Genomic DNA, 60,957 nt, shown 5'->3' on the forward strand with positions numbered 1-60,957 from the left:
TGCCACTGCCAGCACGGCCCCAGCACGGTGTGAGAGAAGGCACTGCCAGCACGGCCTCAGGGGGGTTGTGAGAGGTGGCACGACTGGCACGGCCTCAGGGGGTGTGAGAGGTGCCACTGCCAGCACGGCCTGTGCCGGCAGAGCAGCACCGGGCATCACCCGGCGTGACGGACTCGCGGCCGTGCCTAGCGGTATCCGCCCCGAAGGCCCTTCACCCAGCTGTATATTTATATATTTTTATATTTATGTTTATATTTGTTACTTCTCTATTTCCTCGTCGCCACTCCCGGGTCCCGTCAGTTCCCCACACCCAGCCCGGCACCCCTTGCCAGAGCGGCTGCGCCGGGGCCAGCCGCAGCCCCGCGCCGGTTCCTGCGCCGCGGAGTTTCCGCCGCCGTGTCCTCCGCTCCCCCCGCGCCGCGCCCCGGCCGCCAGGCGCGTTTCCACGAGCCGCCCATGAGCAGCATGGCGGCGGCGGCCCCTCCTGCTGCCCGCGGTCTGTAGGTGGCGCGGCGGCCGAGAGCGCTCCCGGGCAGCGGCTCCGGCGGCGCCTCCGCTGCGCCGCGTCCCGCGCTCCCCCTGCTCGCCGGGGCCGCGGCGGGGGCGGCCGGGCTGCGCTGCGCTGCGCTCCGCCCCGCCGTGCGGGGGTGTCTGGGCGCCCGGGAGCAGCACGGCTGCTGCAGTGCCGCGGCGGCCGAGCGGAGCGGCGGAGCTGAGGGTGCCCGCGGGGGCTCCTCGGAGGGAGGAGAAGAGGAGGGCGCGGGGTCGCGGGTGCCAACGGCACCGAGAGGTTACCGGGAGCGGGACCGGGACCATGTCGCTGCAGAGCCCGCCGGCTGCCGCCGAGCTGCCCCCCGGCCCCGGCGAGGGGCATCCGCCGGGAGCGGAGCTGAGCCAGGGCAGCGCCGCGGCCCCGTCAGCCGAGGAGGGTGGCGAGGAGGAGGAAGAAGAAGAGGGAGAAGGGGAGAAGGAAAAGGAAAAAGAAAAGGAAAAGGAGGGAGAGAAATTGCCGCCCATCCCGTCGGCGTCAACCGCGGCTGCCGGGGTAAGTCCCGTCGGCGCCCGGGCAGCCGCCCGCGGGCCCGCCTGTGCCACTCGTGTTCGTTTGCTGTGTTTGCCGCTTCATTTGGGAGGAGAAAGGGAAGGGGGGAATCGTCGTCTTCGTGTTCTTTCATGTTCCTTTCCGTTGAGAGGCTTTCATTCAAGTTTCTTAAAAATAACAAGTGCATCTGTAAGCAATGACATAATGAAGCTATAAATTCTCCATCCACTTATAGTTAACATTTTACAACGGTCTGCTCTGTCGGGTTAGTCATGACTGAGGGTTTGCAGCATTGTGAATGTTCATTAAGGGTTCTCGGGGGTGGAGGGTTTCAGCTCTAATACACTTGATGGAGAAAGAGGTAGCTGGGGAATACTTCTGTATTTTTAACTTTTTCTTTAAAAATCTTTCAAATTTTTTTTGCGTTGAAGCAAAGATCACAACATTTTGATGAAATGAATGAATTAATGCAGAGAAAAAAATGGAGGAAGGATATTTGCCAGAATAACTTCATTTCAGAAACGTTTTTTCAGGTTTTTAATTATACCAGAGTTGGGCTTTTCTTTCTGCTGTCTATACAATATTACAGAACATAAAATTTTCCCAAAAATTCCCATTCCCAACATGAGCTGGAACTTGTGGTAAGTTACTTCAGTCCAACAACAGAACAAAAATGTTACTAATCCTGTAGTAATACACTTAGGAGATTTTAGTTCAGCAGTTCTGATTGGCATTGGACTTATTATCATTTAAATTATAATTTATTTAAATTCATAATTTGAATTTAAAGATTGCACATATTTATGACTGTCAGGAAATAATCGTGATGTTAAACTGAGTAATTGTATGCAAACTGCAAACTCCTTGGAGCAATTCTGCCAATTTTGTGTTTTGCCTAAATGTTCCAATCTTCTGAAAGACTTTCAGCTTTGTAAATCTGTCAGGATGTGCAAGAATATGTTTATTCTTGTGATTCAAATACCAATTTGGTGGGAGAAGTCTCTGATGGACGAGTGCCTGGGAGTTTTTCTTACCTTTCAGTATCTGCACCTTAGACTTTGAATGGTAAAAGCCAGTTGGTTAGAATAAAGATAAAAGTGCTGGCCTAAAATGTGTCAGGCTTAGCTCAGCTAATGAAAAATATGTGCCCCTGGGTGGCCATGTAGAATTCCAGCTACTTTAAAGAGCCAGGAGAACTTTGTAGCTGGACATCCGTCAGGTGCCTCTGGAGTGCTGGCTGCAGGCAGGAGCTGTCTGAGTGGGACCTGCAGAGGAGCTCTGATCTGGCCAGGTGTGGTTGTGTGTCAGGTGCAGGGCAGGGTTTGAATTTACCAAGAGCCTTACTTGGGGCTCAGTAGCGTGTTACAGAGGGGACAGAGAGAGAGTTTTGTGGAGAGATGTCATAGACTGTCACCAAAGAGGTGATGGTTTGGGTGTCAGCATTCACATTCTAGAAAGAAACTTGTGGAAAGCTAAGTAATTTGCTCCCTAATAAAAGGAACAATTAGAGACTTCTGTAAAGGAAAAACAGTCTGAAATTGCACCTTTCAAGCTGTGAATGGAAGGAACAATCCTGCTTCTAGTGCAGCCTGTTGCAATCTCAGATGCCTTTGGGAAATCTGAGTGTCCTCCACATCTTCTTGCACAGGGAAGAAAATCTTTTTGTCCTCACTAGTCTTTGCTTGCCATATACATAAGGGTCTTGAGTAAGGAATGTTAGGGCTAACACAGGATTTTCCAGAAGCTCCTCTAGATGATTTTTGTCTCTTCTGAGAAATCAGTCTGTATGTGCTCTTTGAAACATTTTGACTTGTTTTCAACATTTCATTTAACTTCAATAATGAAAAATACAGTTTTATAAAGTATGATGTTAGTAACTCTCCAGTCTTATGGAGGGCTTAGTGCTTGGAAAACTTCCACTAAGAAGCCAGCAGATGGTCTTAAAACAGGACTGAAGATTACTTTGGTCCTCTTGCTCCCTCCTAGCCTATTCATTCCTTTTGGTGGGTGGGAGGGGAATGGTGGGTGTTCAGTTTTCTGCTGGCAGTGTCCTTGTAGAGTGTTAGGCTCTAAAAGCTCGGTGACCTCCTACAAAATTTTTAAGTATGACATGGCGCTGTGCACTTGCCCTAGATTACTCCCTCAGGGGTTGTCAGAGTTTCTCATTAGTGAGTGTGAGGTTTCCTTCCAGGGCCTCCCAATAAAGCCTTAGTCCATATGTTTGTCTAATATTGTTGGAACTGTACTTGAAACAGGATGATGGAGTTAAACGGGATGCAGATTTTGTTCTTTATGATCACTGCTGAAGGAGGTGGCAGTAAGGAGAAGGTTTTTAAAGAAACTGTTCACCTGTAGTATTTCAATGATGTGTCTGGAGTAAAACCTAGAAAGCTAAGTCAGTCAAAAAGGCTGTCACAATAAATTATTTAACAAAAATTCCTTTTTTCCATTATCTCTGCTATCTATTCCTTATTAATCATAATTAGATTAGTCTGTGCTTCAGAGCTTTTTTGTCTGGAGCACACATTTTGTGATTGAGAAGATTAACCTCAGATCTGGAGTTGTTTAAAAGTTCTTTTTCAGTCACTAATGTTTGTCCAGCGTCTGTTTTACTCCAGTCATGTGCCAGATGATTTTTAAGAATCATCTTGATGATATTTCAAAAGTTATAGACTAAAAAGAAATGTTAATCTGAAAATTACACTGGTAATTACATTTTATTTTGCAATGTTTGTTGCATATAATGAATTTAAAACTAGAAACTGAAACTTGGTAAAAATAGAAGTTTTATAAATTGAAATTTGATATTTTTAAAGCCAGAAGTCCTGATGATTGCTCAGATTTACAATTTAGTGAGTTATGAGCCATGGAAAAATAGCTGTATGTGGCACAGTTATTTAAAATTTCTGGCAGTGTACCAGCTTGCGTACACTGTGGTGTGGTAGGTTTATGGGCTGTATTATTACCCTTGGTGTTTTTTCAGGATGTTGTGGTGGAAGTGAAATGCTTTTCTTAGAACTCTGACTGCATGTCTTAGTCTAAATGTATTTCTGTTAGGAGAAAAGGGAAATGTACTGGTTCAAAAATTTTCATAGGATATTATATGAGAATGTATATTCTCATTTGCAGAATTAAAGTTTTGGTTTGTGTGGAAACATTTTTCTAACTGAGACCACAGATGCCAGATATCAGGAAAATGAGTCTTTAGGTTTCTGTGAGGTTGAAAATCATGATGTGCAGGAAGGGTATGTATATTTTTTTTGAGTTGATCTACCCTCTCCTGATATCAATTGATGACTTGGAATTGAGAAGAAAATTAAAATATTCATAATGAGATTTATGTCATCTTGGGCAAGCCTCTTAACCCCACCTATGCTTTGCAAATTCTGTAGCGAATAACTATATCTAATAGCACCCCATGCTGATTAGCCAACAGACTAATGGGCACAATCCTTTGGAAGTCTGATGTGTGATTTCACTTCTGTTTGCTGTTAAAACACATCCGTGCTCAACACTTCCCAGCAGACACTTGCGTGGGCTCCTTGGTGACAGCATGTACAGGTGCTCAAGCAGGGAGTCTTTTAGCACTTTGTTAACCAAGTTTTGTTGGTAAGCCTTTCTTCAGTGGCAGCAGATGCTGACCATTTTGAATCATTAGGGAGTTTTAGCCAGGTAGTCAGTATTGAAGTTTTTTTAGAGGTTAAAATTTTTGGCCTCACATTTTAAGTCTAGGGAAATTTGTCTAAACTACTTGAATATATTAGGGCTATTTGGAAGAAGGAATATGTGACACTTTCTTCTGTTTAAACTGAGCTGCATGTAGTGAGAAGTATAAAAGTAGGTTCCTCACAGAAATCCAAGGATATCTTCATATCCTGCAACCTAATACTTGAGTTTTTTAATGTAATTGAAAGGAATTTTATGGTACCTCTCTTGAATCAATTTGAAACAAACTTGCAGAATCATTATTTATGTTTTATTCAGTTATTACCTGATTTAAAAGAATTGTGTAAAAACCTCACTAGGAAGATTTCTACAGCAGTAATGTATTCGCCCTATAGAGCATACTGTCATCTTAATTACAGGGATTGGAGGAAGGAGCCAAAAATCAGTTTTCCACTTTCAGCAATTTCATCACAACTATCAACCAAAAGAAAGAAGGCATCGGAAACAGAAATTCACCTACTCAACTTGTTATACCCAACATCAAAAACGGTAAGAGAAAAAAGACCTGTTACTTAGTTACCAAGTTTAGAAGGTGCTCCGTTTTCTGCCAGTATTTGTATTTTGGTAGTGCCAGAAAATCTGGAAATCTAGATTTCATTAAATTATGCTGTGTTATACATTGTAGAGGCAGTGAGATATATGATAGCCCATCCTCAGTGGAGGTCGTGTCATAGAGACAAGTTGGATAAGAAAAACAAATAGATCTGGAGGATGGAATAACTATCTGAAATTTTAAAGAAAGGTACTGATTCAGCAGTTTATCTGCAGATTTTTGTCTAGCTGCAATCAGGCAGTATCTCTAGAAAATTTCATAAGTTTGGAGATTATTTTATTGCCATCTGAAGGATGGTGGGAATGAGGCAAGCATAAGACTTTTACAAGGGAGGTAGTTGCTGGGAGATGGTGTTTTTCAGTGAAGATGAAGGCCAGTGATGGCAAAAAGTAAAATACACAGGAATCAGTGAGTTCTGAATAGCTTTATAAGTGAGAAGGAATGTTGTGCTGTGATGTGGTAACAATACTAGAATAATGAAGCCTAGATGGGATGATATTGTGGTTAGACCTGAAATTTTTACTTGACTTTTGGGCTAGGAATTCAGTAATTTGGGACTTTTCACAAAAGACTGTACAAGCATTTGTCAGGTTTGTAATGATCTTGTCTCTGAGCAAGTCCCCTTCAGGCTTACTGTGCTGTGGTTCCCTAAGTCTTTAGAGCACTCAGTGAAATTGAGGCAAGAAAGAGACTGCACTGAGAGATCTCAGTAGTGCAACTTTGAAACAAAACTGTTGACAAGTATTGTCAGTTTCAAAGTTGTACAGAAAAAGGCGGTTTATAACTTGCAGCACTAGATTCTTACTAAAATAATATTTTATTAGCTGTACTGCAAAACTTTCTGCTTTGTATCAAGGAGATTTTCTTCACCAAAGTTTTTAATCATTTCTTAAGCAGTCATGCACAGCTGAATCTTTACTTGATGTAACTGGGCAAGAAGCCAGAAATTACTGTTTTTTCTTGTCTTGTAATATTGTGTTATTGCTGTTTATCAACTCAATACATAAAATTTCCCATTTCTCCTCAATGAAACTCCAGTGATGGATCTTAATTAGTATTCTTTACTGGCAGAAGAGTAAATAAATCTATGTACAAATAAACTTGAATGATGACAAAACATACTGAAGTTGACCATATGTGTTAAAGATACTATTAAAAATCAATTTTAGAATATGTAAATTAAACTGCATGTATTTCAAAGAAGATGACATTGCTGACAGGGTGCAAATTACCAGCTTAGCACCTGCAGCTTCAATTTACTGAATTGAGAAGCAGTGTCTGCCAGCAGATGTCTCTTCTACAGATGTAGAAGGAATGTTTTCCTCAATCAGTGTGTTCAGCTCGTTATAACTCAGTGTTTAATCCATTTAAAATTGAGAAGACAGAATGAAAGTTAAATCAAAAAATTTTTTATTCTCAGAGTATAAAAATAAGACAAATTCTTAGATTCTTTAAAATCAGTCCATCCTGCTTTCTGAGAATGGTGTTCAATAGCAGAACATATGCATGGTTGGAATGGTTTGGCACCTTGGCTTGGATTAATTTATTATCTATATGTCTGCTCTGTTTTTTTCAATTACTGCTCTTTTCTTAAAATGGTTAAAATTCCATCTGTGAGAATGGACAAGGTTCCATATCAGTAACTGATGCATCCTCAGGTGATTGAGGGCACCTCTGTCTGTTAATCTCATGAATGGTGGCTAAGTCATGCGGACAATGACTCTGTCATGAGCATGAGAGAAAAAAAATCTGCTTTTGGATTCATGGGACTTTTATAGCATCTGTTTCCCTGCTGTGATAAATGGAGTAGGCAGCAGTGTAGTGATACTACTTTGATGTTTAGTTAATTAAAAAAAACCAAATCTTTAAAAAGGCTTAGAGGGGTCTTATACAATTCATAGAGGATTTTCATTAAATATGTATGACTTTTGAGGACACTTTTATTTTATATAGTGTCTTTTATCCCAAACATATATGTCACAATTCATGTAAATGCTTTTAAAAATGAGCAGCATAAATCAGACTGTAAGAGTGTTTGAGAATGTTTGTGAAGACACTGTCAAAATGAGTGTTGAAAATGCAGTGGAAATATTTTTTCATGTTTTGGGTGGGCTTACCTTGGCTGACTGCCAGACACCCACCAAGCTGCTCTGTGGCTTCCCCTCCTCAACAGGACATGGGGAGAAAATAAGATGAAAAAGCTCATGGATTGAGATAAAGGCTGGGAGTACACTTTCCCATTTTCATCATAGGCGGAACAGACTTGAGGGTATTAATTTATTGCCAGTTAAACTAAACAGAAACAAAACTCAAAACACCTTCCCCTTCCCTGCTTACCACACCTTCCCTTGTTCTCAAGTTCTTTCCAATTCTTCCAGCAGCCTGATCAGGCATTGGCTCTCCATTGGCTGCAGAGGATCCTCTGCTCTAGACCTGACTCACCTCCTCCTTCTCCTTCTTTTCCACTCATGTGGGTGTCTGTAGGGTAGTTTCTTTCTTTTTTTTCTTCCTTTTTTTTTTTTTAATCCTTCCTCTCTGTCAGCTGCTGTGCAGTTTTTTTTTTTTACCCTTTCCTAAATATATTGTCACAGGGGTCCTATGCCATTGTCACTGCTGGGCTCAGCTTTGGCCTGTGTGGGTGTGTTTTGGAGCTGTGTTGGACACAGAGGCAGCCTTGTCTCTCCTCTCACTGTAGCTGTTGCCAAGTCTTGCCATGTTAATCTGATCAACTATTCTCAGATCAAATAGAAAGGAAGGAGTAGAATGGAAAGGCCTTGGCTAAGCACTGCCAATTGTACTAGAATAGGTAGCCAAATGTATTAAAAAGAAGTGTTCAAAGATGCTTCTCTTTCACCACTAATTCTGTGTAAGACAAAAAAATTTGCCTTTTCCATTTAGTTTTCTGGAGAGATTCTCTATGGAAACTGTAGATGTTTCACCGTCGTCTGTAGCTAAAATTCTATATCAAAGTGTAGAAAAAGGGACTGAAGTCTTGTCCTTATATGATGGTTGGACTTTGGTGTGGTCATGCATGAGATTTTTCTTAGCTGTAAGGAGCACCAGTGTTGCAGTTTGTATATTGAAAATTTACAATCTATATTGGAAATAAAATAATTGGCATCACTGCTGTTTTTGTTAGCCAAATTTTCCATCGTATCTGCATGTGCACATGGGAAGAAAAATACTTTTTAGAAGAATTAGAATCAAACACTTGAAGTTTGTTTTTTTTTCCTAGTACCAGTTTATTTGTGTTAGATGCATTGTATTTGCTCTTCTTTACCTTTCTTTTAAGGGAGGGACCTACCAGCTCTTTGCCTGGATGTACGGCAAAAGAAGCGCATGTCGATGGATACGTTACCCCAGGAACTGAAAGCACCAATTCCTCCTGAACCTTCCCTTCCAATTCGAACCAAAACTGTGAAAGATTTTCAGTAAGTTATACTGGTGTTCCTAGAAATGTGATTTCTTCCTTTCTTTGGAATTCTTTTCATTTTGACCTAATTCAAACATTTGATTTTGTTAATCTCAGATGAGGAAACAGGTTCAGTAAGACTGGCAAGGAATTAGTCTGGTTGTGGTGGTGGGATTGATAACTGTGTTGCTGTGAAATCCATCAAAATATTTTTTCTAGGTTGAAGTGTTGTACCACACAGAAAATGGCAAAACATACACTTCAGAATTAGAAATGCAGGGAGCATTTAGTTTAGAAAAGAATATATATGGTTTATTGTAGGCTGGCAAAGCCTGTGCAGTCTTAGGTGTTTTGGTTATACTGGCAATTATTTCTCTCTTCCATGTTTGAAATTTTGTGCTTCCAGGGAGAAAAAGCGACCCTTTTTGATTATTCAGTATGTATTTGGTTGGGGAAAAAAAGAGCTATAAAGGAAAATTTGCAAAGAGATGATCCTTTCCTGGTATTCAGGTGATCCAAAGTGCTGAATTTTTTTCCACATTCAGATTTTTGTATCTATTGACTATTGCCTCTAGACAACCTGTGGCAGTGTTTGTAAAAAACTTCTTCCTTACATCTGATCTAAATCAGTCCTCCTGCAGGTTAAAACCATTAGCCCTTTTCCTGTCCATTTGAATTCCCAGCTGTCGGCCCCCACCACCTCTCCATTTCCCTTCTCCTGTGGTTGCCATCCTCCAGGCAGGCCTAGGTCCTTCTCAGTTGGATCTGGCAGCTGCTCCCAGCACTGGGCTGGGTGTGGATTTCTTTATGCTGAGGATTTCTTGCACAGCCTGCAGCACAGTCAGAGGAAGCAGCTTCCAGAGGAAGGCCTTGCACAGGTCCAGGTAGATGACATCATTCTTCCATCATCCACCAGCACTGTAACCCTACTGTAGAAGGCCACCAGATTTGTCAGGCACAAGTTGTCCTTAGTGAAACCACATTGACTGTCACCATTGACCACCTTGTCTAAGATTAACCACCTTAGATTGTCCACCGATGCCTAAGATTAAGTTCTATTTGAAAAAATTTAGAAGAAAGAAAACTTTAAGAAATTCTAGTGAATTTGAGTAGTTTAAGAGCCATCATACTTACTCTGAGAAACTTTATCATGTCAGTCTAGCTGCAGCTTAATTCTGTTCTGTTAATTATTTGTCCTAACACGCTGAACTGTGACATTGTGAATTAACATTTTGAATAAAAGACATTGCTCAGGTGTATCAAACACAAACTATGCTTTTGTTCTCTTATAATACCATGATCTTTAAATGACAAGGAAGAGGTTAGAAAGATACAGATATTATACTCGTCTGTCTTGTAAGTGTGCTTAGTGAGAAAAGCTTAAAGTTACAGTGCATTTTAAGGTCTAAGTGGCTGGCAAGATCAAACCATTACCAGTATTTGAATGTATTTTCTCTAGGGATGATATGGAAAAGTCGAAGGCATCGGGAGATTGGAAAGCTGTACATAATTTTTATTCTACAACTTTTGATTCTTTCTTGGAGATAAATGCTGCATTTAAGGTAGAAGATAATTCCTAATACTATTTAGTAATTACAGTGCTTTGTATCTTCAAAATGTTTCCAAAAATATCTGTTAAAGGCTTTCAGCCAGGTATTCAAGGCCACTCAGATAATTTTGTCATGATCTCACCTGCTTTTTGTAGACAATCTGTTACTGCATTGATTTATTGATTCCAGTTAAGCAATTTTATTTCAAGTTTGTGGACCTTTAAAATTCCAGTATGTAGTTTGTTTGTGACAGTGTGACTGTGTAGGTACTTTCTACACAAATTACAGTTTTAAAACATCATGCTAATGCAGAGGCCCAGGCAAATCTGGAAACAGAAATTCCCTACCCCTAAAAAAAAGATGTGATATCAGCTCTCTTGTAGCTGTTCATGTGTTATGATGCCATACTCTTTTTCCTGGGAGCTGTTATATTTATCTTTCTGAATTCATGCTAAATTATTATTTCCTCCCTATTATAGAGCAAAATGTGCTTATGATATTTAAAATGGATCTGAGTCTGGATGAAATAACCTGTGACCTTTAGTTATTTAATAAATATTGAATGCTTAAAATTTTCTTGCCTTTGTCTGATAATGGATCAACAACAAAGATGAAAGTTCAATGTAATTCATTATTTGAAACCCTTTTACATTTTGAAAATAGAATGCCAACATGAATATGTGTAGGATTACTATTGTTTTGCTCTGTCTTTAGCATACTAATTAAGGAAACTTATAGTCTTATGTCTTGATTAAGGAAATATATATAAACATGTTTTCCTAAGCTTGCTGTTAAACTTACATATTAAAGATAGCTATAAAATATTCAAAATGGTTCATGTATTATCTAACTTACAGAAAGATACCAATTCTCCATTTAATACCATTGAGGACTCTGGAATCGATGCAAACTTTGTGAATGTTGTCTATGATGCCTTATTAAATACTGTAAGTAGAGAAAAAGAATTCATGCTTTATACCATTTTATACCAAAGTTTTTCCCAGATAGGCATGATTTCTGAAGAATCTCTCAAAACATACTTCAGATGATCCCATGAGAATTGTCATAGAATCCTGACAGCTGCTCTAGTAAAAGAGCAGGAAAATTTTCCTTCTAGTAAAGCATAGTTTATATTGTGGTAGTTCTTAAAGACTGCATATCTTAGAAATATTACATGGCTGTCATGGGACTGCATGGTGAGAAATTTTAAAAATGTAAGGATGTGAATAGTAAAATATAGGCCTAGTATACAAAGGACAGGAGTAGTTTAGAAATTATATTTATAGGATATAAGTGTTGAAAGGCACCATTGGCACAACCCCACACTTGCTCAGTACATCTGTGAAGAAGATATTTAGGAGATCAGCATCATAACACAAAAGATTTCTTAGCTGTCTTGAAATACAAGCATAGCAAAGTTGCTTGTTTGTACACTGCCTTGTATTGAATATGTGTAATTACTTCAGATATTATTTTTCCTCTCCTTTCTTCATAGCCTCAAGATGTTCAGAAGTCAGTCCTAAAAGGAATAATTAATGGTCTACTGCAGGAATGGACAGGGTAATTATAATAAATGTTTGCATCAGTGCTGCACCAGCACTTAAATCTGCTATATGTTTTATATTTATTGTTTTAGGCAAAAAAAGAAAATGTGATGCAACTTATTTGATACATAAGAACTTAATTCTTTTTGCAAATCTGCTGAAATACATCTTGATTTCTGTAAGCTGGCCTTGAGCTTCTGAGAGACAGATCCATATGCAGCCATGCATCCCGTCACCAAATCTCAGCTGCTTGCTGCCAGGGCATTTCTTTGGACTTCTTAATTGTGAGATGAATTTAAGAATTCAACTAGGTTAAAACTTATTCTCATTGTCTATCCCCCAACAGCAACCAGGACAATTTCCTGATCCACAGTTTGCTTCACAATACTGTTTGTGTGAGGCCGCACCACAGAAAGAGCAGTACAGGATGCAGAAGGGGATGGCCAAAAAGCAGAAGGGTTTTTGGAGATGACAGCATCTTAGCATGAAGTAATAGAAGTGAGAATGCATAGTGTAATTTATAAAAGGTATAGCAAGAGACGGTGTGACCCAGGTCTTGGCAACCCCTTTCTCCAACTTACACTGCTTTTTGTGCTGGTGCTGTGTGTATTTATGGTTATGTAAAAGCTTTCATAAACATGAAGGAGTACAGAGGCTGCAGTGGTAGAAGTGTATGGAGAATTCTTGCAGGAAATATCAAAGAGGAGCAAATAAACTCCTTTATGGTGTCACTTGAGATAGACAATAACGCTGAATTCCCTCTTTAGAACGCCTCTGACTCTTCAATTCTGACCCTTTTTGCCTTCTGTCATGTTTTAAAAAGACGGATGATAAATGGCCTGCTACTTTCAGAGAATTGTCAGAATCTGTAAATGACCTTTTCAGTTTTTGAGAGCAGTGAAGATTCTTTAATATGGTATTTTATACATACTAGCAAAGCAAAATAAAATCATTCATGATTTCATGACTCTTAATGTCTGTAAATTATGGATCCATATGGTTCTGTTTGTAATTTCATTCCTTCATAGGCCACGAACAAAGGATGATCTTAGAGCATATTGTATACTTTTACAGGTAAGGAAAATACAGTATTTTTATGTAAGTATGTGTCAACTTACAATCTATAAACCAGTATACTGTGCAAACAAGATAGTTTATATAGCTGAGATAGTTCACATCCAATTTCCTGTTGTAAGAATGTGTTAAAGTATGTAAAAAAGTGTAATGCATGATGGGAATGGGAGCTTAATGGAAGACAGTTGATAGGGAAAGGTTGCATAGACTAAAACAATGCACTGATGGACAAGTAATTGTTTGCTTTTATTTTCTGGGTTGGAAGAATAAATATTTTACCTAGTTATTTGTTCTTATTTTGTCCTTATTCCCAGATTTGCTGTATTAGGATGCTGTAACTCTGAAAGTTTCAGTATATGCACTTTCTGATATCGCTGTGACTTTTTCCAGTGTTGCATTTTATCCATTCTGTCTGTCTGACTTTTTCCAGTCTGTCTGACTGGTTATAGTGTCTGATTTCTGTCTGTGGTCACCTCTTGCCTTTGCTGCTATAGTTGGCTTGCATTTGTAGCAGATTTCCCTTTATATATTGCTAGTGCACCTAACACCTCTGCACACAAAGAGCAGTTTCTGCTGCTATTTGAGAATATCAAATGGCAATTTAATTTATTGAGACAATTGTTTTCTTCTCTGGGGTGGTATATGCAAGCAGTGTATTAAAAATAATGTCTCCTGCTAAAATAAGGGAATATGTGAACAAATGGAATAGAGGGAAAATTAGTTTGGATTGATATGGTATAGACAGGAGCTATAAGAATTTGTATTACTGATACAAAACCCACATCACTTAGAGGAGTGTAGTTTGTGTTACAATGTCAAGAATGATCCAGAATTTTGAGTACTGCTTTTGGGCTACCTGTGGGCTTTCTTTTGGGGGAAAAAAAAATCATATTTTTACAATACAGAAGTTGTGAGTTGTTTTTTCCCATAGTTTTACCTCTGTCACAGCTGTTTGGTGAACTACTTTCTTGTGTAATTGTACTGGCAACAACAAACATAAGAAAAAAATCCTAATGACTTTTTTCCCTTTATGCAGTTTATTAACCTAACACTTTTTTTAATCTTTTTCAGAATCCTCAATTTAGTAACACTTCTACTTATGTCATCTATGCTCACTTGCTAAGACAGATAGCAGCCTTAACAGAAGCTGACCATCATTTCCTAGTGCACTGGTCTAAAAAGTAAAACAAAAAACCAAAACCCCACATTACAAATTCCATTTCTAGGATTACAATTGTTCTGTCTTTCCATTGATGTTGACTGTGTTATAAATTATATGAAAATTAATTTAATTGACTAAAGAGATTGGTTTTGTTACTTTCAAATATGTGTGGACATAGTCCACTAAGTGATACTGTTTTATAGATACAAAATGTACATAATGTATAAAAATTATTATACTTCTGCAGAAGAGCCTTAATCGCAAAATTACTTATCAGAGTTATTTTTGATAACATATGCAAAATAACTTGTGTGTAAATTTTATTTATATATTTACATGGTACTATTAAAACAAACATCTTTATGATCTTTCTTTAAATAAAGTTTAATCTCATGTAAATTGCAAAAGATACTGTAATGTTGCTGTAATATACAGAAACCACAACCAAACTAGTGGCCTGGCTTCCTGGTGCAATAGAGGTGGTGAGAGAGTGTGGTTAGGGCGTTAGATTTGTAATTAATTGAAAGAACTCTAAGAGCACCTCCCAAAAAAATTCGTGCGGGGGTAACGGCCCAAAGAGCAGCTCCTAAGTTTGTGTGCAGATTGCCTTCCATGTACTGACTGAGCAAAAATTCTGTTTGAGGTAAAAACAAAGTTTGGCCACATTTGCAATTTCCAATTCTCCTAGGAAATCTTAATTAAGGATTTTCTCCTCTGCAAGGATGGTAATTCAGTTTCCCTCCTCTCCTTATGTCCAGATTTGCTTAAAATTGTGGTAAAATATTACTTCATTGGAACTGCATTTACAAATGAGATTTCCACTTTTAGTTAAGGGTGCAATAGACATATCAATGTTTTTGGTCTTAAAGCATGTGTTAGAAATGGAAACCATTAAAATAGGAGAGCTCTTGTTTAGAAAAGGTTATTTTAACTTGTCTACACATGTATGTGTATTGTTGTGCTATTATTGAAGTGGTGCAGTGCATAATTTAAAATATGCACATGGCACTAGCATATGAAACATATACCACTTTTTATTTGAAAGGACCGTGTATCTTAAAATTATTCAGAATTCCTCAGAATTCAGAGTGTGGAGTGAAATTGAGAAGAATTTTTGTTTTGTTCACTAAAAGTCAAGAACAGATAATTATTCTATTACTCTTGTTTTTGTTTTTCCATAGACTTAAAGAGCATAGTTAGGGATGCACTGAAGAGAATTACCATGTGTCAATATTTAAAAGCATTCTTTTTCAAACTTTACGTGTAGAATTTTGTTTTTATGTACAGGACAAAAGTATTTTAAAAAATAATTTAAACAATTCAAGTTGAATTTAAAAATTTTAATGAGGGAGTTTTTAAAAGCATTGAAATTTGATAACAAACTCTAGTGTAGACAGTGATCACATGAGAGTAAGTGCAGCATGTTTGTTTTAGGATTTCACAGAAGAGGTTCAAGCAGGTGGTGGACAGATTACTGCAATTTATTTCTTTACGGCTGTTTCCTGCAAAACCTGAAGAGTTTCCACCTATGGTGAAATGTACCTGGTGGATTCCATCAGCAACAAAAGTCCTGTCTTTATTTAGTAGGTATTTTTCTTGAACTGTGTGGGCATGTATATGTTTTTATGTGTATATTTGTGTGTGTATATAGGATTTGTTTTATACACATGCACACACATATTGGGTGAGGATAGTTTATCAGTCTTCTGGGGGAGACTGATAATGATGGTGGCACAGCACAAACTACAATAAAATGCTAAAGTGTAGTAAGCAAGAGTCCTCTGTTGGTAAGTCATCCTACTTGCTTTCCAGTAGAGGATAATTGTTATGCAGAGTTTTCCTGTGACAGCAACTGAAGATTGTTCAAACAGAAATCCACAGAAGTTACCAATGGTTAAGGTTTCCCTTAGATTTATAAAATAAACTGTCTTAAACTTGTAGCTGCCAGAATTTCTTCTGTAACTCAGCTACCCCCACAGAATATTTAGCATCTAAAGGAAGTTAGGCAATGCATGTGCCTCTTACATCCAAAATTACAGCTTAAAAAATGAATTCCCGCTCAGTTCAACACAGAGCACAGCAAATTTGACTACTGCAAATGTAAACCTTCTTAACTGCTGCCAAGTGGTGATTAGAGTATTTACTTTCTCTCTTTTAGGAGAAGACTAAACCACCAAACAAAAATTAAAATTGGAATTAAGATGTTTTCACTGTCAACCTAGAACTTCTACTTAAAAGTCTTATGCACAGTCCTGCCTGTCCAGAGTTAGGCACGTTAGTACACCTGTATCTAAACCCAAGATGTGTTTATAACCATCTATGAAAGAGTTGATTGTTCTTTAATTCTGGGAAAAGAGCTATTTAGTCAATCAAAAGACAGTACTTTGTGTCTGACTGTCCAAAATTATGTTATGCTGAATTGTAAATTGAGAAAACTTATTAACTGTTTGACCCTTTATGAATGCCATTATATAATGAGTTAGAATTCACATTTAAGCTTTCTTCCTTTTGGCAAGTACTTAATTTTTGTGCAGGTCTAGATGGTATACTGGAAAAAAAAAGTAATTTTCTAGCCATAGCTGCTTGAAATGATATGGATTTCTTAAACACTTTCATTTATCAAACTGCTTTTTCATCAATTTCAGCAGAACATAGTACCGTTCATCCATAAAACCTTAATTTAGTGTGTGTCAGTAAGGAAACCAGAGTAAAACTGAGGTTCCCTTATCATAAATGGGCTGGACTAGGGATTTACTGCTTTCTACAGCAATTAATATGATGATGTATAGTGTTATGTTGTAGTTATAGTTCTGTAGCTAAGACTGAGCTAAGTTCTCTAACAAAGTTATAAATTTTTTGTATTATTTTAGACTTGGCTTAAAGTTTTGGAGATCACTGGTGCTCATGATGCCAAGAAATGAGATGTGCTGAACCTAGGCATTATATTAAAATGCTTTTATGTTTTCTTTGCAGATGCTGCAAATAGTCTGATTAGCCCTCCCATTATTTCATATACGGATTTCTATAATTCTACACTTGATCATATTGATCTTATGGAAGAATATCATAACTGGCAATGCTATGGGAATTCTCACAGGTAAGAGGAGTTACTGGTTGTTTCTTGTTGAGTAGTACTTCAAAGCATTGTGTCTATCCTATGTATATTAAATGTAGTGGATGTATAGTGTCTGTGTATGATATGCACACCATTTATGTCTGTATACATCCACGTTAAATACTGTATTATTTTATTGTAAAAACATATCACTTAATTTGCTACTGCATGGATGTGAGATTGTCTGAAATAAATCTCATTCTGCCTTTGCAAACTAGAAAAAATGTGTAAAATATGGATGATAATAAAGTAATTTTATTAATTATCGGCATAGACTTCTGACTGTGTCTTACTACAGACATATTTTAGCCTCCAGTACATTCATAGGCATTCTCCTTGCCTTCAGCAGTAGTTGGGGAAAACTTGGAGACCATAATTTGCTCCACTGAATCAGGTATTTCAGGCTGCTCTTCTGTCTGATACCTGATATTCTACTGGAGAAGGGAAAAAAACAACTAAACAAAACAAACCACAAAAAAAACCCAAATAAGAAAAGATAAGTATTACTAATTTCAGTTTCTAGCAGTATTTTCAAATAACAATTTGTTCTAGTGAGTCAAGTATCACTATATACAAAGTGAAAAAAACAGCAGCTATTTGCAAATTATTGTGGAGGAATTACTTACTGAATGATAATTCACTCCTATATTCTTAAAATGAAAATGGTGTTCTAGAAGTAAAATGTTTAATCTTCTTTTCTCTTGTTAGGTTTTCTTTCTGTCAATACCCATTTATTATTTCTATAGCAGCAAAAAAAGTTATTATTCAAAGGGACTCAGAACAACAAATGATAAGTATTGCACGGGTAAGTACCTCAATGATAAATATTTATGTCTCATCCACTGGTACTTTATGAGTAATTGTTAGATTGATATTACACCTGTTGTTACAACTTCTAGTATTTCTGACTACCCTGAAAAAGAACTTAAATCATTTTACTGTGAATAGTCTACAGATGTCCATGTGGGTTCTCTGAGTATTTTTTTCTTTTTGTGTACTTAGTGTCAGGATCCTTATAGAGGGCGGTGTTTTAGAGAATAGCTTCTAGTATTGACTTACTTTTCTTCCTCTTTTGAGAAACTAGTATAACAATGCTAGCATGTTAAATTAACACGATGATTAAGGAAGAAAAAATCTATGAGAATCTTGAACTGCTTTGTATTTTATTCTATGGAGGTGTGTTGTCATGGAAGACCAAGATTCAATTGTATTCTTTTAGGTTGTGGAAGAGGTACAGCTTCTGAGCAGCCTCTTCTGGGTGGAAAGAGGCATTGTCTGCCTCCCTCAATAGTAGTTTTCTGCAGATGATAAGAGATACTCTTCTCCTGAGTGCCCTGTGTGGCAGCACCACCACCTATCCACTCCTGTCTTGCAGGATATACCTTGTGAATAACTAATTAAAGCATAAGCCAGTTTCCAGAATTTTATGGGTTTATTTCTAACAATTTGGGAAGTGCCACCTTCTTGTTAAAGCTCTCAAGACATTAATTCAAATGTAGTGTAGAAGGTATCTGCAGTAGGAAAGAAATTTCTCTTCATCTCCTGGAAGAGACTGAAGCAGTTACCGTGTCAGGGCAATGTCTTCAATACACCATACTGAGACCTTTTTACAGTTAACAAGTGTGACACCTTTTTTTCAAATGAAGATACTGCATGTGTGATGTTTCTTTTCCATTCAAATAGCAAAGCCTTGTGGATAAAGTCTCTCGCAGACAGAAGCCTGACATGAATATGTTATTCCTAAATGTCAAAGTGAGGAGGACACACCTTGTTAGTGATTCACTTGATGAGGTAACAAAAACATAAAATTAAATTGTGTGTTGCTGTACAGTAGCTATTGTTAGATTTCAATTTGATAAGTCATATTTAAATCTTTTGCACTAAGAGATTGGGAATATAACTACATAATACTAAATAAAGATAATTTAATTACTGTCAAAATTGTAGTGCTGCAGAACAGATTGGGTGAGACATTTTGAAATTCATTTCTTGTGCTCACAGTGCTCTGTAGCTAAACCCATAACAAACATACATGCTTGCACATGGTCTGTATTTGTATTTGTAATTTTTCTGTTAAAAATAGAGTGCAGAATTATCAATTTCTGTAGGACTTGATTCCATGATAGCAGCATGAATAGTATGTGACTAATCACTAATGAGGTTGTTCTGTTCTAATTCTTTGAATATTTTTATTATTTTCCTTCTCTATCCTATAAGAATAATTTTGGGCTTTCTAGTCTTAAATTCTTTTAACTAATTCCTCACATTCTTCAATGTAAGTTTTCCTTTTTTAGAAATGAAACAGATGTGTCCATTAAAGTAGACCATTCTTCAGTATCCACTGAACCTTGCTAATTAACATTATTTAGTGAAATTTAGTTCCCTCTCTTTCTCAACATTGAGATTTCTCAACATTGAGCCTGATGATACTGAAAAATAAGTCCAGGTAGTGAAAACAGCATCAAACAAATTCTGATTACTCATGTCATAAAATGTAAGTTTAAACTTTATTTTTCTATCTTAAAACTTGTCTATTTTTGGCCTTTTCTCCTAAGACAAAAGAAATATAATTGGTAATATTGCTTTCTCTCAGGCACTGTCATTTTATTAACCACACTAAAATAATGAAGAGCAAATTCAAAAGTTTTTAAAGTTGAAATATTCTCCTGTTTGTTTCCAGTGTTTTCTTCTACCCATCTCAGAGATGAGTATAAATGTATTATATTCATATTTTCAAATTTATGGGGAACGGCAGGTGGAGAGTGAAGATGTCTTACTTGTATTTCAAGTTTAAAAAATTTGCAAAGGAAAATCACTTCAGCTAATAAATAACTTGTTTCAAATAACACAAATACTTATAGTTATAAAATCTATGTAATATGAATTTACTTGAGCAACTAACAATATGGAGATTATTTTAGCACATGCATATTCTTGGCTGGTTTAAACACTTTCTCTGGAGCTGGACAGTAATTAATGGTTTAAAGGAAGCTTGTATAGAGACTCAGTCTGAAAGATCACTGTTAATTGTAAAAGGCTGTCATCTAATTCTTTGCAGATTTTTTTGTACCTGCATGAAATGCTATCTCTCAGAGCAAAGCAATGAAAAATGCTTGTTACCATTGTCTAAAAAAGCAGTTCTAAAAAGCAGCTGATACTTGCTGGCAGGCATCTTACACAGAAACAAATGGTGTCCAAATATTGAAAGTGTTAGCTTACTTCCCTGTTTCTAAATATTTCCAAATTATGTCTAAGTACTTTTTATAATTTGTCATTTCCTTCTGGTAGCGCAGTAAAAGGTAAAAAATTATGTAGGTCTGAAATATTCCAGACAAACTCAATTAATTATATCTAATTGCCTTTTAAGCCTTTTTGTACACCATCTAACTTCTTTTCAAGCCCAGAGAGTGACACCATGTGCAAAGTAGTTGATGATGTCAAGTAGTCATAATTGTCTTGCTTCTGCAATTCAGTCATTGTTTAAATATAGTTTTGACCTATTAGTAGAAAATTATGCAAATTAATGGTTTCATCGAAACGAGAGCAGTAGAGCAGAGGCTGAGATGTGTTCTCTATGGCTAGTGGTAGTGATAATATGTTAAATGTCCTTTTTTTCTGCTTTACCTATTTCACAATAGCTAGCAAGGAAGAAGGCAGATCTGAAAAAGAAGTTGAAAGTCACATTTGTAGGAGAAGCTGGTCTTGATATGGGTGGCCTGACAAAGGAATGGTTTCTGCTTTTGATTCGGCAGATTTTTCACCCAGATTATGGTGAGTCGTCATAATTTTTAAGTAGATTGTGAGAATTTGTTCAGATTCTGTATAAGCACTACTCAGCAATAACAAAAAAGTCTTTGTATTATAAACACTTTTTTTTAGCACAAATCCAAAGCATAAACTTTCTAATAGCTTAGCTATTAATTATGAAGGAAATTATCTCAGCCTGAAACAGGTCAGTGGTTTAGCAAATACTCAAGTGGAGATAAGGCCAAATGTATTGGTTTATCATTTACCATCCTTCCCTATTTCTTCACATGCTGCATTTTCTCTTTCTGCCCTCAGTTGTCTTCATATTGCTAGTTTAGGGAGGGAGCTTTTCTGGGTTTTGTCAGCAACTATAGTTGGGTGCTGTTTCTATGCTCAGTTCTGGCAAACTGCTAGCCTTGGTCTCCCATGTATCAATGGAGATTTTTTTGTGCTAGTAGTTGCACTGAGAGTGCTTGCACATTGTAGTACTGTTTCTGTGACTAGGATAGGTAGAGGTTAGTTTTTACTTGGATCTTTGTTGTCATACATTCTGTTTGTGGTATCTGTGTAGTCAGTATTCTTAAAGGTGTCTGGGGTAATCTCAGAAAAGACAGGTCCTTCAGTCAGGAGCAGAGACAGTATAGCAGGTGTGAGCCTGAATGAAAAAGCCTGGCTCTGCTGTTACCAGGACTTGTGAGCCTGTAAGGGCATTTCATGCCCAAGGGGAAAAAAAAATAAGGCTTTTTGATTAAACAGGAGATTGTAAGATGTGAGTGAGCAGTCATAAGCAAGCAGTTCTATCCTCTTATTTTATAGTGATGTAGATCGATCTGGGTGTGTTTTTTTCACCACTCTAATGAACTTTCCCCTGTGCATGGATACATTACTGATGACTTAGTGCATCAGTAGTGCAAAGTGTTGCCAGGATGGCTTTTAAATTGATTTCCAGGGACTTGAGCATAGCACCTGATTGTCATTGAGCTTGCCTGTCTTTGCCTGGAAGTGTTCATGTCCCTTAAAATCATAGTCCTTTATTGTTATTAGGACTACTTCTAAAGGTACAGAATTTTAAGTCATAAATATGTCATCATATCTGCTGAGATAATTTGCCTGTAGCCCTTTTTCCACTAAAATGGGGTCTGTGTGAAGTGATGACATTAGTGATAGCCTTAATAGGAAACAATTTATCCTGCAGAAAGCATTCTGTAAGTTTGACAGTTTCGTTAGTAAAAAAGCTGTCAGCAGAGCTTGGTAACTGATGAGTTTGGAAACAGTCAGAGTAATTTATTTTTTCACTCTTTCTGGCAGACTTCCTTACTTTAAAGTGCAAATTCTTTCATTGTTACGACTATCAACCAAGTGTGGGAGGAGTTCAAAAATATTCTTGTCCCTTGGAAAGGGACTGTATCCTCTACTGTCTGTAATGTTTAAGATGCAAATAACATGTCAGAAGCTTGGAAGGGAAAATATCACTGTTATTACCCTTTCCAGGGTTAACTGATTCTTCAGGTTTAACTCCTGGAATTTAAAAACTCTTAATTAAGTCAGCTGTGTGTTTTGCAATGCTTTCTTTATCTTGGTGTGAAGAATTAAATGGGATTCGAAACCTATTTTGTTCCAACATCCTTATCATCTTTTAGCATGTGAGCTTTGCTCTGCCTTACATGCAGCTGTTCTGTTGCTTCTGGCAATGTCTAATGGCAGGGTCTGTCACGTTTTGTGATAAGTTCAAAAAGGACTTCAAAAGATAAATTGTTCAGGAGAGTGGGGGAAAAAATGTGAAGGTAGCTTTTTGTCTGTAATTTATCATAAGAACTAGATGTCCCTGAGAAAAGTCGGATTTTCATTCCTTTTTTTTTTAATGAAAAGGACTTTGGTTTGGTTTGGTTTTTTTTAATTAAGTATTATTTTTCACCAAATTTGTTTTCAAACAGAGATACAGTGAGCTATTGCATACAAGATGTGCTTAGAACTAGTCATTGCTTTGGTTTGCACAGACCTTGGCAACAATAATAAGCTTGGCCCATTCAATTCCAACAAATTCAAAAAGACCATCACATTTTATCCAGTTTACTTCTGCATTAGAGCACCCTTATGTGGAGTATGTCTTACTTCTCTGAGCAATACTTCCTAGGCATTTTAGAGCTAACAGATAACAATCTGCTTTCATTATGTAGGTTTTTACTTTCTGTCACTCTTTAAAACAGAATGTTCTGTATCTGATGCAAATAGCAGTCAAACTCATCTATACTCATGATTTCAGCAGGATCTAGCTTGTCATTTAGACCCATGAGTGGCTTTTTTAGGGTACGTGTGGTTTGGGGCTTTTTTAACTTTTCTGGTATAATTTTTTGACAGAAAATATGAAACATATCCCTTTGCTGGTAGTGTGTGTAAAACATAAGCCATTTACAGTTTTCTATTCTAAGAAGGTAAACTTATGATATTTGTCTCATGGGATTCATGCCAGCATTTTTTGGGATTGTCATCTGCTCTTGACCTAGAAAGAGAGGAGGAAGTGAGTTTATATTGCAGTGAGAAAATTTTTAGTTAGACAGTTAATGTTTGTGGCAGTACCGATGCTGGAGTGCAATGAAGAAACAGATTGCATAGGGAAAATGTAAAATATCCACAGCTGGAGGACCTGTTGCACCAGCACCAAGCAGGGCTGGTGGGCTTGAGCCTGCTTGAGGCTTGGCACTGCCCTTGGTGCTCCTTCCCAAGCACCAGCCTGCAGGCTCCTGCCGTGGGTGGGAACAGGGTCCTGAGAGCAAGCATGGCACGTGGGCACCCCAGCAGCATTCCAGGGGTGCCTGGGTAAGAAAGAGGAGGCTTTGTACGAGTTCTCACAAAGCTCAGTGCCTTTTTAAGGGTCATGTTGCCATTCTGCAGGCATGTTCACCTACCACAAGGACTCGCAGTGCCATTGGTTCAGCAGCTTTAAGTGTGACAACTACTCAGAATTCCGACTGGTTGGAGCTGTATCCTTTTTATGTCTGCTAGAATGTTCCGAACGACATTCTGGGAATGGTGTGGGGGTGAACTAAGGCACTGGATCAAGCTCCTTCAAAGGTTGTGTATACATCTATGTTCCATTTTAAATGTATTTTTTTCAATATCGTTCAAGCAAGTGAACTAAAAATAGGAAGAAAATGGTGATGTGTGGGTACATGGTACATTTTACAGTCAGAAAATGCTAAGTCAATATTAAACATGCAACTTTTTTGTTTATAAGTTGTAATTTTAAGCCTTGGAGTTTCTTTCAGTAAACATCAATGTGTCTGTGTCCATTAATAGTTCATTCAAGTCCCCATTGAGCAGTATGTGGCTTTTTGCCTTTTTTATTACAAAATGGAAGCCACATGCTATTTTGAGCACTAGTTTGTTTTTTTTTTCTAGGTTTTCTGTTGTTCTTATAAAGGAAGACCTCAGTCAAACAATTTATAGTAGTATATGCTCATAACTCCACTGAAATAATCTAATAGTGTCCGTTAACTGATTGCAGTTGGATCAGATGGTGGTTGTAGTCTTTTCTAACAGATCTATTCTATTCTTGTGAGAAACTGAATTGGGATTGTTTCAAATTGGTTTCATGGGACTAGAATATGCTAATGGATGAGCTGTAGTTCCAGTGCAGGTATGTCTTAATGCTTTTAGATTTATTTAAAAGAAACATTGCTTTATTGATCTCTCACTAGAAAATACATATTTATCTTCCTATTTTTCATAACAATGCTTTGGGAAATTTATTGTAGAAATGCTTGTGTAGAATATTATAGAGAAGATTCTCAAGCATTCTGTCAATGTGCATCATTTGACCATGCTAACCACTGCTTAATTGTAATGAAAAACTGTATTTAAAATTGTCAGCCCAGAAACAATGAAATAATTCACATTCCTTCTGTTTGTTGAGCATGAATCTTAAAATATTTTTTCCAAGCTACAAAAATACTATAATAAGGATGTGTCAGATTTGCCCTTAACTTTTGACGTATATAGCTTATGGGACTTGCTGTATATAACAGTATCACATTGGATATTCGTTTCCCACCTTGCTGTTACAAGAAATTATTGAGTCCTCCCATTGTTCCCTGTGATCATAATGCACTTGTAGGCATCTGTGGTGTCACGTTAGATGACCTGTTTCAGATTATGCCTGTAAGTATTACATTTTCTAAGAGGCAAAATTACTGATATAAAACCTGATTTATTCCTATTTAATGCTAGAGCTATGAACTGTTTGAAAACAGCTTTTTTTCAGCTGTTAACTGATAACGTCGTCTTCTGATGGAAACGGAAAATCTCTTGTTTTCTAGCATAGCATGCATTTTAAAAATACAGCTTTTTCCAAGATGCTTTCTATGTAAAACAATGCCGCTGGCATATCCTGGCAAAGTGCATCACTTAATTTTGTAGATTTACTAAATAGTTTTTTACTCATATTGTAGGAATTGGCGCATGGACTAAGTGAACTTCTATCCTATGAAGGCAATGTTGAAGAGGATTTCTACTCAACCTTTCAGGTCATTAAATGCACAATTCTAAGTGGCAGGTGATCCCAGTGCTCACCACCAGGGTCGCTTGGCCAGCTGCTGGTGCATTTCCAGCTCTTTGCTTTTCTGTCTAACCCAGAAGATACTCAAGGTTTACTTGGGTTTTGTATTCACTTTGTCCAAGCAATCTCACTTTTGCAATAGCCTGTTCAGGTTTTTACAGTTTTGCCTGACCTGTGTGTTGTAACTGCTATTTCAGTCAGGAAAGTCTTTTTCAGTTACTCATTGTTTCAGAACACACATACAAGTTAATGAAATTTCATATTGGTGGTACTTAGTTCCTAGGTGAGCTACAGCAGAGCAAATACCTTCTTAATTGCATTTGCTGCTCCTGTGCTATTCTTTTGTATGAAAAGCTCTATGGCTTCAGAGCCTGCAGGTCAGGTTGACATGCCACTATGTAACAGGGTCAATTTTTGTTCTTGGAATACTAATTTTCTGAGCAATTTGTTGAAAACTGTAATATTTAACTTGTAAAAACCTCACAACCCTCAGAATTACAGCATGTGCCAAAGAAAGGAAGGGAATACATGACATAATCTTTGCATTTGTAAGTATATTGATTTATTTTCCAGTGCTCACCTTGACTCCTCTTTTTCTGTAGGTTTTTCAGGAAGAATTTGGTGTCATAAAATCTTACAACTTAAAGCCAAATGGAGATAAAATTCCAGTCACAAATAGGAATAGGAAAGGTAATTTGACATGTATTAGCCACACATACTTTGCAGTTTTAAGTTTGTCCTTTTTCTCCTTTCTATAAACCTATGCTTTCATAAACAGAGTGTGAAAATGAAATGGCTGTAGTTCTTTCTGGTATGCCTACCAATTTAATGGTATCTAAAACTAAATGCTTTTGTTTTTCATATTCACTACAATTTTAGAGGGCAGAACAAGTTACTGATTAAAATTATTATAATGTAACAAAATAATTTTTTTTTTTTAGAATATGTGCAGCTCTATGTTGATTTTCTTCTCAATAGATCGATCTACAAACAATTTGCAGCTTTCTATTATGGATTTCATAGTGTCTGTGCTTCATATGCATTACTGGTAAGAATAAGTGAAAGATAACTCTTCACTTCTATTTCAAGTATTTGACAATGAGTTATCTAAATTAAATTGCATGGGATGATTTTAAGATTTGGAAAGAATCTTGACTGATCTATAGACTTGATTAATCCAACATAAGTAGAAGAAATTAATCAGAAATTAATAAACTATTCTCTGTAGTGTTTCATTGAAAAGCCATAAATAAAGCTCCAGAAGACAGGTTTATCACTATGTATTCACAGACACATCACAGGCTCTCCAGTGAATGTTTACAAAGTTTCTATGTATTTCCCACATTTAGGAACCGCAGAACAACTGTGTCTGAGTGCTCCTGATGGACTCCTCTGAAAACATATATTGCTTTTTGCAGGAAGAGCACTCAATGAGGTTGAGATTAAACATTCTTCTATTTTCAGTCCTGTTTGGCTGTTGGAATGGCTTTTTTAAATTTACAGTATCCCTTCTGCACTGAGAAAGAAGAGAAAGTTTCAATTTGTCAGGGATTTTCTAAATTCCAGTGAAATTGGTGAGCTGTGACACCTTGCAGCAAAGTGAGGCGTGCCCAACCACAGGGAAGGTTCTGGAAGGACAATGAGAATCCATTGAAATGCCATGGCATACTTGCATGCAACTTGATGGTGCTGTAGTTAAATAATAAGTGGGCTCTGCAGGTATAGGTTTAGTGGATATTAAACATGGCTTATTGTTAGAAGTATTTGCTTTGCACAGCAGCGTGTACAAGTGAGAGTCAAGTTCTGTCAGTCTCTGCTGCTCAGCTACCCATGCTGGGGACTGACAGTGCAAATGAAATGAAAGCTGAAATCAGAATTGGCATCAATACCCTCTTTCAGATTTCCATATGTACAAACTTCCTGACTCATTTGTAGTCTGATCACATCATAGGCAAGTCAGTGTAATAAATGTAAAAATGATGAAGAAATGAAGAACATAATATGCTGAAATATTGTGTTGTCCTGTAATTACCTTTCTACTATGTATGGCAGTAAAAGACTCTTCAAAGTGCTGAGCAATTAATTTTTCTATAATCAGTATGTATCAAAGTTAGAGACTTATGTTGAATGATATTCTGTTAATTTTTCTGTAATGACAAAATAAAAAATTAATCTAGTAGCATAATTTCTCATCTTCTTAAAAAAATTAAGTATTTTGTCCTTGATTTTTGGCAGCTACTTCGTCCAGAGGAGGTTGAAATTCTTGTCTGTGGCAGTCCTGAACTGGACATGTCTGCTTTACAGAGAAGTACCCAATATGAGGGCTACCAAAAAACTGACCTGACTATACGGTAGGCCTGGGGTTTTATTCTAATTACTGAGTTTAAAATGTCATGGAATGTTAGTCTTCCAGCAGTAATCTCTTCAAGGATAACCTGAGAAAGACTGAAGTTTTAGAAACCTATTTCTGAATAAGACAAAGACACTACAAAATTGTCATAAGTAGGAAGAATTAGAACCTTAATAGTATGTGTTTACTGAATGTCCTTAAAAGATTATGACTGCATTGAAGTGGAATAGTTTGAAAAGAAAAGCCCCAAATCCTGCATGTGAAGTGTCAGTATTTTCATTATCCAGTCTTCCAAAAATACTTTTTTTACTCAATTCTCTTTGATACTAAGGACATTTATATTAGTGAGTAGAAGGCATTTTTATTTCTATAGATAAGTGGGTTGGGGCATCATTTGGCAAGAGATCATTCAAAAATTAATAGAATATTGGACTTGTCAATTCCTTGCGAATTTACCCTTGTATATTGGAGTACTGCTGATGTCCTATAGATTATATTAATTAAACTCTCAGTAAGTGATATTCACCATGTAGTACTAGTAGTTTTATTATTGTCTTCATACTACTTTTTTATGATATTGCATCTTGCAACTTTTTTTCCTCCCTCTGCCCCGAGCATAGATACTTCTGGGATGTAGTACTTGGATTTTCTCTGGATCTTCAAAAGAAGCTGCTACATTTTGCTACAGGAAGTGATAGAGTACCTGTGGGAGGAATGGCTGATCTAAATTTCAAGATTTCAAGGAGTGAAACATCCACTAATTGGTAAGTAATGTTTTGGATTTTTAAAACTTTTTTCATTATTTTTTTTCCCAAGAGCCCTTATTGCTCTTGAATGTCTTTTTACAGAAGAGCAAATGATTGTGCAAGAAAGAAACTGCATGAACTCCTTTAATTTGCCTTCAGAATGTTATACCCATTAATTGATTGCATGAATTTTAAAAAGAAGGAAATTGTTTTTCCAGTCAGTGTTTACATTTAAGACTGGTAATTATTTATAGGGATTATTTACATGTTTTCAATTCAAATAAATTATTTATTTTTATCATTCCTAACATGACAGCTGATCTAATGAAAATACACCTTGAACTACCACGAATTTTTCTGATTTTTTTTTGAGTTAGATGGCATTATTTATAGCAAGCCAGTTAGTATTTTTTTAATTTTTAAGACTGGGGAAAGTCAGTTTAAATAATTTGAAAGCCTAACAGAAAAACTTGCTGCTCTGAAGCTCTCTGTGAAGCAATAATTACTGGCTTTACCTAGATTTCTCAAACACTTAGAGTAATCAAAATATTTAAATGGAACTATATTTTTCAAAGTCTGAATTTTGCTGGGTTTTCTGTGAAGAGCTGATCTAAAGGCATAAACATAATAAATGTTGAGGTTGTTTTAAATTGAATTTACCTCATTACTGTGATAATTTCTAATGCTTTTCTCAATGAGGTAATAACTGGTTCCAGTAACATTTAAAGGAACATGAAGATCAGATGAGAAATGAAGATAAATCAGTCAACATTGAATCACTCTTTATGTACCTTCTTTAAATTTTTCTCTTTCTTAAAAATGAGAAAATGAGTTTTGAAATAAGTGTGGAATTTAAACTGCTGTAGGTCCATGTTTTGCAAGATAATTTTTACTGTCAGACTGCCTGCATAGGGAAAAATGTAGACACCATCATCACATTGCTCACACAATAGGATCAAAGAATGTAATAGTAATAAAAATTGGCAATTTTAATAAAAGCTTCTCAACTTTCCAAATTCTGAAGCCATAACTCCAGTCCAATTAACAGATCTTCACTGATCATTTAAAGGGCAGGGAGGGGAAAAGTAACTTGGATTTCCAGATCTGGGAGTTCCATCCCTTTTTGAGCATGATTGCCAATGATCAAAGGCCAAGTTGGTGCCATTCAAAAGACTGAGGGATGAAGTTAAGAGAGACCTAGAGGGCTTTTGAGTCACAAAATATGTGTGTCCAACTGTAATACATTTTTTAGTGTGTTTTCCAAATGGCGAGTTGAGCTGCAGCTCATTGCCTTTCTCTCCTGTCTCCCCTCCAAGTTATCAGCTGTAGGACAAGTATATATCCTCAGGTGTCCTTCATGTCACTTGACAATTTAAATGGCAGGAAGTTCCTGTAGCTTTTTATTACCTGTGGCTCATCAAGTTAATCCATTCTAGTGAGAAACAAAGTTTCCAGTGTTTCAGTCAGGCATTCCTTAGCCATATCTCCAGTACATATATTCAAGCTCTCTCTCAGAAGAAACTTGGAAGTGTTGGTATAGCTGAGACCAGAATCTGTGAACTGTTGTTTTTCCAGCATTTCAGTCAGTTCCTCAGAGCTCCCCACTGAGGTCTGTAAGGACCTGTTTTACCAGGCTGAACCCCGAGTTCTGTATCCTTACAGACACAGAACTGTGCAACTGTACCTACTGCAGGACCCACCTTCCTTTTTCATGGTGTGGAGTCTTACTATACCCAGATTCTGTGTTTAGAGAAGTTGTGTGGTACCTGGAGTTTCCAAAATTTGGAAGGAGATGTTTCCAACTTGAAAAAAAAAAAAAAATAGAGGGAGGAGGGAGTTGCAGGCAAACAAACTCATCCAAAGTACTTTTGACCAGCAGTGGTGTTACTTGCATTCAACAGAACTTGAACCAACATTGGGATAAATTTTCCTTTTATAGGATTTCTTATTTAAGAAATGTTTAACTGAAAATGTATAGGCAATTGGCAGTGTTCTGGTTCTATGGCATTATTCTTAAATGTGTTTTGCTGGGTGTTTTTAAAATTATTTTAGGTTACCTGTGGCACATACCTGCTTCAACCAGCTTTGTCTCCCTCCTTACAAGAACAAGAAGGAACTGAGGCAAAAGTTAATAATTGGAATTTCAAATGCCGAGGGGTTTGGTCTGGAATAAGATAAAATACTCCAAGAGCAGCATTTTTATGTAGCATTCACTCTCTTCTGATTGTGCCTTTAAGCTTTTCATTGTTATGTCTCTTGATACTGTGCCTGTTTTATTGCATTTAGATAATTTTTTTTTAATTAAATATGAAGTGTATGTTTTTTCCCTGAATGGCAATACATTTGCTGCTTGCTTTGTCACAGAAGTAGCTTTCTTTGTACAAAAAGCTCATCTGTTTGATAAACAAAACCCAACTAAGACAATTCTCAAGTATTAGGTTTTTCTTAATAGCACTTTATTATTAATCATAATTCCTTTACATCACGGTATCCCACTGGGAGAAAATATACAGAATATTTCCCTATTGGTTAATCCAGTGGCAGAAAAAACAAAACATCAGCATGTAGCTTTTTTTTTTCTTTTTCACAAAGGCAGATAGGAATTTTAGTCTTTATAAAATGTATGTAGTTTTATTATTCTGGTTTTCCTGCTTTGTGAAACCAGCTGTCTAAGAAGTATGTAAATAATGGCCTGTGAAGAAATAGGGTTTTGATAGTGCCATTTACTGCTAAAAAATTATTTTTATGAATAAGAGGTTTTAGATGTTGTATATTCAGCTTTTACACTTGACTGTACAGGAGTGTTAAAAGGTATTTTTTCAGCTTGAGGGGATTCAAGTTCAAGCTACAAGTATTAAGGAATTTGTATGTCCATTCTTAACAGCAAACTAGCCAGATCTACTGTAGCATTATAGTAAACAAAACTAAATATTTAAAATAAATTCCACATCTGGTGAAATGCTTTAGGAAAACAGTTATATCCACAACTGGTGGAAAACTGATATAGTGTATTATGGTATCATTTTTTTGCAGCAACTTTGCTGAAAGTCTTAAACAAGCTGTGACAAAAGTGAACACAATAACATTTCTGAAGAATGTCGCAACTTTCATTAACTTTGAGACCAGCATTTAAAAATGTTTTGTGTTTTCACTGCACAAACTTTGTGAAAAAAATTATTGGTATGTCTGCTCTGAATTAGTAAATTAGCAGCTAGGGAAGAAATGGTTCTAAAATACTGAAATAATTGTAAGTCTGGGTTTTATTCATTAAATGGAAAGACTTTGTCAGCATGCAGTATAGTTTTAAATTTGAACAGCTACTGTGTGTTCTGTAGATTTTTCTTTCAGCTGAATAAGGCCCAGATCATTTGAGACACTTTGGCATCTAATTTGTCAGCTTTCCCCGTTGACTTCTGCAGGGGCATGGATGCATATCTATCTTGTAGTGTCTGTATTCAAATACTATATTGGTCTTCTTTCCTTCTCTGTATTATTTTCATACAATCAACAGATTTATGAAGGATTAACAAATTAATCTGTCTAATTCATGCTTTCAAAGCTGTTCTGGATATTCTTCAATAGCTAAGTGTAAATTTTATTTTTTTATTTCTCCTAAAAAAGTTACTGGTGATGTTACTGTTTTATTAAGGCAGAGATAAATATTAGGATATTTTAGAATATTTGACACTGTATTCATAGTGCTGTCATTGAAACCAGTAATAAAATTTCCATTGGCTTTAGCCTGGAACTGTGCTAGGTTAGCATGAAGCGTGCTAAAAGCAGCACTGAAAAATTCTGCATTTTTTCATTGTATCTCCCAAATGGAGAATTTAAAATTAATTTTAACTTGAAGGATTTCAGATGTTGAGAAATAAATTAAACTTTCACTGTTGCACTGAATGAACTAGATAGCTGCAAGCAATGTTAAATTTCTAACACCTGAATGTGGATGTAAGTAGGAAACCTGGAAACAAGGACCTACAGCCTTTCCTCTCTTTGGAGAATTGGATTCATCAAAGGTTGGCTTATGAATAAATAGCTATACAGTTTATCTGAAAACATGGCAAATTAGCCAAAATATTTTTTTAAGGCTTAAACCTGCTTTTAATAACTATTTATCTACTATTGTTAAAATAAGAGCTTTATCTTTTCTCCTTTTCACTCAATTGCACTTTGCCTTCTGTTCAGTTTTATTTATTGAAGCTTTTTTTGAAATAATGTGTAATATTACCTCAGAATTCTAAAAATGCTATTGTATTTGCATCAGTTTTTAAATCAGATTGTCATTCAAAGACATTTTATATATTTCCTGATGTTGATAAATTAAATAGTAAATTTTGTATTTGTTAAAGGAAAGCATTACACTGTATTTATGAAAGAAGCCTCTGATAATTTTAAAAAAATTATTCAATGGTGTTTTGTTGTTCTTGTGTCTTGCCCTGTAACCCAGCAAATCTTTTTTATCTCCGTCATTGTTTTGTACTGTACAAAAGAAATCTTGTTTGTATAAACTTGTTCACTACTAAGTATCTATTTTTATGTATCAAAATTGTCCAGTCATTAAATCAAGTATTTCAAATGGTGACCTCACTTGTATAATTTCAGATTTCTAAACTAGGTCATAATGGGTATAAAATTATGATCAACCTCTCTGGTTTTGGTTTATTTTTCTCTTGAGAAGTCTTTTTTACCATAACAGTTCTGCTAAAACATTGCATAGCTCACTGAGAAGAAACTAAGTTCCAACAACCAGACATACATCAAGACTTAAATTTCGTATTTACCGTCAAAATTACAGGTGTTCTGGTGCATCCCATGGTGTAATAATGCTGTAAAATAGGATGGATCTTCAGCATGGATCCAGCTGGGGTTGTTCCAAGTGGAGAAGAGAAGGCTTTGGGGACATGCAGTTGCAGCCTTCCAGTACCTGAAGGGGGCTCACAAAAAGGAGGGAGAGGGACTTTTTATATGGGGAGATAGCAGCAGGACAAGGAGAAATGGTTTTAAACTGAAAGAGGGCAGGTTTAGATGAGATGTTAGAAAGAAGTTCTTTATTCAGAGGATGGTGAGGCGCTAGAACAGGTTGTCCAGAGAAGCTGCAGATGCCCCATCTCTGGAAGTATTCAAGGCCAGGCTGAATGGAGCCCTGAGGAACCTGATCTGGTGAATGGCTGGGAGGGTTGGAACTATGTCATCTCTAAGGCCCCTTACTACCCAAAGCATTCTATCATTCTGTGATTCTAACTTAATTTTCCTTTTTTTTTAACTACCTCAGTTGCAAGATGACTTGGAGGTGCAAAGCCACAAGCTGTTGTATGTTTTTCTGCCTAATTTGAACACAAATCAGGATGGACAGGTAACAAGAACGTGGTGCTTTCTCACGGACACAGGTCCTGGTCACAGAACTGTTACCTTTGTACCACTCAAGTTACCTACAGATGGCAGCAAAGATGAAGATTGAAACAATTTAATTAGAGGTCAGACTTTCCTCTTAGCTAACAATAGATATTATAAATGCACATAATGAAGAAAAAAATAGTGTCTTAAAAATTTATGTCACAATTAATAGCAAATTTGCAAAGTCAAGAAATATAAATTGACTTATAGCAAACAAATATGGAGAAAGGAGAAGCAGATTCTTGTGTCTAGTGCTGGGTTTTCAAAGTGTCATCTCTTTTCATTAGGAGTTCCTAATGTGGTTTGGGACCAATAAAAGACTCTGCCAAAACCTCAGACAGGAGATTGGTTATACCTGCTCTCTGACCAGCCAATAGCCTCAAGACTGATATTTGGAAAGAGCTTAGAACACCTGGCTTGCCTTATCTTGTTTCAGGTAGGGATCAGAAGGCTGGCACTGCGGCTTAAAATTGAAATGCTGTATTTCCTTTCAATTTTTTGGCCAAAAGTGGTGAGATTCCTTCTCTCTAGTAGCAGTTGGTGTTGGTACTGGTTGAGTTGCTCCAGAAGCAAATGTCCTACCCATTGTTAATCTTCATAGCTTCAGAGCTCCTTCTTGAAAAAACGAAAATATCTGAAAGGTCACTCAAAGCCTCTGGTTTCATGTCCTGACCGTGAGATAATAATATTTTTTTTTTTTCTTCTAGAGCCCCTGGTTTTCTTCCAATGAATTTGTTTGGGTCAAGTAATTTTTGAGTCTATTTTGGGAGAATTTTTTTGGAGTTTTGGTTTGGGTTTTGGGAGTTTTGGGGGATTTTTGGTTTGCTTTTTGTTGTTGTTTTGGGGGGGGGGGGGGTTTGTTGGTTTTGTTGTTGTTGTTTGGTTGGTTTGGTTTTTTGGGTTTTGTTGGGGTTTTTTTGGTCGATTGGTTGGGTTTTTTGAGGGTCTGTAGTGGGCAATGTGTTGTTGGAGTTCCTTGTACTTTTAAAAATTCATGTGTATAAGAAAATAATGAGGTGGCCTGGACTGCCACAGCTGTTTCTCTTGTGTTAGAAATGTTCTAATTAATAGTGAAGTAGGTTTTGTTGTTAAATTAATGAGCAAAAATGGCCCCCGGTGATCTGCACCTTTCAAATTGTTAATTAAATTTTTACTGAATTCTTTGAACCCCAATGCCTTTATGTAAAACACAACAGATCAAGGAAGATGGAGAGATTTTTTTTCTGATGATCTGGTGAAGCAGTTGCTCATTAAACTCTGGAAAGGTGGGAGAGGTTCAGATAAGTTGGGCAAAGTAAGTTCAGTTCTGGACTCTTCTGCAGTACTAGAGTTAATAATAGAGTTAAGTAATACCTATATGCATAATGAAAGGATATATCAATGAATGTCTTGTGTGTTTTGTGTTCTACTACAGCAAGGCTTCATTTACTATTTTTCTTTTTGGCATCAATGTAATGATTTGGTACTTGTAGTGAGTGAGACTTTTACTTTTTGATGCAGTACTTTCTTCCCATGATAGTCATTCTCGATTCTGTAGATACATGATGTTCAGGTTTAATTTAAGAGCTTCTTGTTTATTTGCTGCTTTAACTCTATAGCATGATTTCTATTAACCAGGAGAGATGAATCTGTTCTCAGAGAGTTGTTAGTTATCTTCTCACCAGGATCTCTGGCTGTTGCCATACTATGGATAATAACAATCCAGCCTCCACTGGCATTACCAGAACAGGACTATTTGTAGCTACATTATGTAATTCAAACATCTTGTCAAGGGCTGAGTTTACTCAGTGTACATTCAATCTCTGCTCTAGCAGAGAGCTAGAACATGAATTTCTTTTGCTATTTGTTTTGTGTCAGTAGCAGTACTGTGAAAGTCAAGAACTGTGTTTTGTCCTCTGGAAAAATCAATCCAGCTGGATATAAAGTAGGTAGAGCACAGTCACTTTTGAAAGCCATGGGGTTTAAGCTCAAACATGTGGATCTTGGTTTTGGTTGTCTTCTGGTGAATTTATGAACCTCACAATCTTGGTCTCCAAAGACTTTATACTGCCTGGGGCTTTTAATAGTTGGCCTCAATTAGTGGTAATGTGCCAGACTGAGCAGAGAAGGCAACTTGATTTTGTCATCTTGCTCAACTGCTCTAAAGAGGGATCTTTTCCCAGCTCTTTCTGGATTCCAAGATGGAAAGTATCTTGCTCAGATACTTGAACACTATGACAAGACATTTTTTGTATATTAAATGCATATTAATTCTTTTTCCTTTATTAATAGAAAAATTTATTTAACCATAGCAGATAAATGTGGCCTGTGTAAAATAGAGATGAGCACAGTAGCAGAATAGAAGAAATTTACTTCCTTAGCATTTTGATGGAATTGCTTTTTAGTTGGAGAAATCTAATTTTATTTCCTTAGCTGATGAGGCTAAATTTTTCTAGGGTAGAGTATCTTAGAGCTCTTAAGAGCTGAAAATATTTTCTTTAATTCAATAACTGTGTTAGATAAAGCTAAAATTTGAATAAAGTACACATTTTCCTACATGTGCCTCTCTGTATTGCTTATTGCATTGTCCAATTGTACTGATATTAATGAAGTGTTCATCATTTTTCTTTTGAAATTCCAACATATCTGGCAATTTTTGTTGTGAAAGAAAAGCTTTCCCAAACATTGAAGGCAGTCAGTATTCATTCAAACTGAAAGTTTTGAAGTGATAACAGACATTTGTTCCTGTTGCATATCAACAAGCTCACTGCATTTTGGTTTGGGTGGTTTTGCTTTAGGATCCAGAATCTATTCAATATCATATTTCTGCACATTGGTTGAAATGCATTAAGCTGTTACATCAAATGGCACATTCTGGAAGGTGAAAACTCTCTTTCCAGTAGCTCATGCTACTGGAAGGTACGGCAAATATGTGAAAAGGATTCCAAGTTAATAATTGGTTTTTGTTAAAAGTTAATTGCTTTGTTATTTGCCAGATAGGGGCTGAAATCTCCTGGGGTGTTACAGCCAAGCTGTGTTTGAATTACCACGGGGATGTTTGCTTTCTTCTATTGATCGTCTCCCAGAGCATGCTGGCCCAGTTTCTACTGGTGATGGGTTTCAAATCAGGGTGTTTGAATGGGTGCTTTAATTTATTTCTTATACTGACAATTAAATACCCATTCATTCTTCATTTCAAAAAGGGAAGTCAGTTTCTTCAGCAGTCTATAATGTTGGCCAAAAACTCTCAGGTTCAGAACTAAAATCTCAATGAAATTAGTTTAGAAACTGTTTTATTTTCCTATACCAGATTTTAAACATCAAACACCATCTTATAATCAAAGGTGTTGAGGCAACATCAACAGGTGTGTCTTCTGTTCCTCATTCCCTGGTTGTTTTTGTGTCAACTGCTGTAGGCATGTAACAAAAACATGGGAGATGTGGATCTTGGTTTTGGTTGTCTTCTGGTGAATTCAAGTTTTTACATGAAAGTGATAGAACTGGAATTTTTTTATCTCTTTGCTTACATCCTCATGTGGTAGCTGTTACAGGTGGCTTTCACCTGTAACTGTTGGCAATGGGTACACTGCAGCTGGGATCTGAAAGTATAATTGCTTGCATCATTTTTCACATCATTGTTCAAAAGAAAAATTGACCTTTCTGTGTTTCTCTTCCCTCTTCAGGGCACCTTCACACATCAAGGCTTTTCTATTTTATGATGCAAAGGTAGTCTCACTTCATCTTTTCCCCTTGAATTTCTTCTCAATTTTTTTGTTGCTGGCTTTATTAGTAGGGCTTATTAATTCTATGTGACATAAGCACAGCTGCTATGCTTAATCATACATTCAGTTAGAATTTTCATACTTGTAGGTGTATTGGGAAGATGAAATTGCTACTTTCATGCAGCACAACCAATCCTTGATTAATTTCTCCTGTCATTGCTTATAGCAACAATCTGCATTCTTTGTATAGTTCTGCTGCCTTTCACCATGTTCAAGATCTGCTGTCATTCATAATACAGTAGATATGTAATTGTAGAATGATAAAGAAATAGAGGCTTTCACTTTGAATTTTCCTAGATTAGAAAATCATCCCACTGGCTATTTGTGAACATTTTTTCTAGGGTTTTGTTTTTTTCTTCACTAGGTATTGGATTTTATTTTGTATTTTCTCAAAACACTGGGTAACTTAGGGGAATTTAACAGGCATTTTAGAACAGAATTGTCACTTGAACTTACGAGTTATTCAGCTTGTCTGTCCTTATCCTAGCTAAATGTGATGTCAATCCTCTCTTTGCAGCACATCTTCATAAATCAAAATGATTCTAATATTGAGGAAGAACACATAGATAAAGCTGCTGCAAAAGGATAATGACTTTTGTCTATAGGGTGCAACTTGTAAATGTGTCTCTGTCTCTTAAAAACAAAAAGAAAGGCAGATTAAAAATAGTGGGTTCAAGGTGGTGACAGAGGGAAGTGGAGAGAATTGCTGTGCTGTTCTCTCATTTTTGAGGAGCTAGACAGACGCTACATAGTGAAGATATCCTGGAACAAAAATCCCTCAGGGATAATTCTACAAGCTTCAGATCGGTCATTATAACTCAATCTGCTCTTCATTTTTGTTGCCACTAGCTTATTATTTGAATTACCTTGGGCATGTTTGCTCTTTTCTCTACTGACCTTGTCATAGCCCATGCTTACCTAATTTCTATTAGTAGTGGGTTTCTCCTGCTTTGGATGTCAGAATTGAGCAAATGAGCCCCACTTAGGAGGTCAGAAAGAAGCCAAGGCTTGTCTTGGACCATATGACATCCCAGCCTTTTCATCAATATGTAGAAAGCTGAAGAGTTTATCAGTATCTGCCTCAAGTCTGTCTAGAGGGACCCATTTTTAAGCCAGCCTGATCAATGCTGGTGGGAGACCTTGTTTGCTGAGCCAGCAGAGAGGCTGCAGCAGGGTTTGGCAGTGCAGCAAGCCAGCTTCAGCCCTTCCCTTCAGCTCTGAATGCTTCCCAGTTTTTCACTTTGAAGTCATTGCCACTTGTTTGTGTCACTCAGTCAAGAAAGGCTAGGTCACAGCTGAAGCTCACTGGATATCTTGGCTCTGTATTCCATTGATGATTTCTCAATCTTTTTCAAACAGGTTTTGCTAGAAATTGATAAGTGGAGGTGAGCAAATAAATTTGAAATGTATGCTTGTTACTAAATTGATAGGATTAGTAGATCAAATACTAGCCATTTATTTTGAAGAAAATAATTATTAAAAAAACCCCACCATCTATCTGCCTTTTTTAGGTTTCATTTGCTCGTGCTTTGCAGTATGTGACCACAGAGCTGTCCTGTAAAATACCCTAAATGCAAAACCCTGGAGTGCTAAATTTCTGCCATTGGCATTCTTCCCTAATTAGGTGCATACAGGTATCACTGTTATTACTTCACTCAATTTGAACCCCAATTTCTTTTCAAGTCGAGGGTCAGAGAAAACCAGGAAGCAGGAGATGCTTGTGTTTTGGATGGATCAGGTACTACTATCAAGTTATCAACCAATTGGTTGGTGACTTTTCTTCACTTTTTTAAATCAAGCACAATTTTGAAAATGTGCAACATTGACATCATTGCTTCATTTGTCTCAGTTATTGCAGATTAAAAGGCAAAAAATCTGCACCAACCACCATCTTAGAGCTTTTTAGTGGTAATAGCAAAGAAATTTTCAGATAGCTTATCAAACCTAAAAGCAGTGATATAAAAAGATTGGAGAAATTTATTGTTAAGATCAGAGTTTTGTCACAATTATTGAATATTACCAGTCCAAAGCAGTTAAATAAAGTACTCTCATATTACCTTAACATGGTGGGTATTATATGTCCATTATAACTTGTAAAACTGGGTAACAGCCTTTCCCATCTCCCTCATTATTTAAGCCTAGGCAGAATCACAGACAATATCAAACCACATGTTGGCAACTTAGATATAACGAAATAGATTTGTCATTTTTAGGTATGTAAGGGGAGCTTTTTGGATTTTGTTTCAGTGGATTTATTGGTGGGGTTCCCAGACTGCCCATAAGCAGGGCACAGGCTGGCTTTGGCTGAAATAAAACACCGAGGTAACTCTAGGGCAATGTTCTACTTTCTAACTGCTCCTGACCTTCCCAATTACATCTAGCCAGTAGTGTAAGTGCTTTTTTCAGCAATGACTTAGTTTTCTAGTAAAGATGTCTGATTTTTGCAGTAAGATAAATACAGATATATACACAGTGTACATCAGAAATTACATTTTATAAATAGAGCATCCATAAAGTACAGCTACAGGCATATTTGCAGCTATTCAAACCTGTTGTAATTATCTCTTGTGCATTCAGACCCTACTGGAGGTTTTCATTTGATCCACGATTGCTGATAAAATTTTATGGCTGATTTCAACTGATGAGCTTTGTGGGGAGAAATATTTGATTTACAAAGTGAGGAAAGTGTCATGCTTTTCCATCTGTCTCATTCAACACTCAGGTGGTCAGAGCATTTACCAGTGAGTGGAGGAATTGGCATTCTGAAGGCAGGAGTTGAATTTTTGTTGTTGGTAACCCTTGAGTTCCTAAATCTGTGGTTTGAATCAGCAGAAGGAGGCTGGTCCTCTCCTCCTCCAGGTGAGCATACTGAGTCACTCACAGAGAGAACAGGGCTCTCCCACCATCATGAGTGCTGCATGAGCTTTTAACTTCTGCAGTTGCTCTTGTTAAACATCTCCAAGTGGAATAAAAGCTTCATTTCTACTTCAGTGGGAATCGTGGCCTTCTACTTCCTCACTTCAGGAAAATAAAATAGCCCCCACTTCATTTTTGTTTTGATTTATCTTGGGACCCCACCCATACTTTGTCCAGGTGTGAGGGTCCCAACACAAGAAGGACTTTGACTTGTTGGAGCGAGTCCAGAGAAGGGCCACTAAGTTGATCTCAAGTCTGGAGCACCTTTCCTATGAAGACAGGCTGAGGGGCTACAGGACAGCTGGAGAGGCACCTTTGACAAAGGTTTGAGGTGGTAGGACAAGAGGAATTGGCCTTAAGCTGTGGGAGGGAAGGTTAGATTATATATTGGGGAGAAATTCTTCACTGTGAAGGTGGTGAGACACTGGAATATGATGCCCAGAGAAGTTGTGGGCTCATCATCCCTGGAAGTGTCCAAGACTGGGCTAAATGGGGCTATGAGTAAGCTGGTCTAGTGGAAGGTGTCCCTGCCCACGTCAAGGAGTTTTGAACAAGATGATTTTTAAGGTCCTTTTCAACCAAAGCCATTCTATGATTGCATGATTTGATAATAATCTTTGTTTCCTGTAAATCTTATGATTTGTTAGCTGAACCAAATATTATCATGCTCAGCAGTCATGCCTGAAACCCTCCCTCCTACTCAAAAGCCAGATGTGACCCATGGACAAAAGGGGCAAGTATTCTGAGAAGTCTGGTAAGTCTAAAAACTAAATTACCATTCTTCTTTGTATCTCAGTGTGCAATTTTCCTGAGCAATGTGCAAAAATAACAAGCCAGGACTACTTTATTGGCTGAAAATACAGAGAATACTGTGAAAGCCATGCTGGAAAATTATCCAGTTATTACATAGAACTAACTTCTTTTTTTATTATCAAACTCTGAAAATTGCGTGTTTTTATCCTTATATCAGCACTACAGTCTCTGGGCTGCATTTAGCCTTCAAGCCTTCATAAACCTCTGACCAAGCTGCATTCTGAAGCACTGAAAGGATTCTTTTCTCTGGAGTAACTGCCTTCTCTCTGGGGAGCTCTGGTGTTGGGTCGGGCTGGGAGCTCAATAGCCACTAAGTGGAGCAGGCAGGGAACCTCTGCATCCCACACTCATTCACCCTTCACATCAGGTGTGGGATTTATTTCCTCATGCCAATTTGCTTTCTTGTGTGAGAGGAAGAGGCCTTATCACCAGTTCTTACTGTTACTTTTTAATATGCAAGTCCACATCCCACACTGCATAGTAATTCTGTGTGAACAAGCAAGATTTAAGGCATCCTAAAATTTCCACTTCTATAACATATGGGGGGGATTTTTATGTATGATTTTTTAGTGGGTATTTGCAAGAGCCATACCAGTCAGTGAAAATGTATTACTGCTTTCTAGGCCATTTCTTCTGCAAAACTCTCCATTGAGTTGCAGATAATTAAAAAAACAAGTTTAATTGTTTTTTGCAGATTTTGTTAGTAGGAAAATCTTTGAATTTCAAGTTCTGGAGGAGAGCACGCCTATGGCACTTTGTAACTCCATCACTGAGCTGTTTTGACTGTTTTGCACAAAATCATGTTCAGATTTGAACCCAACCTGGATTTAATGACTTTTGTTTCTCTGTTCCACTCATTAACTGGGGCCTTTTTCATCTGGGTAAATTGAAATACAGAAAGCTTTGAAAAATACTATCTTGAAAAATATGCATTTGGAGCCTCAATAAGACTTTGAATTTTTAATATGTTGAAACATTTTAAGCTGAAAATAATCTATTTTTATTATAAAGTTTTGAGCAGTTCTGCAGAGATAGGTGTTGAGAATGCTGTGCCATTTGCATTATGAAGCATATCCTGTTAAAGTACTTATTCAAGCCCATGAAAATGTTCAGTGATTTCAGAAAGCTTTGGATGAATCCCATACTTGCCAACTTGTAAAAATGCTGTCATTACAGAACTCAAGTTTTGACTGTAGGAATTTCAGTTTGACAACTTGATTGGCAAAGACTTTAATACAACTATTTATATACTCAGTGGTTTACAAAATATGTTCCCCAAACTTAACAACTTCATGATTCTTTCCTTATTCATGGAAATCATAACTTTGTGCATAGCATTGCAATCTGCACAATGAAAAGGCATATTTCAATCTTTATTTTCTAATACTTCTCCCCTTTATCAAACTTGGATATTTTGCAAATGTTTATATAAAGCACAGAGCACACCAAAACCACAGAAAGCTGTTATCCCCTCTGTATATTCCTAAATTGCCTTATCATTAAGTTACCTCTTATAAATCCTTGAAACACAAATACTTTCAGCTGTAATTGAGGAGGTGGTGTTTCAGGTAAATAGCATTCCTGTAGGTTTTCCCCTCTGCCTTGAAGTACTGTTGCACCGAATATTATGCCTATTTCTCAAGGAACCTCTCATTCTTTAGTGAACTGATTTTTGTCAAGATGAGGAAAGTAGATTGAAATGGGCTTATAATTCTCCAATCTGTGGGAGTGACCATAATCAGCTGCAGGAACACTGTGGTTCTGAATAGACTATGAAGAAAAGAGAAAAACAGCATGAGCACTTTTGTGTCTGTTTCCCGTGGGTATTTATGCAGCATACATTTAAACATTTTTACATGCATCCTGTTCATTTGAGAATTAATAGTACCATAAATTAGCTGCTCAGATTCTGTGTTTGGGCTTAACTGTGCCTACTCACATTCCAGTATAGCTCCTCTGGTCTAGATGAAATTGTGCCTGAGATGAATTTGACCATCGATTCCCTTCCAGGACTCTGCATCACTGGGTGCAGTTGCCCTGAGGATGTGGCTGCTGCAGGGGGTACAGACCTGGCACTGATCTGCAGGCAGTGCCTTCCTTACAAACACTCTCTTGCAAAACTGTTGACCATTTTTGAATGTTTAGTTTGGAATGGTGAGGGTGAATGAATAAAGTAAATCGTTGTCCAGAATGTTTAACCTTTGCAGTTTCTGCAGGTAGGTGTTTGTGTTGGTGTCTCAACATGGGTTTGTATAACTCATCACCTTTAACTTCATCGCAGTCACATTTTGGAAATACTTCTAAGACAACAACAAAAAAGACTACTCTTCCAGTCTAACTGTTTTTTATAATTTATTCTGAAATAGTTGGGTGTTTGTCCCCTACTCACTTGATCTGTTGCTGTTTTTCCCTCTGTTTCAATAGGAGATGAGGTGTTAGCCAGTTGTCCTCTAAAGTTGTTGAGGAACTTTGAGTCAGTCCGAGGCAAGAAATGCTGTTGATAGGTTGGCACAGAGTTCATGTGGAGAGCTTGCTGGAGTCATGTATATTGTCAGCACCAAGAGCTGTGACTCAGTATTTGCAGAAAGACATCTATTCAAACAAGCAGAGCCATCCTCCATCCTAAAGGTTCGAGTTCACACTAGGCAGGAATCTGCCCCTAAGGCTTTATCTCCACATAAATCCTCACTTCGGTGTGATGGAGTGTTTGCCCAAAAGAGTGCTGACACTTTAGATTTTAGAATGTAAAAAAAAAAAAAAAAAAAAAAAAAAATCTGTTCTTAAAAACCCTGAAAGTATTTCCTCTGCAGGGACATACACAGTCTTGTGTTATAAATTTTTTAACCATTGTTAAAAAATTTATCTAATTCCAATTCACCACCTAATTACCTCTACCTTTTAAATATAATAATGCATTCTTGAAGCGCAGTAGAGCTTTCACTTAATGCTGAGATTTGTGCATTGTGGACATCAGACTACTCAGAGTAACCTGGTGTCTGGCATTTGCTCTCTAAAGCTGAGTTTGTGGGCTCTGGCCCCACCAGTGGTCTGGTTCATCAGCAGGAGCTTTCTCCTGGCAAAGGGCTCTGCCTTCAGTCCCAGTCCTAGTGTCACAAAACTGTTCAAATGGAACTATAGTTTAATTTACCTTTATTTAATTTAGCTTTGTTAAAGGTGAGCTCTCTCTTCTTCAAGGGTGAAATTGCTGATTTTGAGGCGATAATTTCCCTTGTTTATGCTCTTTCAAGTCTTCTGGTAACAGTCCACAGGGGAGGAACCCAACATTGCTTCTCCAGGATGAAGCCAAAGCCTGTTTGTGAGCTGGACTGGATTTGCAGCTGAGGGAACAGCTTCTTGTGCCAAGGCTATCAACCTGTCCTCTCAGTAACAAGGCTCTTGTTAGTAGTAGTGTGTTAGCATGACTTGGCAATCACAGGCATGCTTCAGGCAAGCAAAAACACCATTTCAAACTATTCTTGAGCATCTGTCCAATACTCTCACTGTCATGTCTCATTGCAGACACTTCTCTTAAAGGTGAGCACAAGCAGCTTGCAGAGGGATGGGGAATGAAGCAAAAGAAACTAGAGTTTATGTTCTTTTTACCTAAAATTCCTGATTTTGTGAATTTAGGTTTGCACTAGGCCTTGTCTGTGACAGCAGCTGCCTCTGAGCCTCCATGAGCAAAGTGTATTTGGCTGAGCCCACTCCTCACACACTTCCTTCTGCTCTAGTCAGACTTCTGAACATCAGCAGGCAGATGAAAAGGGAAATGGCAGGCAAGGTAAAGTACCCCTTTCTACCCCCATGCATTCCCAAGCCCTGTGTTGTTACCAGATCAGTAAGACAGCGAGTGATCACAGGATGCAGAAGATTTCAAAAGCCAACTCATCTATCTGGTGCCAGGAAACAAAACAAAGCCAAACAAACAAACAAAAAAAGAAAACAAAAAACAAACAAACAAAAAGCCCCACCAAAACTACCAGGTGGGAATGGTTCATCTGCCACATGAGCCACAGCATGTCATAGGAGCCTGCTCACCCCTCTGGTGCCAGTTTGCTGCTGAGGCAGAGCATCAGCATCTTGAGCAGCTGATGGCAAGAGGCAGTATCTCATGCCAGTTGTAAGGTCATGAATACAGCAATAAATCTGCAAGGATTTAAGTAGCAAGGCCTGTCCCGTTTCCCTAAGGCTGGTCATGTTGCTAAATCTGATCTGAAAGCTATGTATCTGTTGTAAATTATCCTTTCCTAAGCCCTTTTCCAACCTCCACAAATTTTCTGCAAAACCAGATGGGGATTTAATCACTGTTCTGCTTTTTCAAGCTTGCCTCAGGATTAGTATTATAAAAATCAAATAGGAAGGTAATGAAAGTACATCTTCTTGGCAAGGTGTATCTTTGGGGAATAGTCAGCTAATGCCGAGATTAAATTCAAAGCTGATACATGCATGATAAAACGGGATAATACAATTTACAAAATTATATAATATTTTAAATTCAGGCTCTGATACATTTTGGGTGTCTGCCTTCTCTGGGAGATGAGTCTCTTGTGAACCACTGAGGTACCAAAGTCCTTCTTTCCAGCAGCTAGACACTCTACATGGTTATGTCAACTTAGCAGGCCATTAAATTCCCACCCAGGAATAGTAGGCTGTTACATCCACTGGTATATTGGGACTGGCAGTTGGTTACTAATGTCCCTAATACTTTCATCACAGCTGGCATTTTATGAATAAAGATACAAATCTAGCTCTGAATGTAACTCATTTCCTGCTATGAGGCATAAATATGTTTGTGGGAACTTAGATGATAATGTTCATTCCCATTGCAGGTGTCTTTAATGGGCAGCCATATAAAGATCCAAAGTTGATTATCTTTCCTATCTTGCACTTCACTGAAGTGCATTTGCAAGGTACCAAAAGAATGTTTTGTAAAACTGTTCAGTTAGAGCAACAATAATCAATGTTCAAGGTGAGCTCTCATTCAAATATGAAATTGCTGATTTGCAGAAGGAATGATTCCTCTGGAAATCATTATGTAAGGTCCAAATTATAATGTATTGCTTTATAAGTGGACTTTTGAGGCTTGCTGCAGAAATCTCTAGTCTGAATACAGGTTTAGATGAAAAGAACAAGTAATAATTTTTGATAAAATTCTTTAGACTTCCCATTATAATTTCTGTGGGACTCTTTCTATAAAATTCAGACTTCATTTTTATATTCTGTGAGATTTTTCCATGACGTAATTACAATTTTTAGGTTTCTTTTGATATTTTTGCTATTCTTTTTTTCTTCTTACAGACAGTCGTACACCTTGGAGAGTAAGTGCAAGTGATTTGATGGAAAATGAAGGGGGTTTTGTGATGAAGGAACTGGCCTGAATCTCCAGAGATCTAGAAAGGGCTTCTGTGCAGGGCACCTGGCTCTGTATCAGAGCTTTTGTGTGATCCAGGGCAGGCAGAAGCTGGCACCCAGGTGCAGCTGGGCATGGGGAGCAGACAAGGCACATTGGCCATGGAGCCTGGCTCTGGGCAGAGCTTGCTGGCTCCACACTATCTCTGCAGGAGCAGTCATGGTCAGGCCTGGGGCTGTTCCTGGTGTGACCCCAGCTGATGCTCACCCGGGTTTAGGCAGAGTCACCAGCGTCCCACAGGCCTGCCCAGCCCCTGTTTGCCTGGTGAGCACAGCCACAGCTCCTGGGGCCACAGGTGTCACAGGTGTCACCTCCACCACCGCCTGCAGCCTGCACACAGCAGCACCCACCCAGCTTCAGTGGAGCTCGGGGGTCCCTTTAGCTCTGTCCCTTTCCCAGGAGCTCAGCCCAACCACAGCAATGTTCCACTCACTCTCCGCAGCTCTTTCCAAGGCTCCAGTGATGCTCTTCCCTTCTCATTGCAGGTCCCAGACAACTCCTCCAGACAATGCCTGCATAACTGGAGGAAGCCACAGACCTCTCTCTGATAAGGTGAGTGTGATTATTTTGCTTTTTGGATTTAGTACAGCCAACTCATTCCCTGAGCTGCATAGTTTGTGTGTGACATGATTATTTGCAAACATTGGCGTGCTTTGTTACTGCTGTGGTTTGAAAACCAATAGCCTTTACCTGGGAATTATGGTATGTTGTCAATTTTCTCAAATAAGGGTGCAACAATATTGGTAGTTATTTACCCTAGAGTACACCAGATGATCTCCCTATGCTTCGGTTTTTCCATATAAAAAAGTGAGAGCAGTGCAGTGTCTTATAAAAGCTCCTGATACTGAAGGACAGCAGACTGTGGCTGCCTTTTTGCTTGCTGACTGGTCAGGTGACCTCACCAGAACTTACCTTCCCCAAAAATGTTACTTCTGGATGGAGATTATTATTTTTTTCAAGAATGTCTGTGTATCTGAAAGGAATAGAGTAGAATTAAGATAATGCTTAACTTAGAACAAACATAGCTGAGATTTCAGCTGGGGTGAGACTGTCTTGGTGCCAGAACAAACACTCTAGTTTTGCTTTGGCCTTCCTTTGGAAAAACTAGCTGCACACACGTAGCTGCCAGCTTCTGTTGGCTGAGTTGACATGATTCTTACAAATACAGATTTAACTCAGCCAGTGATTACAACAGACTTTCCTTGCCTTTATATGGTTGTTTCATGTTTCTCTGCATCTAGTTCAGCCTACTCCCAATAACGTCATCACAACCTAAGAAACAAACTTTGTGTTTCTGGGCATCCTTTGCAATTTCTTGAAAGAGTGTGGCACTGATGCTTTTATGATTGAGGGGTGCTGAACCCACGACTTCTAGTCAGTTGTTGAAGGCTGATAGCATCAATTAAGAATTATGCTGATAAGTATTAGAGCAGCCCACTTTCCCTCACAAGAAATATGTTCTTGATCACCTTCCCCCAAGACTGATCCATATTCATCTTCTTTAAAAGTATTTTTAAAACATCAGACTCCATTTATGCATGGAATCATTATTTACCAAAATCTTCACCATATTTAAGCAGAAGGGTGTTCATATTTCCAAAGAAAGTTTTCCCCAGGACAATAGTCTCCAGGACTATTAGCATGGCATTGGCAGAGTAAGAAACTGCAGCTCATGTCTCTATATATGATAGTTGTTTTTGCTACAACCAACATAATCTCAGGACTGTTTTGTTTCTTCATGCAGAGGGCAAATAGGGTCCTGAGTCTGTGAGAGACAGCATAATAATACCACAAACTTGCAGCCAGCCTCAACTTCTGTTGCAAGCAATATGCCAGGGTGATAGAGTGCTGTTCTTGTTCCTTTTTACCAAGTTGCCTTTTGCCTGCCACCACTTCCTTACCACGGCAGCCCTTCACCTGGTGAGGTGTGGTCAGGTCTGCACTTTTTTGGCACACCACTTTTTGTGACCCCAGCTCAGCTCCTAGGAACACTGACACCATGAAATTCCCTCTCTGTAGTCACAGAATTCCCAGGAGGGTTTAGTAGTGCCAGAACTAGAGCAGTGTCACTCTAAGTGTGTGTTTGTGGGGGTGTGGATCCTCTCTGTGTCTGAGTTCATATCACAGCTGTGTGGCTCTGGGATATAAATGGTCATCGCTTAAACATAATGGAAAAGTTTTATTTAGTGTGGTTTTATTTAGTGTAACTACCCAGCGTTGGTTTTGGTTCCAGTGTCAGTGGAGGAGAGCTGTGGGGCTGCATCACGTGAGCGAGGTTGTCTGCAGCACCAGGCAGCACTCCAGCTGTTTGCAGGGCAGTTTGTGTTTTCTCTATCCAGAAAGTGAATCTACTGCTCCACATATCAGGTCTCTGGAAAACTCTAGCACCTTACCTCCTGGCTCATAGCAAAATAATTTTAATATATCAGCTGGGAGGATTGTATATTTTCCTACACTTGCTATGAATGTTTTAAGCAGCATACAAATATTTTTCCTAAACAAAATCTGTTTCTGGGGTTTTCTTTACTGTCCTTAGACTGAAAAAAACCTTAAAATTTTCTTAAGGGACTGAAATGACAATAGGACTGCCTGTCAGAAAATTAGTCCCAGGGTATTTCCATATGTAATAGCTAGTAGGGATGAAGAGAGAGTGAAAGCCACTTTGATTTAAATTTTTTACTGTATTACTTTTAAAGAAGTTTTAACACTTGCTTAGAGGCCAGTTGAAAAGCTTGCTTGGGGAGGCAGGAGAGGAGGAGAAGATCTCTAGTTCGTGGCATGAATTTAGTTAATTAAACTTCAGAGTACTTGCATTTTTGTTTGCTAAATGCAGAAAAAACCCATCTCTTTTAGCTGAGAGCAGAATCCAGGAAAGGGTGTTGAAATACAAAAAGCACAGAGCCAAGAAATGGTTTATTGTGCTGCAGCAGAGTTGTTCTGTGTGTTTATGGAAGATATTAGTGGGAGAATGTGTTCTAAAATGCATTAAGAAAAAGAAGGTTTTCACATTTCAGAACTATTTAATGCAGTTCATACATGGCACAGGATTTTGTCAGGAGTTTTATTTCTCTCATAACCAGACAAGTCATCTCTGCTTTCTGTTGCAGAGGTCTCAACAAAGGCTTATAGCTTTATTATCACCTACTTACATGCCTACATCAGCTTTTTGAGTGTCATATCCTAAAATCCAAGTTTACATGTGCTTTTGAACCAGGCAGGGGGAATTGAAGAACTATGTATGTGTTAACACAATTTGGTGGTAGCTGTTAATTTTACTGGATGCAGAGGTTCTTCATTCTGCTGGAAGTTTGCTCCATGGCATCTCTACCAGAGTCTGAAATTTGCTGCAGGGCTTCAGAGATCCCTGTAACATTTTGGTGATGCCTAGGGACCCTGTGTCTGAGCTAGAGGAGTTCATGCTCTCAGTCCTGGGAATTGAGTCAGCACCTAATTATAAAAAAAAATAAACATAAAGTTGAACCAGTGACACTTATTTCCAGCCTCTAAAACCATAGAAGAGCTTTCACTGCTGACTGTCTTTTGAATTAATGATAATTGGATTTAAATGTGATAATACTTTTCTAATAGGATAGCAGGATAGATCTGTGTCAAAGTATAGATGGGGTGAATACTGACATTCACAGTGGCAAAAAGTAACCTCTTAAAATACTGGCATTAAAGAGAAACTGTCAGGGGGGGTCATTTTTTGAAGGACAGTCTGAGGTGGTGTTTTTGAAAAAACAAGGCCAAGGCAATGGTGACGTGCCGCAGGGTTATCCAAAGTAGGTCAGGATGGGGATGGGGAGGAAGCACGCAGGGCACACAGAAGAACTGCCAAGTGCCTGACCTTGCTCCTTTTTCTGAAGCAGGGGGATCAGCCTTCAGAAGTCTAGGGAATCCTGCCACAATTGAACATAAATGGTTTTACTGAGCTTCCAGACAAATGCTAGAAGCTCAGTAAAAGCTTCTTAAATCTGCATATTGGAAGAAAGAATAAGAATAACGAACCAAAAAGTGTACCTAGTGTTTCCCTTCACCTTCCCAGATGCAAAGCAAGGTATGTACAGGGCACATTCAAGTTCTCATTTGTCAAAGTACTACCTAAAAGAGACTTTGGAAGCTGTGTGAACTAAAATTCTCTATTGCATAGCTGTGGTTGTCCAGATCTGGGCTCTGTGGCACTTTGAGCATAAGCTGCATTCTAAGAAATGGTACTACTGTATTGGGGAAAGGAGGGAGAAAAGGGAATGAGAATACCAGTGCCTTTACATCCAAGCTCCAGCATGCAAAACTAACTGTTTTTGCAAACAACCTTCTTTGCTCTAAATTCATCCTAGGAGAGCCGAGGCAGAGGTCTGATTTCAGCAGCACCTGCAAACTAAATGAGAAGAGACTCTGCTGTTGATTGTTCTGTCCCATCATGAAGTCTCCAAATCAGCCCATCATACATTTATTTATTAGAATCATTGTAAATATCTTTATTTAGTAAAGCATGGAAAGTGCTTTGGCAGTCCCATTTTAGGTCTAATCTAGACCTATCATTAGAGTAAACTTTTCATTGAAATTCCATGGGATTTTTGTTGATCTTTTTTGTGGGGTTTTTTTAACTTGAAATGTGCTCAGAGGACAGAATTTTTTAGCAAATTTGATCCAAGAGCCATTTCATCATGCTCAAGGCAGATGTTATCAGGAAGGATCATTTGTATTGGCAGTCCTTCAAAGGTTACTCTCTAACTGTGCTCAAATCAGGTGAGTCCCAGAGAACTCCTACTTGATTCTGGCCATGGCTTCAGAGTCTGCAGCCACACACAAGCTAGAAGAAGACTGTTAAATTTTAACAGACATTACAGTTTCTGTCTGATCTGTTAAACTTGGGTAACCTATGATTGGTAAATACATATTTTTAGACATCTTCACATTAGTAAACACATGAAGACTGATCAAAAAATTTCATCTCCCCTAGGACTTAAATGCAACTTTTTTAGTACAAAATTTGAATGGTTTCATCTTTACTGGATTGTAAGATGCTGGTGCATTTTGAAAAAAAGCAGTAAATCTTATAAGTTAGCAATTATTTTTCATCTCCACTTCTCTGCTTGAAGGAATGAAAAATTTTAAAAACAAAAACCAACAAAAATCATTTTGTACAAGTTGCGAGGTACTTTTTAACTCTCAGCTGGGCAGGTGACCCCCTGTTCAGCAGCCCAGGAAACTGGTACAGACTCTGCCCGTCATCAGATTCAGATTAAAAAAGAAATGGCAGGGCTTATCTGCACTTCTTTTACAAAATGAACTCTGTGGATGAATCACTTAAACAAAGCACCAGTCCCAGCAAATAATGTTGGTATTTAATTTACTCACAGTGGGTATTTAGAAATTTGCTCACGTGAGAGAACGAGCTGTGCCCTTTCTGCGCTCTTGCGCCAGGGCTGCTGCAGCCTCTCCAAGGACTCTGCTTGGGGGCTGGGGAGTCTGGGCTGGGGAGGGAGGGATCTGGGACTCCCTGCAATTGTAACCGTGAGAAACATTCTTTGTACTTGTCTTTGTGTGGCTGTGATATCATGGGTTTTCTTTTAAACAAAATTGATTTGAAGGGTAGAGGGGAAGGCTGGTGAGATGCCTTGGGCATTTCTGAGCCCTGGTTATTGCAGATTCAGAGGTCTGTCCCACAGTGCTCCAAGGCATTGGCAATGCACAGCTTTGCTTTCTGTGGGGAGGTGGATCTGCCATGCAGTCCCATAGCATGGGCAGGTCTCTTGATTAGGGTGAAAGGCTGGAATCACATAGATTACAAATGGCATCTTCCCCATATCTAGAAAGGAGTAACATACTAGAGGGAGCAAAATCTCTTCTTTTTATATGAGGGAGGCCTCAGCTCAACTCTTAAGGTTTTGCTTATAGGAAAGAAAGGTCAAACATACTTGGTGGTTTTAGCCAACTTACTTTTACTTCTTTTTGTTTTGAAAAGATTTAGCACATATTTAATATGGCTATGTAAAGCTGAGAATCCTCCTTCGCTGATATCCCCAATCTTCCTTCCTGAACATCAATTTTCTGAAACACTTCACTTTGTCTAGCTTGTCACTGTCTGAACATTAGTTATTTTAAAAATGCCCTCTTTGTGTAGGAAGGAATTTGGTCTGGCTGCCTGACAGAAGGCTGTGAAAAACAGCCCCCAGCTCTCTCTTGGTCTGCCTCATGCCAGTGTGGAGCCCAGGCTGTCACTACCCAGCCATCCCACAGAAGATGCTGCCAAGCTGCACCACCTTCACTTCTGAAAATTGCCACAGTCAAAGGGAAGGGTGGGAAGGATTCTCTGCTTTTCACAGAAGCTGAACATGCAGCAAAATGGGTGCTGTAACCTGAACATTTGCAGCACACTATGGCTGGACAAAGAGGCTGCACAGACCCAGTCAGGGAGCTATCTAAAGATAAATGAACTGAGGCAGGCTCTTCAGGCACTCTGTTCATGTGCCACACACTGCATGCACTGGCAGCTGTCCCAGTGACACAGTGAGCTAGAAATTGTGCTGCTCAGGTGCACGTGCTCCCATGTTCTGAGCTAGCTTGGAATACAAAGAGCTCCAGTTCTGTGCCCATCATCCTGACCATCCTCTCTAGTCAGAAGGAAGTAGGCATATCTTCCACAAATTTACAAGTATTACCAAAGTTGGGCATCACGGTTACAGCTGTACTTTGGGAGATTTTTTCTTAAAAACTTTTTAAAACCTCAGCCTAAGAGATACACCAATACTTTCTCCTTGCAAAGACCAATCCTGCAGGGCAACCCAGGAAGAAATACTGCTTGTATAGGTCTTTCTTTTGCTATATTTTCTTTTTCAAGTATGTTTTTATTTCCTTAAAAGTATATTTATGGTGTTCAAAAAGCATATCCACTTGTCTTCTCACTGGAGGTTTTTTCTACCTGGTGACAATGCTATGCAAAAGAATATATTCTGCATTTTTTCCATTTTCTGAGGCCAAAAGAATGTAATGAAAATCATGACCTGAAAGATGCACCAAGATAATTAATTTCACTAGAACATAGGTCCCATTAAGGAATGTGTTTTATGAAGTATAAGAATATACTTTATATAGAATAAACCATTAACTAAAAGACCCTCTTCCTGTTTAAAGCCATTCCCCCTTGTCCCATCACTATATTTAGAATAAAATCTAAGTTGATTTTAAAGTTGGAATTGTTGGAATGTCCACAACAGTCCTTAGCAAATTGCTCCAGCAAGTCAAATGGTCAAAGCTATGCAATTAACTTCTGGCATTTATATCAGCTTCTATTTCTTGAATCTTGTCCCATGGATAAGTTTCTGGTCTTTCTATTCTGATATTTCTGATCTCTGTGTAAGTACTGAGGAATCACAAGAGGTGGATGTTGGCAGGGACCTCTGGAAGCTGTAAAGTCCAAGTCCTCTGCTCAGAGCAGCTCCAGCCAGGGCTGGTGCTCAGGGCTCTGCCAGCTTTGAATATCTTCCAGGGTGAATACTCCATAATCTCTCTGGGTAACCTGTTTCAGTGTTTCACTAAACCTCAGAGAAAAAGTGTTCTCTTATGTTTAAGTGTTCTCTTCTATGTTTCAGGTTTTGTTCATTGCCTCTGGTCCTGTCACAGTCCTGTTGCTGAAGAGAAGAGTCTGACTCATTCTTCTTTCCTTCTCACCACAGCTATCAGGTATTTATCAACAATAATACACTGTTCAGTTAATTATTCCCTGTGGCCTCAAATTCTTTTATAAACCCATTTCTTTCCCTTTCAATGACTACTGCCTGGCTTCTCAGAGTTTGGACAAATTCATTGCCCTTGCAAAAGTACATCAATTAAATCTTGTCAGCTTGTGCAGATTGAATTAAAGCAGTGGATTGTCCTCTTTACAGTTTGCCAGTTTTCCATCTTCCTGGTAAATTGTCATAAATTAATTCATTTTTTTTTTCTGTATTTGAGATTTGCTGAAGTGGCTCAAGTGGAGGACCATAGCAAACTTGCTGAACTCTTGTTCTGAAATCCATGTTCCTAGCTGTGTAACAAGGGAGAATAGTGAGAATGGAAAGAGGCAGAAAAAGAAGTTTGGATGACTGAATTTGGTGAGGGGCTTGGAAGTTCACAATAATTTTCAGTCATTTATTATTCTTATTTGGTGATTCTATACTAAGAGCAGACTTGCAAGATCTGGCAATGAGATAGTTACAATTTTTTAATACAGCTTTGTTATTCAAAAGAGAGATTAAGATAGAAATGAATTGACAGCCTACCCACAGTTGCACTTTACAATTCATAATGCAGTACACGAACAGGAACAGTCTATTCTATAAGCTTGCTCAGGTTCCACAGATCTATAGATCTGTAATAGACAGGCCAGTGACTCAAGGAAATCCTGCTAAAAGATGCTGTAGTCATGGCTCACAAAAGCCCACTGAAGTCACGACCAATGAGTAAGAGTCACGTCACAGTGAGCACCATGCCTCTCATCATGCACCAGGCTTTTATCTGGTTTCTTTCCTCTTAGTGGGAACTTGAAAAATGCCTCACCTCCCAGGATGATTGGTAACTGCTAATATGCAACCTTAGGTTGTTGAACTCAGCCTGAACCCAGTTTATTTTTATTTCTGCAGAGAGGACATGAATTATCATTCTGACACCAGATCTGAGTAAGCAGATGCACTCCGTGTGATCACACGTGTTCTATTGCAGGAGGCAGCAGCTCCAGCACTTCCTCCCAGCCCCCTGTTCCTATATATATTCCTGCGGGGCATGGGTAGGTTTGCATGGCACGTGGGAAAACGATTGCATGCCCTGGGGAAAAGTGTGTGGGAGGCAATTCTTCTCAGACAGGAGAGAGTCTGCAGTTCACAGCTGAGAACACCCCCCATTGATCAGGTATCTTTGCAGCAATATTTTCAGTGGGTTTCTCTGTTGCCTCTGTTTTTCTTATAAAAAAGAAACTGCATCATTACCAGAGGGACTGTCAGGAGCTGTATTAAACAAAAGCACACTTTAGAAAAATCACTAATTTTAGAATGATCATAAATATTTATACCAGACAGACCATAAACAGCACCTTAGAGACCATGCTCTGTTTATATAAATCCCTCCTAATTTAGAAAATGTTGAACTGATAGACTGAGACAGCCATAGCCAACAAATGCATATTTGAGAAAAGTGCTCTACAGTCTCCTGTGACCAAAATTTCCTCATACAGTATTCAGCCTTTGTTTCTGGTTAAATCTACTTACAGGAGTTTCATGCTATATTTTTTATGACGCTCTATTCATTGTGAGTTTTCACGTTAGAAGGTTTGCTCAGGCCCAGAGCTTATAGCTGGCAGCAAGCAGGCAGGTCCTCCAGCCCTGCTCCCAGTCCTGCAGAGGGTTTCTGCCCGAGGCTGGGGGTCCCTTGGTGGGTGCAGGGCTCCAGGCTGCAAGCTCTGGGCACCAGGGACCACTCAAGGCTGGGGTGAGCACACTGCAGCTCCCACCCTCCTGAGCTGCTGCTGCTGCAGCACAAACCAGGTTATTCATTTACAGCATGCAAAGGACTGCTGGGATTGTACATGGCTCAAAAGCACTGCTGTAACCAGAACTGTTGGGCTGCTGAATGCAGCTGAGAAAGAGCCTGGTTTGCAGCTGTGTTTCACAGTGTTCTGCTCCTGTCACTGTCTGATTCCACAGGCCCAGCAGAAGGCAGGAAACATAAAGGCAGTGGAGGATGGCAGGGCAAATGCGCCTTACAGCTGGATTGAGTAAGAGTTGTTGAGAAATCATCATGCTAGAAATTATTTCTCCTAAGTGTTTCTAAACTTCTATCTTGGTCTCAGGCCCTGTAAATCTCATTATCTGCCCAGAACAGATGATAATCTCTGGAAATATGTTCTGCCATCCACAGGTTATAATTGCAGTTGGAAGCTACTTTCAGATCTTTTTAGCATAAAAAGTTATAATTAAATGTTAGTTCTGTACAGAAGCTGTGTATAGAAGAAAACCATGCTGCTCATAATCTTTCCATTTCATTTCCCGATTGCAATGGATTGTGCAGCAGGGCTGACCACTTAAAAATCATCTTTCATTATCACAGAGTAAAGCCCGTGACTGTCATTTTCTGATCAAAAGGAGGGGTCACCCATCTGTGAGCAGGTTCAAAGCTCTTGGATATGGGAAATAAGGGAGTTGCTGAGTTTCAGAATCTTCTCCCAAGCCACTATTGGCAATGGCACTGGATTCCCCAGTGATAATGAAGCCACATTCCCCAATACAAAAATATTATTAAACTAATATTTCCTATCCTGGTGCAGGAAACAGGACCCAGTTGATCCAAAATCTTGTTAATGAGAATTTATTTGCCAAATGTACCTGTCCCATTAAGATGGTTCAGTATTTTATACACTTGCATTATTGTACATTTTTCCCTGAGTTTGAGCCTAGTTTCCTGAAATAAAAGCAATTTCATACAAAATGGGAAGGCTTGATGTGGGGAACAGTGGCTGAGGGCTTTGTGTACACAAATACCATTGCTCCATCTAGTTTTAGTAGCATGGATTGTGGGAAAGGGCAGCTCTTCTAGAAGGATTTATAAGTTTATGTGATGGGGGCAAAGTGCAACTGAGCTACAGTATGATCTGCCTTTTCTCTCTGATATCCTCATCCTCTGATATCAGATTATGTTCCATTGTCCTTGGCTATGCTCTGTGCCTTAATATTATGATAGTGTAACAACATTCTGAGCAAATTTACTTAGTTAACCCAAATAAAACCAAACTCCCAAGAATCTGCTGGGTTTGGTGGTTTGCTGAATCTGCATTTTTAGCAGAACATTTATTTTTATGTTTTGCCCATGTGCTAGACCTCTCTTATTGCTTTTTAACTTTATTACTCATTGTTGCTGCTGTGCACATAAATCAGTGATGGCATCATATGGTTTTGACTGCAACTTTTCCAAATAAAACTGCTTTATATGGAATAAATTGAAGTCACTGGGTGGAATAATGAATTCTTCAGAGAACTACCCAGAAAGATGTTTCTCAGGAAGCAATGAGGCTAGCAGAAGGTTGTAAAAAAGCACTTATTGAATGTTGCTGTCTCACTAGTCCTTTCTTCATTTTCTGTAGAGAGAATCAGTTTATTGCAGCATAGCATATTGCCTTCATATGAACTCTTTCCCTTATTAAAAGAAACACTGTTTTTGAAATTCTTTTTTTGTTTGTTTGTTTTGTAGCATCAAGAGGAGTGGAGGAAGAGTTTGGACTTGTGTGCACTGAGCTGAGGTATATGCAAGGGAATTTTTTAGAAGGGGAGGGAAGCATAAGGAGCAATCAGGACTCACTGTCCACAATGGATTTCAGGAGTCGTCATCAGAATAATTTAGGTTGGAAATTGCCATTAAGGTCATTGAGTCCAACCATAACCATGACACTGTCTAGTCATCCACTAAACCATGTCCTTTAACAACATGTCTACACTTTAATACTTCTGGGGACAGTGACAACCACCCCCTCTATGGAACCTGATCCAGTGTTTCACCCCTCTCATCATAAAAACTTCTTCCTTATATTTAGTCTAAATCTACCCTGTTTTAGTTTAAAACTGTCTGTGGTTTGCAGGTTGAAATCAAATTGTGTTGAGCATAAGAGTACTTCTGACAGTAGGAATGTCAGCTTGGGGCCAAGCTCTGGCATGGACATGTGGAATACTTCTCACAGAAATCACATCCAGGAAAAAGTGTTTTTAAGGCAGCTCCAGCAAGGAAAACCTCCCACTGAGCATGGCTGGTGGGCTGGGGGTAGGATAGGATGCCTTCCACTGACACTTGTGGCATTTCTCCTCACCTCTTAAATTGCTCTTGTATTTTTTTTTAAAGTTCACTTAGTTCCAGGTTCTGAGAGGTATTATATGACTGCTGGATCCCAAAAGCACATGGAGTCCAGAGAGCAGACAAGAGGCCTCATACTCTTCATTTTTCAGAGATTTAAGGCTATAAATACATCTGTCTTCTGACTCTGCAGTAAGTTAAAATTGTGGCTCCTTCTCATACTTTTCATATCTATGCTTTTAAACCCACAACCTGACCCTGCATATTTTTGGGATTTAGTAGTCTGTGCAATAAAATGGCCTGGCAGAAGATGCACACCTCCTTTTCCTCCTCTGTTTGTGAAGACTTATGTGGCTGTGGTGCCCAAGAGCCTGCCGGTCTGCATCGCCCCTGTAGGGCCACATCTAAGTCCCTGAGTCAGACTGACCTCAGGAAAGGTCTGGAGGACAGGATGGAGAGTCAGGAATGTAACCAGGCCAAAGTGCTCTGTGGACCAAGAGCTTGTAACTTAGGGCATTCCACCCTTCTGCTCAAAGCCAGGATGAGTGAGAGCAGCTCCTCACTGAGCTGAGCTCTTCTTACCCTGTGGCCAGAAGCAGAAGGTGCAAAGCTGCCTTAGTGCGCTTGGAGCTCCCTGCAGCCTCCCTGGAGGTCCCTGGGAAGCTGCTGGGGGTACAGTCTCTTCCTGAGATATTTCTTCTTCATTACCCAATTCTGCTGTGTACTCACTGCTCAATTATTCAGAAAAAGGATGAGGTGGGATAACCTAGATAGAGAATCGTGATATAAAAAATATGTAAATTAAGCTACAAGAACATACTGAGTGTGCTCACCTTTGCCATCAGCTCTCTAAAAAGAAGAGCTTTAACCACAAGTAGGCAAAGCTGTGCTTGAGGTGAGCATAAAACACTTTCTCATATGAGGTCCATAACAGAGGCATCAGCTGGAGACAGGGCCTCAATAATCCACAGCTTTGAGTAAGGGTATGTATGTTTCAGATCATGTCTCATTTTTCAGTTAAAAAGAAAATCCTGTTCATTGAAAATGAAGCTGAAACATTGTTTAAATGTGATCTGTTGTGGGATCTCCTTGGAAATGTGGTAGTCATGTCCTTATGGTACTCTGATAAAGTGAATTGATGAAATTGAGCATCACTGAAATTAGAACTGATGGCTATGTTTTATTTCCTATTAGGGAAAATATTTTGTATCTTGACTACATTTAAACAAGGTATTTATCAAGAGTTCAGATGCATTCTTCAGTGTTGACTGTTTCTAGCCATTGTTAAATGCTCAATCTATATATACTTGGAAAAAATGTAACTTTTCACAGCTAAGAACAGTATAGGAACTCTGCAAAACCATGTAAAGAAATTTGGCCTGTTTTTTTTTCTGGAAAAGGCAAATACTGTATGAATTTGAGAAAGTAATTCTACCATTTTTCTCCTGTTGTGGATAAGGGAAGGAATACATTTCCCCTGGACAGCTTCAGGAATTGCTTGTGCATTTTATCCAATGGCAATTTAAAAATACTTAAGTATTCACAGGGCAGGGCAAGCCAGGCTAATACTTTAAACAGTAGACTAAAATAAGTTAGTTAAGATATATTCTTTTTTTTATTGCATGCAAGAAAGGTTTTTTACTGTAACACATATTGCAATACCCTGAAAATGCTGTTTGCAAGTATTTTCACTTAGATCCAAAGGGAACATTAACTTGTGAGCAGGAGATGCTTCTAGAAAATATTTATTAGTTTTCTCAGATTTGAAATGGAATCAAACTGGATGTCCTGTGCTGGTGTTGAGGTAGCTGATGACAGTCTAAAAATGAGGGTGTTAGACACCAGTGGATGCAGGAGCTCCCTGAGCCTGTGCTCCACGAGGCAGGTTTGCCATCTGAATTATTATTGCCATCTGAATTCCGTGTGATCTCAGTGAAGGGCCAGCACTGAGCTGGGATGAGGGCATTGACTGGCTCTCTGCCTGTGGATGCTCCTTACAGCACTGGGTGCCTGCAGAGCTGTCAGAGTCCTGCAGGAAGGAAAAGTGCTGAGCAGAAACTCGGTAGCCCTGTGCTTGCAGAAGGACTCGTTTGTGGTTCAGTGCCTGTAAAGAGGGAGGAAATGATGGAGCTATCATGATGGAGCTATCCCATCCCTAAGATTATTTATTAATCTTAGTCTCTCTCTGCTATCTTTCTGTTTCTTTTATTTGACAGAAATGGGAATCTTGAAAGGAGATGGGTAGGTTTTAATTCAGGCTTTTAGGAAAA

At 38.3% G+C, this 60,957-nt stretch overlaps 1 protein-coding gene across 1 annotated transcript; it reads left to right on the forward strand.

Moving 5' to 3' along the window:
- Nucleotides 1–814: 814 nt before the first annotated feature.
- On the forward strand, nucleotides 815–33,155 carry HECTD2 (HECT domain E3 ubiquitin protein ligase 2). The gene is made up of 21 exons (XM_058810249.1): nucleotides 815–1,045; nucleotides 5,128–5,257; nucleotides 8,614–8,752; nucleotides 10,193–10,295; nucleotides 11,141–11,230; nucleotides 11,779–11,843; nucleotides 12,856–12,901; nucleotides 13,973–14,082; nucleotides 15,498–15,646; nucleotides 17,037–17,160; nucleotides 17,887–17,983; nucleotides 18,862–18,969; nucleotides 20,817–20,949; nucleotides 23,818–23,906; nucleotides 24,925–25,083; nucleotides 25,374–25,448; nucleotides 26,083–26,170; nucleotides 26,422–26,528; nucleotides 27,716–27,831; nucleotides 28,451–28,594; nucleotides 30,629–33,155. The coding sequence occupies exons 1-21, from the start codon at nucleotides 815–817 to the stop codon at nucleotides 30,747–30,749; spliced, it is 2,424 nt and encodes an 807-aa protein (XP_058666232.1). The 3' UTR covers nucleotides 30,750–33,155.
- The last annotated feature ends 27,802 nt before the right edge of the window (nucleotides 33,156–60,957 follow it).

This window comes from Ammospiza caudacuta, chromosome 9 (assembly GCF_027887145.1).
Source record: "Ammospiza caudacuta isolate bAmmCau1 chromosome 9, bAmmCau1.pri, whole genome shotgun sequence".
Classification (NCBI taxonomy): domain Eukaryota; kingdom Metazoa; phylum Chordata; class Aves; order Passeriformes; family Passerellidae; genus Ammospiza; species Ammospiza caudacuta.

Bases quoted from the DNA above. Each gene is read 5' to 3' on its own strand.
- HECTD2 (XM_058810249.1), top strand. From the start codon at position 815: ATGTCGCTGCAGAGCCCGCCGGCTGCCGCCGAGCTGCCCCCCGGCCCC. The intron at 17,161-17,886 runs GTAAGAGGAGTT...TTCTCTTGTTAG, and splicing joins TGCTATGGGAATTCTCACAG to GTTTTCTTTCTGTCAATACC. The intron at 27,832-28,450 runs GTAGGCCTGGGG...CCCCGAGCATAG, and splicing joins AAAACTGACCTGACTATACG to ATACTTCTGGGATGTAGTAC.